The sequence below is a fragment of the Brassica napus genome, chromosome A6 (assembly GCF_020379485.1).
Source record: "Brassica napus cultivar Da-Ae chromosome A6, Da-Ae, whole genome shotgun sequence".
NCBI lineage: Eukaryota > Viridiplantae > Streptophyta > Magnoliopsida > Brassicales > Brassicaceae > Brassica > Brassica napus.
This window is the reverse complement of record NC_063439.1, coordinates 16,548,687-16,620,775: the sequence shown is the minus strand read 5'-3', so window position 1 is coordinate 16,620,775 and position 72,089 is coordinate 16,548,687. Positions and strand designations below refer to the sequence as shown.

The window sequence follows — 72,089 nt, the reverse complement described above, 5'->3', positions numbered from 1 at the left end:
ACGTTTCAGCTGCAAGAACAAGAAAGGAGCGGGATTAACTTCAAATCTTGATTTAATCAATAATAGTATCTCACCTTTTTCAATGGCTACCTACCATTTGGAATTTGGTCCAACTTAAGCTTGGCTGTGTTATGCGAAAGAAAGCTACAGAAGTTAATTGACATATCTCCTTCGAGCCACGTGTTCAATAACTTGACTCCATCCTGAAATATGTAAGAGAAACTTGAGGTTGAAGGGGGCCCTAGTTATCATGGATAGATAAACGAGACATAAACTTTCTAGTTTCTAGTCACTGCTGCTCCATATTCGTGGCTTACTTATTCAAACATTTAAAAAACAGCAGTATGATCAATCAAGAAAGTAAACAAAATACCATTAGCAATACGAAACCTAATTTCAACTGCAATATAATTGTAGCGAAGACAACACAACCCTACTCGAGACTATTATAGAAACCGAGACGTATTGCAGATTAATAAGGGTGCTATTGTTTCACAATCGTCATTGCATTTATTTCATTCAAACCCAGACGTACCTATGAGAAAAGCACAAAGAAAACACAGAGATTCCAAACAAAACATAAAACTAATCGTGTCTCTGCCGTTCAGGCGATTAAGAGAAGGTAAAGCGAAGAGTTTACTTCACGAGTCTTGGCTTTATCCGACGAGAGCTTCCAGACGACCTCATGGACATCCCTCGAAGTAATCATCGTGCAATCGAACTGGGAATTTCTACAGCATAATCCGAGAACGAAACGACGATCTTCGTGAAAACCCCCAAAATTGATTTTGAATTTCCGGGGAAAGAAAGAGGTTCAGGTTCAGGGTTTATTAACACTACAGAACTGCGGAATGACTCACCACCGTCTATGCATTATTTTGCATAGAAGCCCCTTTTTGTCCCTTTTACCGATTTGCCCCTGTATAACCGTTAGATTATGCAATTGACTAACCATTCCATTTAACAATTATTACATGATAGCCCATGTACTTTAATAACGTACATATTTCCCCACAATTGAACCGTTAGATTTCCCAACTGAACCAAATTATGACTGGGAAGTCTGGGACACCGGATTTCATCGACTGACCATCATTGCTCGCAGTCGAACAATTAGATTACCCGGTTTAGTACTTATTATTAAATTCAACCGGCTAATATTCGGATTTTAGTGGTTTAAAACTGACTTTTATAAAATTAAAATTCTTAAACCATCTATATCATTATTATTAAAACTAGATTCTTTCTCCGCGCTACGCACGGATAATATATTTAAATTTGTTACATTTATCATTTTTATTTGTATGTGAATTTTTGTATATTAAATTATATATAACTAATTTTTAAATTTGATTTTTTTATATTTTTAGTTTAAAGTAAATATTTCTATTATATGTAACACAATTAACTAATAAAATATGAAGAATCAAGTCCGAAATTTTAGAGTTATGTAAAAAAAATATAATTATGTATAGAACATAAATTATCTTAGTTTAAAAGATCAGAATCTCATCTCGAATTAATTCACGAAAAGAAAAAGTATTCCAATAAATTACTTAAAATATAAAACCCTCTTTTCAAAAAACGAAGCGTAATTAATAATATTTTATTACGTGTAATAGTTGAAAACTGACAATTGAATATCGATCTAGAATATTATTTTAATATATCTAATGGTAAAATATTAATTGTAATAAACAAATTTTGAATTTTGTAAAATATTAATTGTAATAAACAAATTTTGAATTTTGTAATATTACATAAATTAGAAGTCTTTAAAATCTAAAATCTATTTTATTAACATAATATATTTTTTATTCATTTATTATTTGAGGTTACAAAATATTGATTTAGTTTTATTTGTACATTAATTTTTTAATAATTTAGTTTCTATTTAAGTACTTTTAAAATTATCAAGAATGTAATATATTTAAATTTTAAAATTATTTATTTAAATATATCCAAATATGATGTCTCATTTTTATGTGTGTTTGCGTTGAGCATATTTAATTTTTAGTTTGTATATTTAATAACACCTTGTTGCGTGTCGTTCTATGGTTTTAATAAATGTGTTGTCATTTCATTTTTATTACTACTAACATGTTTTTTTAGTGATGAGTGATAATGTATTTTTAACATTATGTATTATATTTTATCGTATATTTCTAACTCTTCATGCTGGCACTTTTTTTAGAATCATTTTAGTTAGATAATAGGTTTAAATATGTAAATAAAATTGTGTATGTTGTAAATTTAGATTTTTAGTGTAACTGAGCACAATCAATTATGGAAACTATATTATGATTTTATTTTACTAAATCTTTCTTTCTGTGTATATTTTTTTGTTTTATTTTTTATTTTTACAATTTTATTGTCTTATTCTTTAATTGCAAAGAATTGTTATTTCCAATCTTTGTTTCATATACCTTAAAATTCTTCGGTTGATTTTTGTTTGTTTTCTTTCTCCAATTACAATGTACAGTTCGACCGTTTTTTTTTGGGATCAAACTACTAATATCATCATATAGAAAAGCTTAAACTCCAAGAATGGAGTGAGTATTTATGCTAGAGAAAACTGATTTAGCTACAAATATAGTGAGATATTATAATATTAGAAGGTACGGAAACTCTTCTACGTTGTCCTACGCTGGACATAATGAAGTTGTTGTCAATTGATTATATATTTGTGATAACTGGAAATACATCTTTATGTCTTCCTTACATCATCCTTAATTGGTTTACGGTTCGACCATTTCTAATATAGTGAGAGTAACAGAATATTAATATTGATTATCTTCTTCCAATTAGGAATGCACAGAATGAGAATGAGAGAAATTTAAGGTGAGACCACTTTATAATTTTGTCCTCATATCTATATAGAGTTAGTTTATAGATTACTTTATATGTTTCAAAATGTAATCAGTTTTAGTTAAAATCTATAATATTTAAAAGTTATTACTTTAGAAAACTGACATTTAATATATAAATTTAATCAATTACACACTAATTTACATAATTTAATTGGCCATTACAAACTTTTTTCTACAAATTTAATCAATTACACACTAATTTACATCATTTAATTGGCCATTACCCACAATGTTAATCAGTTTCTTACTTATGCAATGGTTTAAGATGGTCATTATAAACTTTGTTCTACAAATCTTTATAGGCAAACAATATTTATGTCGCACCACCTGATGTTCAATATTAGCACTTAAAAACAAAAATATATTTCTTAATTATATCTACCACCTCCAGCTTTATTTTATGGTTTATTTATTTATACTTGTGTCTGGAAGAGATACATTACAACAACAGGTTTTTGAGCTACATCAACTATAAAACTACGTTCAGAAAAAAATATCGACAGGGGGTGGCCATAGCTAATCCATAAGACTACATCCAGTCCATATTAACATTGTGGGTAAAATCCATAAATCCTAACATACAGTAAAAGTTTCAGGTATTATATGTGCATCTCAACACGCTGTCTCTATTAAATCTCAAAACTCAACAACGGAAGAGGAAGACATTAGTATGTTATGACGCAGAATTCTGATTTATAAATTTTGCTATTTCAAAATTTTTATCAAAAAATTTCAAAGCCACAAAATATAAAATAATACAAACAATTCAGAGTCCAAAGCCGTACAAGGAGACCCAAACTTTCATACACAAAATACAAATTGTTAGTTCTTAACCTTCAAATTTTTATAATTATTATAGTCTGTGTTGGTTAATTCAAAATACAGAATGACTAGAACATTTTTTTTGCCTAGAAGATATTTAAGTTCAACGGTAAATGAAAAAAAAATTAGTACAAGAATTAAACCGAATATAACTACGTTTAATAAAATTGATAACCAAGTAGTAATATATTAAAAAGTTAAGCTTCCAAAGAATCTCAACCACACAATAAATACTACCCAGCTAAAAAAAAAAAAGAGAGTAGAAACACACGATATATATGCATCAAAATTCAAGCACCAAATCAAATGAAAATTATGGCATAAAGTCGGTGCTTAATGGATAATGACAAGAACTTCAAAATTAATGTATGCATAACAAGGCAGAAAAAAAAACATTGGTTCAAATAATAACTCAAATACATATGAAAATCCCACATATGAACATCCAATCACTACCCCTGCGTTAGGTAATTAAAAAGAAACTTTACACCTTCACCACAGAATTTTATAAAAAAAATTACCCAACATCGTATAGTCTTATACACATAAGTATACTCCCGTAACAAAACCAACAAATGGCCATAAGAAATCTCAAAATGGACAACACCCCGTGCTTCATAAATCACACGAAGTGTTTGGTTTCTTAAACCTTATGCAATGTTTTAATGCCTTTGAACTCTTCCCCTTTCCTAATTGGGAGTTTAAAAATTTAGTCCTCAGCCAAACCCTTTTGTGGCTCACTCTACTTCTTTTACAAATTTTCATTCCACTAATTAATCTTGCCATAATATGTTAATCCATCACTATAATTTGCAAATAAACTTAACACTGTTACATCAAATATGAAGTACTCACTCTTAATAAAAATATAACAATCACACAAATACGAAAGGATAAGACAATCCAGTAACAAAAAAAAACACGCAATACCAAAATAACAAATCAGTAAACACCAACGTAACTAATTTTTTTTAAACATAACCCAATCAAAGGCAAACTCAATTTACAACCGCTCCGCGCTACGCGCGGACAAACCACTAGTATAAGAATATATTTGAATAGTTAAGTGAACCTAAATTACCAAGTGTTTGTTTTAAGTTTTGTAAAACGAGATAACTCTATAAATATGTGTAAAGACTAACAAGTGACATGACAAATACAAATAATGGAATGACTTCTCATTATAAGCAACACGAGATGGTTTCAAATCCTACTTTAGATTCTCTTGGGTGAATTAACAACTTATAATTATGTTATACAAACTTGAACAGGAGGAACAAGAATGCTATAAATGTATCTGTTTTGGGTTCAGTGCACATTGGATTTGGATTCAAGCATGTAGAGCTCATAAAAAAAAGTAGAATATGTCCAATTTTTGATACTGGTAAACGAAAAGATGGAGATGATGACTCTTGGGGGTAGTGGTGCTAAGATAGAGTATGCTCTTTCATTTAATGCTTTCGCATATAAGGATGTCCGCTACAAAAGATACTATATAGATAATATTGAAGAAGTCACTAATTGATTCACGAGCAAGTAGCAACAGAAAAGTAAGAAAATTAAGGGGGATACGGACCTGTAAGGCACACTTGATTACACCCATGTTGCCATTAAGATCTTGAAACCTGATGCTGCTCAAGACAATCCTCAGAGGGTTTTTTCTCCTTCGTACGTATCCTGCATATAGGTACTTGGTGTATGAGTTCATGGAAAATGGGTGCTTCGAGAAAAGACTTTCAAAATAAATTGCATTACGTGAAAATATACAATACAATTACAAATTATTAAAACAAGATCAGATTAAACTCACACAACGTAGACACATTTCCCATAACATATTTTGTCTTTGTCGTCTATTTCCCATAACATATACTCTCTTCTCGACAAATAACACCTGCTAACTAATAAAAAGACACTCACCGCACCGCACATTAAAAAAAAATCATCCAACCGAACCTCTTATTTAGGATATAAACAATTAAAACTAATACAATATGAAAAATAATAGTTTCAAAATAAAATAAAAATAATAATGTTACACAATTAATAAAGCTGAATTCTTTATTTTCGTCATGACATTTTATCAAGAGAAGTTGTCTAAAAATTTAACACTATAATTTTAAAATGTTTATTAAGTATTCCACATTTTCTTCATCTTAATGTTTTAAACCAAATTTATTGGTAAAATTTAATAATCCAGAATTTGTGTTTGATCAATATTTTATCTTAGAACTAACAAAACATTTGACATCAATCTAAAATAATATATTAGCACATAATTAATAATATAAAATCAAATATATAAATTTTAAAAATAATCATAAGAAAAAAAATCCAATATTTTTGTACTAAAAAAATATATTTTACTAATTATCAAAACAATCATAATTACAATAGAATAAACAAAGAAGATATGTAAAAGTATTATGTATTCATGAACAATGTTAATATTAAGGTAATCATAATCTATACAATACTAAAAGTTGAATATCCTCAACAGAGAAGCATGCCACGTCGGCTATTAAAATCAGCCAATAGGGGTGTTTCATCATTTTACAGGTTAAGGCTCGGTTTTGTTTTCGTAGACCTTTTCGTCTTCAACATCAAATCTGGCTTCTCTTCTCTTCATCGGTTCCTTTAGATTCATTAGTTCTTAAATTCCTCCCAATAAATCCTCTCCGATCTTCTGCTCAAATTCATCTACGATCCTTGAAGTAGAAGAGAATCGAGTGGAGAAAATTGGTAAAAGCCTAAGAAGCGATGTACAGCAATTTCAAGGAACAAGCGATCGAGTACGTGAAGCAAGCCGTTCGAGAAGAACCCCAAGATCAGAGAAGCTATCACCCAGAAATTCACCGAGTACCTCCGCCGCGCGGAGGAGATCCGCGCCGTTCTCGACGAAGGAGGATCGGGGCCCGGATCTAACGGCTTCTGCAGCATAACCAATGTTATCATTCCAATATGATGTTAATATGAGCAGTAAGTTGAATAATATCATACACTGCTCATTTTCCTTTTGTTTTTCTTATCTGATTTACCTTTTTATTTTAGGTTTGGGTGTGTGTTTTGTAGAGAGTATGGGCGACGAAATCATGAACAAATCTCTGAAACAAAGATAGAAGATCAAACCCATTGTTAGGGTTTCTTCCGGATCTCTCTCTATCTCTGTATGTTCTCTTCCAAGATTATTTGTTGTATCTTCCCATGTTTTTATTTCTCTTTGTTCTTATGTATGTCAAAGCTCGAGCATCTGAGGTGATGCTTACCTCTCCGGCAAAATTTTAGTTTATTTGAAATTATTATTTATTATTTCCTAGGAGAATAGCTACAGAAGCCTACAAAGCAATGATGCCTTAAAGGTTCTTCGTTCAGAGAGTCAAAAACTGTCTTGAAGTCTACTGAAAAAGCTGTGATAGTTATGGATCTTTGAATTGATTTGGAGGAAAGGAGCTTAGATGTTAATGTGTCTATTGAGGTTCCTTTGATTCCATTGGTGAATCTGGTTGGACGGATGGTTCTCAACGACATAACTCAGTTCATGCAGCAAAAAACGAGCATCGAGCATCAAAGATCAAACACATACCGTCAGCTGAATCATACTTCAGTCAGCCATTCCAGCTGCTCCTTATGATCGGTAAGAAAGATTCTTTACTTTCGAATATGTTTGCTGCCGTTACATCTGAGAAGCTGATTCTAGGAGCAATTGATAGTCATGTACTATTAAACCAACTATTCTTTTCTCTTCAGTTGCTTTCTAAAACTGTAGATGCACAATGACGTGATGAGGAAAGTAAAATAAGAAAAACCCAAAACGGAGAGAGAGAGAGAGAGAGAGAGAGAGAGAGAGAGAGAGAGAGAGAGAGAGAGAGAGAGAGAGAGAGAGAGAGAGAGAGAGAGAGAGAGACAGAAGTACTTTCGGTGTAGGTGGAATAATGTCATAGCAAGTCAAAGACTGTGGATATATATGTCACGGAGCAGCAAAATGTTTACTTAGTCTACTTATTTTGTCTACCAAAGGAAATCAGAGGATGCATGGATATTATTTTCAAATAATATCTCTACATTCCACTAGAAACCATTCCCATGTAGAAAGATTCCGGAGGCCCCGTCCACCACTTGGTGTAATTCATATAAGCTGGAAGCCATACTTCATGTGTTTCTCATTCAAGACTACCATAAAACAACAACCTAATTCCTTTATGTTCTGCATCTCTGAGAGGTACTAAAAAGATTCCTATTATATTGACACTAACCTCAGTATTGTAGCCATCTACTTTAAGCTTTTTTCCCCTCTCCTTTAAGAGTCGTGTGTTTGTTTTCTTTTTTAACTAATACAGATATATGTATATATATTTGCCTAATACACTTTCTCTTAAAACTCTTGAATTTTTCTACGTTACCTGTATCTCAACTCCGCACCAGCAACAAAGTTTTACTTTGACACCGATCTCCTTGAAATCAGTGAGTTCACAAAGAGGTAAGAACTAAGACGGTTTTAATGAAACACTGACTTTGTTGCCTATCTAATGCTACCATACGTACTGTTTCCAACTTCGGAGGTACATCATCTGATGTTTTCCAATGCGTTTGATACCATGGAAGGGCTTAAAAAAAGTCGTCTCAATCGCAGATCTATGGGAAGGTCGTCTCAATTGCAAATCTATGGGAAGGTGCACTCCAGTTGAGTGTTTCTTCTGTGATCTCTGTCATGGGCATTCTAAAAAGGTTTGTAATTAATGGTTCCATTAGTGATAGCAAACCTAGCTCAGTACTTCGTTTCATCTACATTTCCAAATTTGGGTTTGCATATTTGAAGCGTTTTCGTTTTAATAGGATTTGTGTTCTTGGAATGTGCTTTGTGTATGCTTTCTTCTAACACTGAGTACCTCTAACTATATGCTTCTGCACATACTGTCATTTTATCTGTAAACTTTAAGCCTTTACTGTGAGATTCAATAGACTTTCAAACTTTATTCTTCTCTCTCAAACTTTCTATCCATTTTATGTGACATAGATCTTCTTACTGATTAACGAATGCTCTTTTATTTTCTTTCCTAGGCTACTAATCTTTTCATGGATATGGGGTGTGAACGTGCTAGCAAGGTAATTCATGCTTATTGTATGTGTGTGTGCTCTGCATTATCTGGTTATTTATGTGGAGTAAAAAGTCTTTATATACCTTAGCTGGTGTCCTCAGGTGTTGAAAATCCAAAATATTATGCAGCTCCAGCCGGTGATCCTGGAATTGGTCTTGAACAGCTTGAGCTAATGTGCAAAGTTTAGAACATTGTTTCTCTTCAGTTATATGGAGACGAGCAAGCGAGTGCTATCAAAGTAAAAAACTTTCAACATAGAAGGCAATTCATATCTCAGTAGAAAGAAGAAGTCTGGTCAGAAGAAAAAAGTGATGATGAGATAAGTAAATGGATCTGACCTTCCTACCATGTCATTTAAGGTCTTGGCTGTATCTTTTCTGCCATAAGTATATCAACAAAAACCAATGGCCGTCGTCTAGCTCACATGAACAACAGAGGAGTTAGTTTCCAGCAATGTGGACGTTACACATGTTTTTCTCCGTCTTTTGGACTTGACATAGCTTAAGAGAGGAAGAAAGTTTTCATGAATTATTCCTATGGTTTTCCTTTTTTTTGTTATGCTGCTTAGTATCTCAGTTAATTTTTAAAAATAAAAAGTAAGTCTATAAGTATAAAGGATATACTCCTTTTAGTATTAGTAGATTATTTATGGATTGGGGTTGAATTTATGAACCTTTATAAATATTTTATAAATGATTTTAAACATTTTTAAAAGATTTATATTGTCAGTTTTAGTTTTTCAGAAATTTAAAGTATTTATGAAAATAGTTATCTCTTAAAGATAAATTTAAATAATGATATGAAATTTGCGGTAAAAACAAAAATTAAAATTCTCTCAGGAATCATAACATACATTTGTTTCTCCAAAAATTCTAAAAAAGAATGTTCATGTCTAATTGCAGCTTTTAATATTTTTTCCTTCTATATATTTAAATTTATTTTTTTCAAAAGAATTTTTGGTTCATACACTATCATGCGTTGTATTTGATTAGAAAAAAGTTTATCCATAATTGTGTTTCAATTTACAGAATTCCAACGCCAAATAAGACTTATTTATTATAATGTTATCAAAATTATATTAGAACAAACTTGGAAAAACAACATCTACACATTCTAAGAAGAGTTTTTTTTTTGGTTTACCCCCGAGAGCGTAGGTTCACCAACCAATTATAGCCTATCATATCATATTTAATTTTTTTTTTAGAAAAACCAAAATAACAAAAATTTGCTAAGTTTTATGTTTTTAAAATCAAAAACGTAAAAATAAATTAAAAATAGTACTAGCTGCAATAAAATGAGTTTTTTTTAAACATTATTAATGTTGTCAGTAAAACATTAAACCCTAAAGTCTAACCATTAAATCTTAAACCCTTGGATAAATCTTAAACTCTAAATCATAAACACTAAACACTAAATCCTAAACGCCGTAAGCAAAACTCTAAATCTCAGCCCTAAATCCTAGGGTTTAGGATTTACCCTATAGTTTAGGGTTTACGAAAGGGTTTAGAGTTTACCCAAAGATTTAGGGTTTACCCAAAGATCTAAGGTTTACCTAAAGATTTACCCAAGGGTTTAGGATTTATCCAAGAATTTAAAGTTTAGTTTTTAGGGTATAATGTTTAGGATTTAGGATTTATTGTTTTGATGACGGCGTTAACAATGTTAAAAAAATATTTATACTATTCTATTTTTTATTTTATTTTTACTTTTTATTTTATTTTAAAAACATAATATAATTTGACAAATTCTTATTATTTTGTTTCTTTTTTTTCAACTACTTAATAAATAAGTTTTCTAAGAAATATCAAAGTACATATCAATAATTTTTCTATAATTAAATTATTGGTAACTAATAATAATATGTCACTTCCAATTAATATTAAGCTAAATAAATAAAGTTCCTTTTCTCACTTAATCGGATATTATTTTATAATTTAATATTTTTACTATTTAATAATGCATAGACAAATTTTAAACGGTTTCTGTTTTAAAACAGTTATTAATCATCGATTTTATGAAATTTATGTAAAATAATAATAATAAATTCAGGTGCATTATTGAAAAAAATTGTTTTTGTTCTGATGTGTTTACTTATATGAAATTTTGATCCCTAAAATGTTTCAAATCTTATATAGAAGTAAAGTTTGCCAAACATAATAAAAGAAAAGTAATTCAAACTCTTTTTCATTTCATATAATAGAAACTTATTTTGAGATTAATATAAATAAAATTTTCAAACGTTAATATAAATAAAATTTTAAAACTAAATTTTCTCATTTATACAAAAGATTTACCATGAAGTAAAAATAGTAAGTTGTGATTCACCAAATAAACATAATTAATATAAAAGTTTATTTACATTTGATAAAATATTGTTAGTCTATGATAACAATAACAAAATTTAACACTATAATTTTAAAATGTTTATTAAGTATTCCACATTTTCTTCATCTTATTGTTTTAAACCAAATTTACTGGTAAAATTTAATAATCCAGAATTTGTGTTTGATCAATATTTTATTTTAGAACTAACAAAACATTTGACATCAATCTAAAATAATATATTAGCACATAGTTAATAATATAAAATCAAATATATAAATTAAAAAAAAATCATAAGGAAAAAAATCCAATATTTTTGTACAAAAAAAATATTTTACTAATTATCAAAACAATCATAATTACAATAGAATAAACAAAGAAGATATGTAAAAGTATTATGTATTCATGAACATGTTAATATTAAGATAATCATAATCTATGATAACAATAACAAAACATACACAATACAAATTAATATCGCCGTAAATTTAGGTAAGCTAAACATTTTCAAATACTCATTAACATTAATTATATATTTATGTATTTTTTGGTTATTAATCCGTCCTACCAACCCTATTTTTCTAATAAAAAAGCATGACTTCGTTGTATTAATCACAATTTCATCAATTAAATAGATACATTTTCTCATCTAATCAAATCTCTCTCCACAAAAATAAATCAAATCTTTCTCTCTCTCGTCTCATACAGTATGGAGAAAGATTCTTGGGCAGATCTGTGGGACAACAATCAGTCTACGGCGAAAACAACCGAGGACGGTAAAAGCGGCAGCGGCGGAGGTGGTGGGTCGGGTAAATACAAAGAGAAGATGGAGGCTGGACTGGGGAAGACGAAAGCGGCGGCGAGTTCGGGGTTTAAGAAAGTGAAGACAGGAACGTCGTTGGGTCTTAGCTGGGTCAAAGACAAGTATACCAAAACCACCTCCAAGAAGAATTGATTTCTTTTGCGTTTCGATTTCGCATTAAATAATAATGGGTTTTGTATAATCATCGAACAGATATGATGAAATCGAATATTATTTGTTTTGGATTCTTCTTGTGATCTTTTGGACAGATTAGGTTTGTTTGATCATGTGAAGAAGATTCACAAGTATATTTCAAAATCTTTTTTTCTTTAATTTTATTATAAAGTTAGAAAACTAAAAGATATTCTTCGATTGGTGTGCCAGATCCGTTTCCTTCCCAGTTAAAGTTTTAGTGTTATTTATTAATACAAAAATCATACTTCCTCCACTTTTGTCATTAGATGACGTGATAAAATTATTAATTTCTTTAATATATTTTAAATATTATTTACTTATATAAATATAATTTAGTTAACAATAAAATAGTAGTATATAACACATAAATAAATTTACACTAAGAAACTGAAAACATTTTAAATTAAGAGAAAACATGTAATAATCTATCACCAAATGCATAATTAATTATTTATTTATAAGAGTGTAATTAACATATTCTATTTATCCCTTAATTAAAATACACTTATTTAGCTGTAAAAAAAACACTTATTTAAAGTACTTATACATAAAAAAATCCATTTACCAACACAAAAGAAAGAAGCAGAGTATGGCGATTAGGGTGCCGCGACGGCAGCTCTTCATCGGCGGTCAATGGACAGAGCCCATTCGCCGTCAAACACTCCCTGTTGTCAATCCCGCCACGGAGGACATCATCGGTACCTTTTCTTCTCCATCAAGTCTTATTTATGTTTCGTTGTGTTATTCTTCTCACGAATGAACTTTGCGAGTTTTGATTCAATAAGCTGAAATTAGTAGTAAGAATCTGCCAGTCTAATGTATACTCAGAGAGATTTGAAATTCATCTAGCTTCTGTGTTTCTTGTACACTATGAACTGGGCTTAGAAGCTGTTTTTCGCGTTTGATCTTTGGAGGACCTTACAGATCTCTCTCTCTCTCTTTTGTGGTGTTATAGGTTACATCCCAGCTGCAACTTCTGAGGATGTGGAGCTCGCGGTGGAAGCTGCAAGGAAAGCACTTACAAGAAACCAAGGAAAGGATTGGTCTAAAGCATCCGGGGCTGTTCGTGCCAGATACTTACGTGCTATTGCAGCTAAGGTATTGATATCACCTTTACCAAATCTATATTGCTAAGCTGATATCATCTGCGTGCGTCTATCTCTAGGTAACCGAGAGGAAGTCTGAACTAGCTAATCTTGAGGCTATTGATTGCGGTAAACCTCTAGATGAAGCAGCATGGGACATGGTATTCTCGCTTTCCTCTTGTGAACCTTCTGCGGTTTTGTGGTTTTATATGTTATACCTGGACCCTGGTTGCTTGTAACCCTTGCAGGATGATGTTGCTGGATGTTTTGAATATTATGCTGACCTAGCTCAAGGCTTAGATGCAAAGCAGAAGGCTCCTCTTTCTCTTCCCTTAGATACTTTTAAGGGCTACGTTCTCAAGGAACCCATTGGTGTAGTTGGGCTGATTACTCCATGGTATGTCATGTTCTTATGGTGTGACAAACCCCTCAAATCATTGTATACATGTGAAATTTAATCTTTTTGACATATCAAGTTCAAGTGCTCTTTCTCCCTTTCTATACAATATGTAAAAGACGACCCCACGTATTAGGCAGCTAATAATTTATATTTGCATTTGAAGGAATTATCCGTTACTGATGGCTGTTTGGAAAGTCGCTCCTGCACTTGCTGCTGGGTGCACGGCAATACTGAAACCTTCTGAGTTGGCCTCCGTGTGCGTATTTGATTTCTATTGAAACCCTATTTAGCCTTCTATTACTTCACCAATCTAATGTGGTTTTACATCAGGACATGTTTGGAGCTCGCTGATATCTGCCGCGAGGTGGGTCTGCCACCTGGTGTTCTTAATATTCTGACTGGTTTAGGAACTGAAGCAGGTGCTCCATTGGCATCGCATCCACACGTTGACAAGGTCTTACCATAGTCAGTTTTATCTTTACGAGTATCCAGAAAGTCGAACTATTGAGGATAGAGAGCATTTGTACTTGGATTTTTATGGTTAGTTGAAGTATTGATATTCTAGCCTTTACCAGATTGTTTTCACTGGAAGCACGGCAACTGGAAGCAACATTATGACTTCTGCTGCCAAATTGGTTAAAGTAAGTCCAAGTGTCGTTGTTTCTTTTTCCATGTATCTATCTGTTTTTTTTTACCTATAATTTTTCGGGGTCTGAGTGTGAATCTTCTTTTTTTTTTTCCACAGCCTGTTTCCTTGGAGCTTGGTGGGAAAAGCCCTATCATTGTCTTTGATGATGTCGAAATTGACAAAGGTTAGTGCTTTTGGAACCTTAAGGGAACGATGCTATATGTATTCTTAACTATTGGTTTAATTAGTGTCGACGTTTTTGTTCTAATCAGCTGTGGAATGGACTATGTTTGGTTGTTTCTGGACAAACGGTCAGATTTGCAGTGCGACATCTCGACTTCTCGTGCATGTAAGTGAGCATAGGATCTGCTGTAGTCTCTGATTACAGTTATTTTACCTAATTTATATGTGATAGATATCCTGAAACACATAATTTTGCATCCACCCATAGCTGCTCTATAGAAGCACTATGTTATTTGCAATAAAATTAAAGGTTTGCTATGGGAAATGAATAATTCTAATCCTGAAAGAAGCAACAAATATTAAGACATTTCTTAACTTTTCCTTTACATGAAATCTGCAATGGAAAAATTAATACACAGTTCAGTAGTTGTTGTTCTTTTTTTCATTTCTGGGGTAAGATTGCAATTCAAATAGAATGTAAATTAGTATAAGTGGTTGTCAATGTAAAACCTTGGAACCCACTGTTAAATCTTAAATGTAGGATAGAGAAGCTTCACTAGACGTCTAGTAATGTTGTTTTGATGAAAATAAAATTCCTGTGAAATACCAGGAAAAGATTGCTGACGAATTTTTGGACAAGTTGGTAAAGTGGACAAAGAACATTAAGATTTCAGATCCTTTTGAAGAAGGCTGTAGGCTTGGTCCTGTTGTCAGCAAAGGACAGGTAATATAAATTGATATTCTCAAGAACCAGCACTTCATGCCCCCCAAAACCTTCTTATCTGTCAATTGGGGTTAGTCAAGAACGACTTTTAGCTAAGTCTTACATCTTAAACTCGTGCAGTACGAGAGAGTAGTGAAGTTTGTCTCAAACGCTAGGAAGGAAGGTGCAACTGTCCTCTGCGGAGGAGCTCGTCCTGGGGTACATGACAGAACTAGACTAATCTGCTATGTATGTCCAAATACTATTAGCACTTAATATTCTTTTATTTATTTCTGCAGCATTTAAAAAAGGGTTATTTTGTTGAACCTGCTATAATTTCAAATGTGACTACTTCAATGGAAATCTGGAGAGATGAAGTATTTGGTCCTGTTCTCTGTGTCAAAACATTCTCCACTGAGGATGAGGCAATACAGCTGGCAAATGACTCCCAGTGAGTTTAGATATTTCTTCTTATCATCACCAAGAACCACTAATAAGTGTATTACATTTTATGCTCGACTTTGTTTATCTCTGCAGATATGGATTAGCAGGCGCTGTATTATCAAATGATCTGGAGAGGTGTGATCGCGTTAGTAAGGTATCATATTTACTATTAGTAAAAAAACATGAGTAACTGGACGCATCTCATGATTGGATTTCATATCTTCAGTTTACGAATCCTGAACATTGTGTTTTCAGGCATTCGAGGCGGGTATTGTGTGGGTCAACTGTTCTCAGCCATGTTTCTGTCAAGCTCCATGGGGTGGAACCAAACGCAGTGGTTTTGGCCGTGAACTAGGAGAATGGTAAGTTTCTGTATATTGCTAGCCTATAACTATGAAGAGTACCAACACACTAAAAGAGTCTCCAACCAAACGAATTGTGTCCATATGATACACTAAGTCCCAAAAAGACCAATTTGTTTGTCTCTGCGTTGAATTGAAACAACATTTGCTTACTTGCAGGGGACTTGAGAACTACTTGAGTGTGAAGCAGGTGACGCAATATATATCTAATGAACCATGGGGATGGTACAAACCTCCTTCCAAGCTTTAAGTCAAAACACTACACTTCTTGATGTTTCCTTAAAAGATGTAATAATCAGAGTATACCAACCTGGGTTTTAAATTGCGTGTGGCGTGTTTTTTTATTTATAACTCCATGTTATGACATGGCAATAGCAAAAACACAGTAGAGGAGAAATTAAAACCACAAATTCATTGAGTTTGTTGGATGATCCTCTGGTCTCATACATAGTATAAGAGAAGAATATGAAACTAGGGAAGAATGAGAGGAGAATAGATGTTTGCTTGATAGGAGAAAATAGTATATGAGAATAGAGAACTAACCGAGATAGAAAAGAGCTAGGGAGAAGATTTGTAAGGCCGTGAATAGAGAAGAATAATATCAAAGAAAGAGCTGATGAAAACTTTAGGGAATTATCATATAGTAGACTGAGTTAGGGTTTGGTGATAGATTATATTAGACGGCAAAGCTTCATGTTAAAAGGGTCTCGGTTTAATAACCTTAATTTGTACAAACCAAGTTGGTTTGTCTAAAATCAGTGAAGCTTCGCTATAGGCGTCTTTAGGAACTACTACTAAAGCGTTCAATAGCGATCGCTATTTAAAACCAAGATACCAACATAAGCAAGAGATCTTTCTGTAACAGATATTGATACGTATGCTACTGCCAAGTCCCATCACCAGTGGTTGATGGGTAAGAGTGATTGTGGGCTTGATTAATGTGTCCTTTATTCCAAGTAGTCATTAGTAGTATACAAGTATCAAAAACTGCGAGAATTAAAAAGAAGTTAAGATTATTAGATCACCATGTTCATGGGAGGTGAGAGTTTCTAATATCTCTCAAGCTTATAAGCACCGTTCTATCTGAATGTAATTGTTGTTTCTTTCTAGTTACCAAAACCGAATCAAATGGTCTCAGAGCAATAAGAGAAATTCATTTCCTGGACATGCAACGTCCGGAAAAAGAGTTGGTCGAGTTGGTGACGAGAAAAACAACCGACAAGATGGCTTATTCTTTGGCATAAAGGTCCATGTACTACTTATATAACTGACAAGATAGCTTATTCTTACCTAGATATTGGTACATCACTGAATCTACTTGGGAAATGGAATTAAGCCCCCAAACACAGAACAAAAGACAAAGCGCCTAATCTTGAGGAATCTGAAGATTGGGGAAGAGGGCAGTTTTTGAAAAGAATCATCCTCATCATCAGATACCTGAAATCTCATAGACCTTTAAGCATAAAAAGCATGAAGATTAGAGACAAAACACAATCCAAATGTACCTAATTTGACATACTCGTTCGTTTAGAATCTGTGAGAAGTGTCCTTAGCACTTTCCTGCATCCGTACCACAATACCTATGAACATTTTGTAATGAAATGAGCTTCAACTCGAGAACAAAATCTAAAATGAAACTCAATTTGTAAAATGATTCTTAGCTTTTTTTTTTTTTTTTTGTTAAAACCCAAATTTCCATCAGACTCGATCAACATAAGAGATCAGATTCAAGAAATGAAAGCAAGCTGGAGAAAGAAACAAATCTCACCCCAACACTCTCGCGAACACTGACAATATCATGGAATCTCCTGGAGACACATCAGATTTAGACCCAAGCGGAAATGAAAAACATTACAATACAAATGTCGGAAACAAAAATCTAATTTGGAGGCAGCGTAGCGTCATCAAGCTCAATCATTTCGATTCCATGACGATTGTCCAGTGCTAATAAACTGGTGGGGAGGGGAGGAAGAATCAGAAACACGATTGATAATCACAACAAAATCAAAGACACAAACTTTAGAGAAAACAAAAATCAAACGTGGGAACACTCCTTTCAAACGTGGTCAAGCTGTTCCGTTTACGGTTCTGATCGGAATTGTCGGTTTGTAAATTTTCTTTACCAATAACTTTCGGTTTAGCTTAACGTAAATTTACGAACCGGAAAATTCAGTTGAAATAAAAATACGTGAGTCCTATATATTTACTGTCAGACAAAATTCAGAAAAATACATTACTCCCTCTGTTTTAGTTTTAGTGGATTTCAACACAACTTAAGACGAATGATATAATCTCTATTTTAGCCTTCTTCTTGATCAAAACTTTACACGTACAAGTTCAAATGATTTGCTTTTGGTCTGAGGGGATAGATAATCAAACAGAGGATTTTGGAAAACGGCAACCTTATAAAACAAAACGGAGGAAGTATTATTATTATGGGAAAAATTGCATAAACAACTATGAAGTTGGCAAAAATTTACGCTTTAAACTTTGGACCTCAATTTCTCACACTTTAAATATTAAAATTTGTATTGCTCAAAAAAAAAAAAACAATGAGACTTGCTTGAATAACAAATTTAACATCAAAACTAATTTACTTGTTGCACATGACCGGTTACTGTTAATTAGCACGTAAAAACGGTGATGCGGAGGTTTACTTAAAAAAATATTTTTAATTATTTTAATTAATAAAAACATATAAAATTAAATAAAATTTTAATATAAATTCTTAAAATTGATACAAATTTAGGAAAAAATCAAGAAAAGTAAAATAAAGTTCATAAATTCAAATAATAAAAATAAATTAAAAATTATAATAAATATAGAAATAAATTGTAAAAATTGATTAAAAATCAAGGAAAAATAAGTAAAAAATAATAAAAACAAAAAATAAAATAAAAGTAAAAATTGAGAAATTCAAAAATAAAAATAAAATTAAGAAATTGTAGAAATCGATAAAAATTAAAAAATAGGAAATTTATAAATATATGGAAAACAAATAAAAATTCAAAAAATAAAAATTGAAAATTGAAAGTACTTGAACCCAAATCTCTTTGGTTTTTAGGTAGACATATGAGCGTTTGGGTGTCCGGGCTCGGATCCTCCCGATCCTAGAAATTTGGACTTAACAAGACATTTGAAAATGTAAACTTTTGTCAACTTCATGGTTTTTGCCAATTTTTACCAACATATAGGATAAGTGGGGAATTTATGACCCAAGACAAAAGTTATTAGCACATTTAATCCTCCTCATGGTTGGTTCATGCACCTATAGTCCCAGGCTCCTCCTCCTATAAATAAATCTACCATCACGTTCAATCAAATAACACTTTTGAAGGAAGAAAAAATATGACTAAACAACACATTTTCACATTTCTCTTTATGTTCTTCATTCTCCATACTGTTTTTAGGTTTGAATACCAAAAAGATGAGCTCGAGAGCGAGGAAAGCTTAATTAAGCCCTACGGTAGGTGGAGGAGCCACCATCACGTACCTTTCAACGTAACGAATCAAGGCGTGGACACATTTTATGTTTTTTGAAGTGTGAACTTATTTTGTGGTTTCGAATATCAAAATTTTATTCTCCAGATTAAACCCATATTTTATCAAAATATAAAAATGTTCAAAATATAAAAATGTAATACTTATACATTTAAATGTAATCTAAGAAAATACATTTCCTAATTATAATATCACAAAAACAAATTAAGATTACTATTATGTACTTAATACATCACAAACATCGTATACTCTTTAATATAAATATAAATTTGTAACTATAATTAATAAAAATACAAATCTCCGTTGTGATACGATTTCATGTGGTGTTTTTTGTGATCTATTCTATCTTTTATGTTATTGTTATTGTTGTTTGTCTGGCTCTCAATAGTTTTTTTCGGTATTCTCCTTTGTTGAAGTTTAAACATGTTTAAGATCAATACAAGTATGGTTTGACCCCAAAAAAAATAAAAAAATAATCTGCCTAAGCTTACTATTAATAAATTTTAGCTGCAAAAATTAGATGAACCAAACCCAAATATAAAAATAATTCAAACCAAACACAAATTCATAAATAACTGAACTATTACACTTTTTAAACCGAAAACAAAATCTACAACCGAACCGGAAGCAAACCAAAAACCGAAAAATATACAATTTGACGCGAGAAGAACCGACCCGAACGTACCTGAACCTGTAAATGCTCTAAAAAGACTCCAAAATACATGCTATCCGAACGTACCTGAACCTGTAAATGCTCTAAAATATAGCTAAATATCTGACGCGTTTGTGCAGTTTTGCATCTCAAAAGACTCCAAAATCACCATATTTCTCCAGAACGTATCCGGACCTGTAAATGCTCTAAAAAGACACTAAAACATAATAATTATATCTTAAAACACTTATATACCATGGCTGAAAGTGGATAAAATCCATGGTATATCACCGATCCGGATCCGAGAATAACCGACCCGAACCCAAACCGAAAATTTACAAGTACATATTGGATCCAAATTTTTAGGACTCGAAGGATCCGGATCCGAAAAGAACCGTTCCAAACCCGATCTGAAGACCCTAACGCCCAAACCCAATGGTTTAAAACTTAAATAGATTGGGCAAGAAAATATCATGATTTCTAAGAAAAAGAATTCCAACTTGCGGTCAAAACAAAAAAAAAATTCCAACCATATATACCCGAAAGAACACTGAACATCAATGTTTGGAAGATATTCAATTTTTCTAAAAAGATTTTTAGATTATTTAATTATTTATATTAAATTTGAAATAAAAACATTAAACCACTAGTATATTTACAACATATAACTGAATATCAAAATGTTTTTGAGAGTTCATTTAACAAGACCACATCTTCCTTTCTTTTTATTATTTCTTTTTGTGTTTTAATAAATTTAGTGAGAAGCCCCGTTACACTCCTAAAAATATTAAAATTTAAAACCTTCTCACGAAAGTCAATTCAAATTTTTATTACTTTAAATGAAAAATCAAAACTAAAACAGAAAGAATATTGTAAGTTTATTTAGAGATTTTAAGTGATTTTTATGTTATAATTGTTTTACTACAAATATATTGTTACAATGTTATAGAAATATAAGTTACTATATAAATTAATTTTACATATTATATAATGTACTATAATAGCTTTATTTAATCATTTTTATATATGATCTACACAGCAAATATAACATTTCTAGAAAATGGAATATATCTCCTATTAAAACTTAATTCAACTTATCATTTTTTTAGATTTTATCTCTTTTTTACAAAAAGTACCTAAAATTGGAAGATAATATATTTTTAATATTATTTCAATAATATTTTTGAATTATACGCTCTATAAGCTTAAGTAGATCTTAAGTTACTTATTATTTCATTTAGAATGTTTCAAAATTTTCTAAGTTATGTATAATTCTACATAATATTTTAAATTATTATTCCATAACTGAATAATAGAATAGTTTTTAATGTCAAAAAATATTTTGCATAATATTATTTCAATTGTGGAAAAGGAAGTGGATGGTTATGATCCTTTAGGTGAATGGCACCCCATTAAAGATATTAAAGATCCTTTCTCTTTGAGAGAGAATATTTTCCATCAAGTGCACTATGAATTTGTAATCTTAGAGTCTGGCTGAATAGCATAATTAGAGTAACAAAAAATATAGTAGAAATGTTTACTCCCAATTCAGCTTGAGTAGAGCCAATCAGGATGAAAAAGGTAAACAAATATTTCCTACCATTTGCGCTGGAAAATGGAATCTTGCTTTTGTTATGTTTTCTTCAACTTTTTGTTACTCTAGATGAGAGTAAATCAGAGTAACACCATAAACAATTAATTCTTTCCGCTTTACTTTTATCATATTTACTCCAAGTTACTCAATTTATATTACCAATCACACCCTTAGTTTGGTTGTCTCTTCTGTGTCAACATCAAAATCTGGTCGTTGATAACCTTATTTCTAGATTATAGACTTCATCAAGATGGTTGTTCCGTGACCCTTGGTTTAGAGATGGCTAGTGCTTCGTATTATAGAACACAATGAGAAAATCATGAAATAAGAGCTTGAGTTTACAAACTTGAGAATTGAGATCCTGTCAATACAAACTGCAGTTATGTATCCAAAGAGCAGTTCAATACAAATAGTTGTAATTCTGCTTAATAGCGACAACATAAGCCACCAGCATAATGAAGTAGCCATTTGCCGGAGGGTTACATGACAAATGAGATTTATTAAGAGACACAAGGAGATTCAATAAAAATCCCAATCCCAGAAAACAATACAAGAAAGTCTTGAGAAAAATGTTGGTTCAGTAAGTAGGATCAGTGAAGAACTTGTTGAGTCCAGGCATAATTTCTGGACGTTTGTCACGAACGTACTTCCTCAAGAAATTCTCCTTGTACTTCTCTCCCTCTGCATGGTTATCCAATATTCCAGCAGCCCTGTTCTCCTTGGTACATCTGCAGAGATAAACCAAAAGAAAAAAAAAACACAACTTTTAGAACACAACCTCTGTTCTAATATTGTATCACATTAAGTATAATCTAATACAGAACTGCATTACTGGTTTCCTATGAAACACTTCGAAACTGCCTTTGAAGTGATTCCTAGGGCTAAGTTCTGTTTCATTTACAGAGTATCTAGACCAAACGACACCGTTTTGCAAAATAACAATATTTATAGTAGATTAAACAACTGTTAATAGGATGTAAAGACGGAGATACAAACCTGACTTCAGGGTTTCCGGTGATGTTCCTAATCAACGAGAACGCACAGATCCCAACCGCAGCTCCTGTAGCGGCGAACAAGGGATACACCTGAACAGGGCAAAGAAACACACGAGGCGAATCGATGATACCAGATCTAACACTTATTAGCGTAGTCAAAAGAGAATCAACGGATGGACTCTGATCAAAGATGGATGAAAGTACCTCAGGTCTCAACCAACGGCTCGACATTAGAGAAGAAATCGATCGAGAGATATTACGGGAAGGAAGACGGCGAATGTTGAGAGACGTAAAGAGACGTCCCCCTTTTTATTTGTTTTGACTTTAGGTTTTACGTTTCTGTTTTTCTTTTTCGGGCGAGTGTAAGAAATTACAAATATTTTCTGTAAATTCTATAACTAATTTCTGATTGGCAGAGAGTTGTCCTACTTGAAGCCAATGAATTATTGACATCTGTCCATACAGCGTTTCTAGGCAAATGACAGCATTGCCAAAATGGCCCAGTTGAAATGGGGGCAAGTTGCAAGATACGATTCTCATCTATCTACCACTATTTGGAAACAATTGTGCTTAATTTTGGCAATTATGTGTGGTGTGATTTTATTTTTGTTGTTGAAAAATCTATTAATTTGGTTTTCCTCAGAAGATGACCATAATTTGATTTTTGACTCAACTTACTTTTGAAATTTCCAATACTATTATACTAGGTGATAATCTGCACCATGCGCAAAGTAAGTGGACTAAAAAAAATTATAATTTTTAATTCATAGCTATTAGAAATGTTAAAGTCGTAGTTCTAATATTATATGTCATACAATGAATGATTGAACGAAATTGTGTATGTCTATATAAGGCAAGCTTCGTTTTTTAAAAAACTTATGTTATTGGTTATGTGTAATTTGAAGTATAGATCATAGAAGTGAATCTATAAGAGTAAGAAAAGACTTATATAAAATTAGTTATAACTTAAAGCAAAAACGAAACATTGGCAAAAGAACTTGCTTTAATAATATAAATTATGAATATAAGATAAAAAAACATATGCAATATAATAATAATATATGAAAGGAACAAATTATAAGGAATCAAATAAATAAAAAACTCATAAAACCACAACTGCTGCGAAAAGTGTCTTTATAACTCTTCGTTTACAATCATATTAAAAGCAATAAAAAAGATATCAGCTTACGAAACTAAACACAATTATTTAACAAAATAAGTAAACGAAATGTATTACTTCAATCTGAAAGCATCGATTTCTAGAACATCATTGGACTCAAAGACAATTTTTGAAAAACCATCAATGTTAGTAACGTTCTTCAATCGATCTTATCATGAAAGACAAAATAATGTTAGCAAAATATACAGATAAAATAAGCTCCAACACTTTTGATTTAAAATAAGCACAATACATCACCTACTCCCCAATTAATTTGCCAAAATTGTAAAACACAGAGTACAATATTTGCATCTGTCGAATTCCATAAATATTGGAAAACGTGAGTAAGTGCTCCATAAGCGGCACACTTAATGGCGACGTTACCGTAATCAATGAAAAGTATAATTATTCAGCACATAATGATAGAATAAAATATAAGTGTATTCTATTTACAAATGGGGAATACTTGCTCTATGTTGACTACGAAAAAATGTATTTTATGGTCGATGAGACCGTTGCTCTCATCAGTAGGTTATGTTCTGTCATATATTCTTCAAGAAATCCTACTCCAACTACATCCACATAAATATCTGCTTGATATGTGAAAAAACATTTACACAAATTTAGACAGTACTCACTAAATATTAACAGATTCACAATTACCTGGTAACTTTTAAATTAGATTAAATTAGATAGAATAGAAAGCATACCAATAGGAAACTTAGGATGAACTAAGCCACGATAGACGTCAATGAAGTTTGGAAAACAATAAAAGTTGGAATTGCAGATTGGATCAATCTTCAAAATGACAAAGGAGTTACTGAGGTTAATATGGTATCAGTTCTTTGTCAACTGAACACGCTCTAATGCATGAGTTAGTTTGAAATTTTTAATTTCATAGCAGTGACCTTCCAAAGGCATTTCAGTTGAAGCATCCAAATCTCTGAATAATGTGGCTTGAATGGTATTTCCCTATTTGAGACAACTCCAAATATGTTAGTAGCAAAAATAGTATTAGAAAATATCACTGTAAATTTGTACAATAAATACAGCTCACTTTCTCATCTCCTATAATCAGTTCCGATTTCTAGAACCTTGTTCCAAATTCTGTCCTCCCCTTGCTGATAACCTTCACACGAACTGGAAGCAACGGTTTGAAAAGACTCAGTTCTGCCAATAATGTATGACTACCCATGGCAAAAGCAATGTAAGATACGAACAATGAAATCGTTTTACGCAGGTGATGTCCATATGTTAAATATATACTATATATAACGTTAATTAATATTATACAGTTAGAATTGAAAATCAAAAGCTGACAAAAAAAAGAATTGACAATCAAAACTTAATAATTTAAGAGGCTAATTGGCGGAAATGATATATCGACTTGCTTATTTATAGTCGTAAGTGGTAAAATCTGCACTAAGGTGATCCGATATTAATGCTCATATATTCTATTAATCTACCCATGGAAAAATCAATGTAAGGTGATCTTCCTTTATTTTATTTTCTATCTTTTAAGATTACTAGACCCTTTCTCCGCGCTACGCGCGTTAAATATATTTAAATTTGTTATATTTATCATTTTTATTTGTATGTCAATTTTTGTATATTAAATTATATATAATAATTTTTATTTTTTTCAATAATTTTTAGTTTGAAGTAAGTATTTCTATTATATGTAACACAATTAACTAATAAAATATGAAGAATTAAGTCCGAGATTTTAGAGTTATGTAAAAAAAACAATTATGTATAGAACATAAATTATCTTAGTTTAAAAGATCGGAATCTCATCTCGAGTAAATTCACGAAAAGAAAAAGTACTCCAATAACCTACTTAAAATATAAAACCCCTTTTAAAAAAACGTACTTAATAATATTATTTTACGTGTAATAGTAGAAAACTGACAATTGAATGTCGATCTAGAATATTATTTTAATATATCTAATGGTAAAAATATTAATTGTAATAATTTTTCTTTTGAATTTTGTAATATTCCATGAATTAGAAGTCTTTAAAATCTAAAATCTATTTTATTAACATAATATATTTTTTATTCATTTATTATTTTGACGTTACAAAATATTTGCTTTAGTTTTATTTGTATATTAATTTTTTTAATAATTTAGTTTCTTTTTAAGTAATTTTAAAATTATCAATAATAATATATTTAAAATTATTTATTTAAATATATGCAAATATGATGTCTCATTTTTATATGTGTTTGCGTTGAGCATATTTAATTTGTTAGTTGTATATTTAATAACACCTTGTTGTGTGCCGTTCTATGGTTTTAATAAATGTGTTGTCATTTTATTCTTATTACTACTAACATGATTTTTTAGTGATCAATGATAATGTATTTTTAACGTTATGTATTATATTTTTTCGTATATTTTTTAACTCTTCATGCTGGCGCTTTTTTAGAATCATTTTAATTAGATAATAAGTCTAAAGATGTAAATAAAATTGTGTATGTTGTAAATTTAGACGTTTTAGTGTAACTGAGCACTAATAGAAGAGGTGACATGGCAAAAGTTATATAAATAATATATTTCACTTAAAAAATATTTTCAGTTATAATTGTTTAAGTAAAAAGTTAAATGATCATTTTGTAAAAACTAATAGAAGAGGTGACATGGCAAAAATATAATTTCTCATTTGCCGATTATTTTCGCCTACATGGACACTTTATCTAAGGCTTATATCCTGCTTTATTACTTGTTTGATTTATTCGGAAGGTTATTTAGTATTTTGGTAAGTGCATAGATTTAGTATTTGTGTGTAATTTTAATCCAGAAATATTTTGTGTAAATTACTATTGAATTAATAGTTAAAAAATTATATATTATTTTCTCTGTCTTTATGGATGATTAATAGCTAGGAATTTCCCACATTTACATTTGTCATTATACGGTTCTCACTAAATTTATTTGAAAAGATATATGTAACGTATTTTTTTTTACATTACCTTCATAGTAATTAGAGTCTAATCGTTGGTCCTTTTGTTTAAACAGGATCATGTATTTGAATATTAAGAAGTTTTTCTGAATGATGATCAATCAATTTTGTGGGTCAAACTTTCACTTGGTTACAATTAATTTAGTTAATATATTATACTCCATATTCTGCTTTGTATGTTAATGTAATTATATCTCCATTGCGTGTGGGTGTAGTTCTTTTGAGTTATATATTTCTCCCTTGGCAGTTACCTATATGTAACCTGGTGATCCCGTAACAATTTTATTAATCTGGAGAATATGAATCCGGGTGAAGATTATTTTCTTGATCACCTACCCATCTACTCGAACATATGAGATAAGTGGTAACTCTTTTGGATTTTTTTTTTTTTTTTTTTTTTTTTGAATGAATTTTAAATTTATTCAAAAAAGCCTTCTTACAACTTGTGTGGTCCTAGTATTATACTTAACCCTCAAACTTCAAACCACAAAATCAAAACAAGCAAATATGCATTTTAACTACACTCCTCTTGTTTGGAACCAATATTGGAGAGCATTCTCCATACCTCTCCCACCCTTCCTTCTAATCAAACTAAGCTTGTTTCTGATTCCTTTTTCAGTGATCTTTTTTAGAAGATCCAGATGCATTAGCCTCTCCCCATGCTTCACTCTGTTTCTCTCTCGCCAAATTGCATAAGTAGCAGCCTGAAATGCATACCTCAAACAAAATAAGCTCTTCTTATCCAGCGTACTACCTGACATCTTCTGCACTATCTCAATCCAAACATCCGTATAAGAACTGCCAAGAATCCCACCAACTAGGTACCTCCATAACTGGCCAGAGTAGGAACATTTGAAAAATAAATGATCTCGGGTTTCTGCTTCAGCATGACAGAGCACACACTCTGTGTCTACTCCTTGGCTCCATTTTGCGATTCTATCCATAGTAGATAATCTATTCTTCATAGCCAACCAGACTATGAATGCAAATTTCGGAGTCGCCATAGAGAACCAGACCCCTTTAGCCCACATCTGCTTCTCATTTACCTCTCGTAATTTATCCCAAGTCTCACAAGTTGAAAAATTTGGTTTGTAACCCGTTTTACCTCTCCATGTACTTAAGTCTTCTCTTTCATGACAGATCAAACTTCTCACAGTGACTCTTTTGGATTGTCAAGCAATGACAATGCTTCTTCAACTCTGCTCAATTAAATTAAAAGGTTCTTTTTATTTTGTTAATGGACAAATTAAACCATTCCCTTTCGCGTAATTGGAAGCCGAGGATAAATATATAAAAGTTGTTATTTTACACATGACAGAATCGTAAACAGAATCAGCACAGTTAGACGAAACAATGCAGTTTATATTAACAACACATTACACAGCAATCATAATTGATGATCGGTTTCTTTTTCTTTTTATTTTTTTTTTTAACTTTTCTATATCAAGTAAACTCCTTAATGTATATTCCCTTTTCATGTTTTTAAAAAAGAAGTATATTCCCATTTCTTTCCGATGACACTACATTAGACAACGGCCCTGTTCGTCGGACAAAGGTCGCGGCAGCGACTGCCGGTTAGAAAAGCACATAAACAACAGAACAATTAATGAAAAAAGATCACAGTGATGAGAGAGAAATGGTCGCTGACGACACAAATTCATTCCGGAGAGTGCCGCTGTTTTATGTAACGATTCACACTGTGTGTTCATCTGAACAATAAGTGATCGCTGCGACTTTACCTAGGCCAAATTTCTTCATTTTGACGTTGTATTTTGATCGCCATTGCTGCCGCAGCTTTTGTCTGACGAACATGGCCAACATATAACTCAGCTCTGAAATTATTGATAGACATAGACCATATATAAAGTCTCATCTCTAAATGCCTAGCTCACTTCATCCTCTTTGAATCTTCCAGCGCTGCATATACGGTCAAATAGTCCACCTCCAACAGCATATTCCATGACAATAGTGATATGCTTTGGTATCAAAACTACCTGAAAAAGCCAAAAAATTAACACACAATGTATTTAAGAGATGCCTGTGAAGATACTTGCTTCAGCTGGTTATTTATTTTAAAATAGCTTTAATCATACCACCATCAAAGTGTATAAAATCAGTTACGTCCTTAAACAAAATTATATTCAGATAGTCATGTTATGCGTAGTTAATAATCTCTCTTGCTACGTTCTCATTGATCTACATACCAATAAAACCTAAGCTAACTATCGTTGCACATCTAGATATTCCCTGGTTGGTATCAAGATATTTCTCTTACGCTTATCAAGATAATTCTCTGAACATGATAACAGAAGAAAGTATACCTCAGTTTTGTCAATGAATTGTATGTATACTATCTGAGTTTAGATTCTAACTAAGAATTAAAATTTTGACAATGAATTGTATTACCTCAAAAGTTTAGGTAACTCATGACCTTCATAGACAATGGAGCGTATGTTAAGCAACCAAGCATGGACCATTTCACGTGCATCACCAGAAGACATAAGGTGCAAGTCCAAGCAAGACTCAGACCACACGTTCTCCCAAACTTGTCTAGATCTTCCTTCAAGCGCCACCAGTTGCGCTCCTCATTTCTACAAAACAAAAACGTTTCCACAAGTAAGCCTTTACACTAATAGTAACGCTTAGAAACTCCAAAACTCAGCCTCAACGATAACGGTTTGATTTTTACCTGACCAAAGTGCCAGAGCATGTCCGTAAGAGCATTGTAAAAAGCAGCAGCTGTGGAACCATCCATTTCGTTCACTTTGTCGAATACTCTGAGCCTGGAGCCACACATTCTCTCTTTGTCCCTTGTACATGAACAACACCATACACCTGACTATCAAACAGCCTGAGCTTCTCTAGCAGCACCGATGCATCTGCAAATGAGTTGCACCGACTACATAGACACACAAACATGACAACAAAACTAAGATTCCTCACCAAAATGCAACCACATAGAGCTAATCTATAATAACATAAACAATTAAGTCATATAATTCAATCACTAAATTCAAGAAGAGACAAACCTGCAAGCATTCAGAATGGCGGAGAAGGTAACAACATTTGGTTTAATTTCCAGCTGATGCATCGTGCAGATAACTTCCAATACAGAGGAGAGCTCATGCATACCCTCCTTACAATCCTTCTCCCCCTGTTACTACTCTCTATCGCTAACTTCCCAAATATCTGCATCACCTGATTATCCTCTGTTTCAGCCAATTTACTTAGAGAAGAAGAAGGTAGCAAAGAGGACGATCCACCTCCACCCTCTCCAGACTCAGCAAAGTACTCCACCGTCGCAGAGCGACCAAAAGCATCAATTATAGAATAATAAGTCACAACGTTAGGACTAATCCCTTCCTTAGTCATCTCATCGATCAAAGAAACAGCAGAACCCACCAACACATTCTTGCACAACGCATCGATCAACGCACTGTACAAAACAACATCAGCTCTCAACCCCGCGCCCTTGAACTCCTTAAATATCTCCATCGTCTCCTTGTACAACCCTCCTTTCGAGTAGACATCGATCAACATGGAGTAAGTCAGCAGATTCGGCGTCACGCGCTCCCGTTTCATCTCGGCGAAAACGTTTTTCACTTCGAAGTAGTTTCTCTGCTTCCCGTAACCTCCGAGAAGCGCGTTGTAAGTCACCACATCCTTCTTGATCCCCACGGATGCCATCTCTCTCAACACGAATAGATCTAGAAAATTAGGGTTTGGAGAAATGAAAAAGGAAAACGTCGAATCTATCTACTCTCAAATCGCGAAAGGCGAAACGAAGAAGGCGAGGAGCAACGGAGATGGGCTTACTGGGCCAGCAACACTAACATTCTATCTTTAAAAAAAAATCGAAGCCCAACAACCCACAGCCGAGATGACGTGTCAAAAACGAATCTCCTTATTGGTCGATTTTATTGTCTGACGTGGACAGCCTCCCTACTCCTCATATATCCCTTTTATTATAGTATAGATACTAGCTAAGGATGTGCGTTCGGATACCCGTTCGGGTTCGGATCAGGTATTTCGGGTATTTCGGTATAGAGGTATAGAACTCATTTAGTATTTCTGTACTTCAAGTCGGATTCGGTTATTTTTAGTTATGGTTCAGTTATTTTGGATCGGGTTCGAATATTTAGATTTAGAAGAAAATAATAATTTTTTCAAATTTCAAGTTTCTTTTATTTAAAAATTGAACTTTCACTTAGCTGTTTAGATTGAATGATTAATAGATTCAGAGATAATATTTTTTTAAAACACTAATTTGGTTATTGTTTTTAAAATTTGGACGTAAATTTTGATAATGTATGAAACAAAAAGCTTGACATGCATTTTAAGTGAGTAACAAATCATTTTGTCCATAATTGTATGTATATAATATTATATGATCTTAAAGTATATTTAGCATCAATATAAATATATTTTAAATAAAATGGGAGATGTAAATTAGAAATATAAGGCTAATTATACATATATTCGGTTATTTTTGGATATCCATTTGAGTTCAGATATTACCTATTCGGGTTCGAATATCCAATCTCTTCTAATTCAATACTCATTTTATCATTATACTTACCCATTTGATCAACGGTCAATCTAATTGAATTACAAAAGAAAAAAGTGTGAAGTAGTATAGAAATTTTAGAGTAAAATCATTTTTTGTCGAATCAATTGCTCCAATACTCCTCGGTGAAAAAACAAATTCTCCGAAACTCCTCCTCTTTTTCCGTTTTTATTTAATATTTATTTAAATCACAAAAAATATTAAAAGACCTACAAACCTCACGAAATCTAGTTATTTACATATTTACCAGGCGGACTATCCAAACCCAAACCATACCTACCCTTTAAACTCGGATCCAGACATAAAAATCTAGACATCAACTAAGTATTTTTAAGTTTTACTCATTCTTTCTATTTCTTCACTGAAACAAATCAATCTTATTTTTTCATCTTTTTATCACTTGGGAAAGGATAATCTTCAAATAAAAGACGAATCAAACTTTTCTCTAGAAAAAATTAACGAAATAACAAATCACGAACTATCCATCGAAAGAGAAGAAAAAACGAACCCAGAATGGTAGAACTTAGTAAAATTTGATATAACTATAAAACTTTGTACGACTTAGTAAAACTTTAAATAGTTTAGGTTGTAGAGCTTAGTAATACTTTGTGAATTTTGTGATGATGACTTAATTTGATAGTTACGTTTTTCAATGAAATGTTGTTTTCAAAGAATAAAAATGAAACTATCTGACCTTTAATGATGGAGACATGGAAAAAAGTGAGAAGGATAGTGTTTTAGGTAGTGGAGAGATGAACAAAAAAGTGTGGATAAGGGTGTAGGAAAGAAGGACAGTAGAAGTAATAAGGAAAAAAATATCGTGGGGATGAGCAAAGCGAGAAAAAAACAATGAAGAACAAATCAACCATTGGCAACCAATACAAGCGGCAAAGAAAAAAAAATCAATCATTGCAACCAATACAAGTTTTCGTAACTTGGTAACTCGATTAAAATTTGACTAGTTATACATCCAAATTTATAACTACTAGAGCTAAGACAACATAGAACTATCACTGTTTTCCTCGCACTATAGGGTTTCTCAATCTTCATACTTGCCAAGTAGAACTTCTTCTTCTAACACACTAAATTTGTTGTTTGTGTTTGTGTTTATGTTACTTGGTTTGTTATTTATGTTCGTAGAAATTGTTGTAATTTAGGATAACTTTGGTTAAGTATCTCCTTTTTGTTTGTTATTACTTTTTTCATGTTTGTGTAATTAGCTAAAAATTTGCCATAGTTTTCGATTTTCTTATGTCAAACTTTGTATAATTTAGTATTTTTTTTGTATTTCTCTTTGTATAATTCAGTAAACTTCCTCAAATTTTTTTTTGTTTTTCATTTATCAAATTTCGTAAACTTAAAAGAACTTTTCACTGAATTTGATAGAAGTTATGATTAATTGTACAACCAAAATCTCAGAAAGACCATGACAATAGGAATAAAAGAATATACAACTAACAATATTTTTCTTCCATTATTGGATCTTTCAATCTGCATGGTCGTTTGAGAAACCACAAGGAAACATCAACAGTATTGGCGATAAGGAATTGGATCAGATTTGGAGAACTTCTCGATGATATCCTCACCGCTGCATCATCCCTTAATATGTAGCCTCAGAGTTTTGATCTTGATTGACCACTATTCTAGAAAAAAATACTGAAAATTTACCCATTAGGTGAAGAAAGATGTAAAAGGGGCAATGGGATGAGAGAAAATGGGTTGAGAGAATTGAGAAGATAGTAGAAATGAGAAAACTCTAAAAATTAAGGCAATTATAGTTACCAACTTCGTTTTCGGGGTCTCGAAAAGTATAAAATTTTGGGAGGAAAAATTCTGAAATTTGGGTGGGAAATTTTTTTACAACATTTTCGGGGTCAAAGTTTTACGAAGTTTGTAGTTTTACAAAAAACTTCAAGGTTTTACTTTAATTTTTTTGGCATTTTTTTTAGTTTTACGGTACTCGAAAGACTTATATTATAGTTATACCAATTATGTTTAGTTTCTTACAACTATTTTCCATCAAATCATGTTGTAATATAATTAATTTTGTGGCATATATAAGTTTTGTAATTTCACAAGGTCAATACTAAGAAAAAATACATAAAAGAACAAGATATTTCTTCTATTATAAATAGTACACAGCTATGTGATGAAATTTTTGACTATAATTATTTTGAATTTAAATCAGAAAAATACTAACAAATAATAAGCATAAAACTTGTAAACAATCAAACAACTTTAGAATTTTGTATCTTTGTTTTTGTTTTTGTATTTTATCAGTTTTACTTAGTTTTTATATTGTCTTGAAGAATAGATGCAATTAATCACAGTGTGCATATTTTCTTATGGTTCCGGAATTTAAACTTTTTCAAGAGCAAATATGCACTTTTATGTATGCTTTATCGAAATAAATCAGAATTCTTAATATTCGGAGCTCACACGTACCCACAGTTCAAAATAATAATTTCAAAACAGTTATGGTGTGATGCTCAATCAACTAAATCTTTCACATGCTCTCCATGTTATCCAAACCAATATCTACATTGTCTCTATCTCGAATAACAACATCTTCCACTGACTCAATGATCACCTTAAGATGTCGTTATGCTTCTTCAATTAGCTTTAGGTTTTACGACCAATGAAATATAATTCAAATTCAGCCTCTTTATACATGGATTTATGGTAATCCTTATGCATGTCCTATCCACTAGCATACATGCTACCTTCATTTGGAATCCATTCATAACTGTAACGCCCGAATCCGGCCTCTCGACCAAGCTGGATCCGAATGCTACTTTACTAATTTCTTTGCTTGTTTGATTCATTTTAAGTCTTTTATTTACTAAGTCATATTAAAATATGAAGTTCATAAACAAGCGAACATATAACACAGTGGAATATAAATGTGTTTAACTTGTATTACTTTAAAACATGAGATCCAATACACAACTTGTTCACAGTTTTATAGACAATAACTAGTTCGTCCCCAAACTCATCTAACCACACGTTACACAGCCTCTCACTGACCGAGCCTTCACGGCTCCTTGGCTTGACCATAACCATCCTTAGTTCCTGAAACCACAACCAGATAAGCATTAATCATAACCGAGAATAGAACGGATTGATTCTACAATGCTTGGCTTGGTTCCTAGAACTTAGATAAACCTCAATCAATATAATCACATATAATATGAACTTGGCTACCGTAGCCTAAGTCAATCAACCAACCACCCCACATGACTTAGAATCAGATAGACAGTCCAAAGTAAATAATCAGAACACACGAACAGATCCGGATCGCCCCAAAGACCAATCCGTCTAATCGGATAGAATATAGGATTGACCGCCAATGAAGTCTGGCTCGATGGTCCAACGGACTTCCTTACCTGATGCGGCCTTGGGCATGGATCCATATGGCCGAGTAAGCCTCAAGCCCAATCCGGTAGGCTTAGCAACCGGTCAGACCTTGCGACTCATACCTTGGTTTAGACAAACTGTGTACTAGTCTTGACTTAATAAGTCATAGACTGATCCATAAGGATCAGACAGAATCTGTATCAACCGACACCGTTTGGAACATGCACCCCTTCGGTCCTTGGTACCTCTTGGTCCTCGTACCGCTTGATGTTCGTAACCCTTGGCATCTCGTACCTTTTGGTTACTAACACCCTTTGGCAACTCGTGACCTTTGGCAACCCGTCCCTTTTGGGACATACCCAACCGTTTAGGCCAACCGCCCAGTCTATGGTGCGATTCGAACCATCCGCATAACCGACCAGTGTCTAGGTTTTTGGTTTGATTATGATCGGCCAAAGCCTAGGGACGTGTCCCTTGGACTCAACCATCACAACCTTTCGTGTATAACCAAAAAGAAGAGAAGAGAAACGGATTGAAGCAGATAAGGAGAATCGGATCGGACTAATGGACCGACTAGAGCCACGGTGCGATCACAAGGACCGTCTATTCGGACTGATGGAGCCACGGACCACCACGTACCTTCTGAACTGTGTCAGGGTTGTCCATGTTCTTCTCCTTGTCTCGGTCTCCCATGCTTGATCGGAGTCAGTTCCTAAACGATCAGAGTTGCCGGAAACAAACACCACCACACTCGGCCTTTCTCTTGGCCGGAATCTCTCTCTCTCTCTCTCTCTTTCTCTTTCTCTCTCTTCAAGATTTCTCTGAGTATTTTTACCTGGAATTGGATAGTGAAATTGACAGAGGGGACCCCTTATTTATAGAAAACGAAGGGGTAAACCTTGCCCCACAAACAAGGCACGACTTGCTAGCGGATGGGCACCATTGGCCAAGGGTTGTGCCCTCTCGGCCACTTGCATCCCATCTCCTATTCTGATTGGGTTTGGGTCGGACAGAAGCCCACACCATTTCCCAAGCCTTCTGGACTTAGCCCACACCCTATCTAGAGACCCAACAGCCCACGGCCTCATGGCCGGACCACACGGCCCGCCACTGGCCCGGACCACATGGCCCGCCACTGGCCTGGACCTGGACCATCGGCCCGAATTCCGAAGAGTCCGTCGAGCTGAGATGAGCTGACTCCTAGATGCCTCAGCTGAGTGAGCTATTAGTCCATCTAGTGGAGCTGACTTAGTACTGGTCCAGCTGGAGTAAACTGAACCTAGCTTCGTTGAGCTGGTCGAGCTACTCGTTTACTTCGTCCAGCTACCGTCTTACTCATCCTAGCTGACTTCTTCCTCTTATAAGGTTAATTCTAAGTATCCTTACGTCATTAACCTTCTATCTTGGCCATGGAACACTTGCCTGAATGTCCTAAGACTGGCTGGTTCGTTTCCGCAAACTATGGCCGTCCCGACGATCCTTATCTTGGATTGCAGATGTTACAATAACCACCTCCGGCTTTATAATAGTATCTTTCATAATCAAAGTGTATGTTTGTGAAAGAAGTCGTCGTCTCCTGTAAAAATTAAAATGATTAACAATCAAGTTAGATGAAATTGCACGGATTAACTATAAAATTTTATCAAGTTATACAATCTTACCAATATAGTTATACCAAGTTATACAATATAGTTTTACTAAGTTATACCACGTTTTCTAGTTCTTTAAATCAAAATACTAATCTGTTAATATATTTTATGATTATACTAGTATTTTTTATTATCCAAATAGATCGAGACCTATTGTTCTCAATGTTCAATTAGTTAATTGTGAACACAAATTTGAAGTTAAAGTTCTTAATTCTTCTCGAACGAATTAATGGAGAAGATGAATGCAAAATTGAATGGAGCTTCAATAAATCTGGGTTATAAATCTACCAGTAGTGAGAGAGAAAGGAAGAAGACAGAGTAGGAGAAAGAATGATTTTGATTGTTAACTAATTCTCAAATACTCTTCATTTATTTCATACTCTTCAAAAACATTGTTAATATCCAGATTACCCTTTTGGGAGTATGATAGAATGAAATTTGTTTGAGTATTTCACCCTTTTTTGTCACATCAACAAAACCTATATAAACTAAAATAAAAATGATAAGTGGCTGCAGAATAAACTCCTCCGAGGGGCGGACGCAAGACAATGGCTACGGTGGCACGTGCCCCCAACTGTTTTGAAATTTTCTTTGCTAAACTATAGGGTTTATTGAATGCTTCCACCCTAAAACTAAATCATAATGGAAAAAATCATTGTGCCCCCTACTAATTAGCATCCTACATCCGCCCCTGTCGACTCCTCTAACGATGTAGGTAAAGTGGATAACATATTACCTTGGCCAAGGACTAGTTTCAGCTGAGAAACATGGAAACCAGATGAATCTTACAATCCAGTAGAAGTAAAAGACGATAAGTAGTCTCTTCAATGCATTCTGTTATCAGAAAAAAGGCAATAATATTTTAGTGCAATCTTTTGAAAAGTTCTTTGTGAGTGAAGTTTGTCTATACGGTCTCAGGTTTGGAAACACCTAGTTTTCATGCAGGTGATTGACAGCATTATCTTTTATCCTTGCTTGTGCTCTTAATTAATGGACCTTTGCATCGTGTAACATTGCATCTAGGTCTTTCAGCATTTGCTTCAACTCATAATTGTTTATAGATCCATGTTCAAACTAGGGCTGAAACTTATTATCCGAGATTCGGATCTGATCCGAGATTTACTCTGGATCCGTTCTGAAAATAAATATTTTAGGGTGTCTGAATCCGGATCCGGATAAGAAAATATCGGATCCATCAAAATCGAATCCGGATTTGAATATCTTGACTTTTAGGTCCTGATATCTGGATCTATATTTTAAAAATATATTAAATTTTCAATTTTATTAATAATTATATTTGATATATTAAAATTAGTCTTCTTATATTATATTTAAATTTTATTATATATATATATATATATTTATATATTTATAAATCTTGTATAAATATTTAATTTCTGCATTATTTTAGAATTATTATTAACAAAATATTTTTAATTATTTTTATGGATCTGAATCCAAATATCCATGCATAATATAATATCTTGACGGATATCTGAAAGCCACAAATCTGAATCCAGATACAACACGACGGATCTGGATACCTTAAATTTCGCAGATATCCAGATTTGTTCCACCCTTCATTCAAACCATTTCAGAGCTTCTGTAATTCAGATTAACTGCACCCAAAGGTACGGATGAATTCTTCGTACGAGCCTTTCTCCCTTGATGCATGTTCGATTTGGACGGTGTTTGGGCTGTAAATTCATTGAATTTCGATGGATTGATGGTGATAAAAATAATTAAATAAAACTGTAGAAAAAAAAATTGATAACTGTCGATTTCAGAAAACGGGTGAAAGGGGTAAGTAAACCTAGACCACTCACAGAGTCACAGTCGTTTTTAAGGAAGTGAATCCATGTTTAACCGGTGGATATAATGTGGGATTGGATAGTCCACTTGGTAAAGTTGTAATTAGTTAGGTTTGCTTTGGTTTCTTAATATTATTCTATTTTTATTTTAAATAAAAAAAAAACTAAATTAGAAAAAAGAGTGAATAAGATTTTTTTTCCTAATTCAAAAGTTAATAAGATATGCGGGTTTTGCCTTTTTAGTCTCTTATTTTCTTCCTTTTATTTTTAAATATAAACAATAATTATCTTTAATTGGATTTTAAAATCCAAATCAAACGTTAACTGAATTTTTGTTAGACATTTATGCTAATGGAACAGCATCAAAAATATATTATTCCATTAAGACACTAATTAACTTTTATTCTATTTGTTCAATTTTCTTTAAATTTTTTTTCAAATACATATGTTCAATCCATTACCTGTATTGTAAAACAGATAATCGAACAAGGTCAAATTTGAATTCAAATTAGAAAACCACTAACCAAATGAAGTAACATTTAGGGGACGACTGGTTTTTCCGCTACCACCAGCAAACGCAGCTTTTGCAGTTGGTAGCGATTATCGATGGTTTGCAACAATCACTCAAATCGCTCTAAACCGCTTCAAACCGCTTCAAACCGCTTCAAACTGCTCCGAATCTCATAAATTCAAAAGCTGGCTCCAGTTAGCGTTTGCGGTTACGGGCGGTTGCGGGAGGGTAAAATTTTTTTCTTTTTTTTTAAAACAATATATATACAAAAGTAAAAATATTTAATAAAAAATTTAAAATTGAAATTATGAAAATATTAAAATATATCTATTATATTTAAATTAATATTATAAAATTTTATAATAAAAACAATTTCAATAAATTTTCAAAAATAAAATTATAACTTTCTAAATATAAATTTTATATTTATTATAATTTTATGATTTTTGATATTTTTATAATTATATTAAATGTAAATATTGTTAATTTATTATTTGACTGTTACCTCATTAAGTAGTTAACCAGTCATAAGTCACCCGCAAACGCACCAATTTTTAACCGCAGTACCAGTCGTACAAATATCTTTAAACCGCTAGAAACCGCTACCGCCCTCATCCACAAACTCCCACAACTGCAACCGTTGCGTTTGAACCAGTCAGGCTCTTAATCATGTTAACAAAATTGTTTTATCATTGATTAATTAAGAAACATTTATGAACTTATGACTCTCTTTAAAATCAGTGCAAATTATCAATCTATTAATAAATCCTCAAAATTTTACCAAAAACAATAAACCCTCAAAAGACACAATTTTAGCTCATAACATATGCAGCAAAAAGCCTGGACACTGGCATTCAAACTCAATGGCAACGGCTTAATATGATTTCTTCTGTGCTTTAGAAATTTTCTATATCGCACGATTTGTTTTCTTTTCTATATCGCACGATTTGTTTTTCTTTTTATCGAATGTTACATGTTCTATTTTAGTAAATTCCTAAATTGAAAACTTAATAAAAAATACGAAAATGATGGGAAATGTACAAATACAAATCAATTTCAACGATTTTGAATAATCTTGAGATTGTCAAGATACGATTTCCAGTTTGATCTTTTTTTTTCTTCCACTCAGCTCTATTTGACTCTTCTTCAAGGAAAATAAAAAAGAGAAAATTACTAAAATGTTATAGAAAAGTTGAGATATAAATAGAATAACATACATCTTTCGAAAATTACTAGAATGTTTATATATCTTTAGTAAATTACAATTAAAGCTCTTGATTAGTTTTTTTTAATTGAGATTATTTTTAAACAATAAATTCATGTCACTAACTAATGTATCCACATCAGCAATCCATGTGAAAACCCTAATCTTTGAGTCGATATTGTTGTTAATCGTCTGAAATTCTTGAACTGTCTTCTCCGATAACGTTTTCGCCAAAATCGTCTTCTCCGCAAGCGTTTCTACGAAATCTTCTTCGCTGCAATCTTCCAGAAATCATCTTCTCTGCTGAGTTTTTCGAGTTTGTGGCTGAGTTTTAATCTATGTTGTGGCTAAGTTACTTTTCTTTTACGGCTGGTTTATATATGCAGTTGTGGCTGAGTTATTTCCTGCCAATCTCCAAAAACGTAGCTATAAGAAGTGTGCATTCCGAGGAGAAAAGGCAATACAGTCTAAAAACCAAGTTGGCAATTGTGGGGTGTATTCCTTTAAGTTTGTTTGTGATTTGATACCCATATTTGGATAATCTAAATTTTTTTTTCTAGATCTGAGTGAAAGAAAAGATTGAACAAAAAGAGAATAGAGGAGACGGAAAGAAGTGACGGATTCAATAGAGACGACACAGAGGAGTTCAATGAAGCTTGGAGACATGGAAGAGTTATCACCAGAATGGTGCAGAAAACCTGTATTTTTTAGCTTTCTATGTAAGAAACATAACACACCCATGTATTTTGAATTTTACTTATGCTATGTTTACACAACTCAACCATGTCGTTTATATATCACAGCCGTGTCGTTTATATAACTCAGCCATACCTCAAACATACTCTAAAATCATAAAATATTTATGTAACTCAATTGTGTCGTTTAGATGACTCAGCCGCATCGTTTATATAACTTAGCCATACCTCAAACATACACTAAAATCGGAAAACTGAATTCAAGTACTTCAAAAATTTATATTGAAGATCATCTTATCAATATCAAGTGAATATAAATCAACTGAATGTGTATAGTTTCTTGAATTTTCAAGTTGAGACTTTAACTTGATCTTGGAATATATGTTATATTACAATCACTTATACAATTCTTACTTACAAGACTCTAATTTTAATCATTTCTTAAATCTAAACCTCAAATCATAAACTATAGAATTATAAAATTATAATGTTTATCTTTGAACATTAACTTTGATATTTTTTATTATTTAAAGTTTAAGGTTTAAGTTTAAGTTTAAAGTTTAGGTTTAGAGCTTAGAGTTAAACTCAAATTTTAATCATTTAAAATATAATCTTTAATTTTTAAATTCCAGTTTAAATTTTGATTTAAACCTGTAACTCCATTCTTTAAATTTAAGCAAATTTTAAAACAAATTAAAAAGAACTAAAATTACAATTTTTATTACTTTTTTCATGACCATTGATTGATTTTAATCTAAGGGTTCAAAATTATCTTTTTGTCTATCCCCACCCTTTTATCTCATTGGTTAATCTTTCTTTTTCAAGGGTCACAATTTATGGTCATTGATTAAATGAAATCTAAAGGCCAAAAATCATTCTCTCATTTTCTTACAACTGAAGTCTGAAGGGACTTAGCCTCTTCATCTTTCTCTCTTTAACTTTTTCTTCTTCTACAAAACGACGAATCCGATGAGAGAGGGAGCAGCAGGATGTTAGATCACCTTACATGACATTGGAGGAGAGAAAGCTTCTTCTCTAACCGACCACGATCGAAGATGACAACCACTGCAATAGATCTGTCTCAAAATTTGAGTTTTTAGATCTATGTTGTTAATGCGACTATTTTGTCTCTTGATTCCTAATCTATAGACTCGTCTTTTTAGTTTCTCTTTTGGTATCTAAATTCAATTTAAGTTTGGATGATGAATCTTGAGCCTGCTAGAAGCTTTTTTGTCGACTTGGTTATAAAAAAGCCGTATTGTAACAATAACTCATCATTTGATTATAACAAAGTCGTATTGTAACAATAATCCAGCCATAACGTATGCATAACTCAATCGTAATTTGATAATAACTCAGCCGTAACGTATGAACATTAAATCTATTATGTTTATCTTTTGAACATTAAATCTAATATTTTGTATTATTTTAAAGTTTAAGATTTATGTTTAGGGTTTAAAGTTAAACTCAGCGGTAATGTATGCATAACTCAGCCGTAAAGTATGTATAACTCAGTCGTAATGTAGCTGAATGGTATAAGTAAGCCGTAACGTTCTTATAAGTCAGTCGTCAAATGTAATTTGTTTTGCAACGTTTCGTATTTTGGGCGGGAACATTGTATTCTATCTTATAAGAACGTTACGGCTGACTTATTCATAACTCAGTCGTAACGTATCTAAATGGTATAAGTCAGCCGTAACATTCTTATAAGATAAACAACAATTTACCTTCAACTCTGAACATAATATTAAAACTATAAAACTATATAATTATAAAAATTATAAAGTTTATATTTTGAACATTAGATTTAATACTTTTTATTATTTAAAGTGTAAAGTTTAGGTTTAGATTTTAGGTTTATACTTTAGAGGTAAACTCAGCCGTAACGTATGCATAACTCAGCCGTAATGTATGCATAACTTAGCCATAATGTATGTGTTGGAGACTCACTGTATGGACTAAAGTTATCATATTCAGATGACGCACCATCTAAGTCATCAAACATATAAAATCAGCTTTCAAATTCATCATCTTCTTCGTTTTCTCTCATTTTTTTACTCTTTTTTTGTTCAACTCTCTCATTTTTTACAATTTACAGGACTTAGCTTCTTCATCTCTCTCTTTGAGTATTTCTTTTTCTGCAAGACGACGAATCCAATGAGAGAGGGATCAACAGGATGTCGGACCACCATACATGACACTGGAGGAGAGGAAGCTTCTTCTTTAACCGATCATCATCGAAATCGACGACAACTGCTGTAGATCTGTTTCAGATTTTCAATTTTTATAAATCTATATTTTTGTAGACCCAGTTGCAGAAACGATAATTACCAGATCCATAATATCTTAGAGAAAGATGAAGAATAAGATAAAGAAGATAGATGAAGAATAAAGAATAACATAGACTGTTATTTTACTGTTGTAACATTAGTAATGACATGGCAAATAAGAGCTGATGACATGGATGATGACATGGAAAATCGGTAAGCTAGCCACCAAACGAACATATAACTCAGCCTAAATAAATTAGCCATCAAGTACAACGTAATTCAGCTGAAACGGAAATACTATTTCAATAATTAATCTTTTGCTAATAAAATAGCCGTAACTAGGATGAAAAATCATAAGTTAGTTGTATCGTCAAATAAATCAGCCGTTATTCTAGTAATTAATATTTCGCTAATAAGTCAGCCGTAATTAAGCTGAGTTTATTGTTAATCCAGCTAGTTACAGCTGATTAAATATAACTCAGTTGTAACAACCTCCCATAAGTCAGGCATAAATTTAGTAACTCAGCTAGGCCATGATCATTAAATCAGCCGGCGAAACATAACTCAGCCATGTCTTAACTATAACTCAGCCGAATTTTTGATAAATCAGCCCGCCGATGTATAAGTCAGCCGTAATTTGTGTTCGTAAGTCATCCGTTATCCCATAAATAGAGATGTCAAACAGGTTTACCCATCCCGTTCCGTCCCGTACCGCAGCGGGTTAGTCGTCGAGCGGGTTACAGCGGGCCTGTCCCGCGCGGGCTGTGGTCTTCAAAATACCGGCCCAAACCCGTACCGCAAAATATATAGGCCTTCGCGGATCGTCCCGCGGGACGCCTCCTTATCAAACCGCCTACTACAATTTTTTTCATGAATGTTCAAGTATAAGAGTTGTGTAAGAGAGTTGAAGAGAGCTCATTTAGCTTCACTAAAGACTTATCAAAATCAATGCCACAAAGCTCCGTTTGTGCTTGCGTTCTTGAGTTAAAAGCCTTCTTTTGTTATCAGCATAAGCTTTTGTTGAGTTTGAATCTGATTGAATTGTTATCTTTGTAATAAGTTGGCTCAAGTGTTTTATGTCTTCATCAAACCATCTCTCTTTTTAATTATTTGGATTGTAAAGAAAATCGTGAATCACTTTACCAAATTATACAAGTGACGTGTTATACAACTAACTTTTCTCCTAAACAACACCACTGTAACCAAATTTAATTTAAGAAAAACACCACTTCACAATACTGAAAACAAAACCAATCAACTTAAACAAGAAATATCACAGTGTAATAAAGCAATTCATAGTTGTGTGTAATAAAAAGAAAAACCCAAATCAAAACAACACCAGAGCTCGAATCGTCATCACTGGAGCTGGAGTCGTCATCGCCGGAGCTCGAATCATCATCACCGGAGCTCGAATCATGCATCATCGCCGGAACTCCTTATGTTTTATGGGAGAAAAATCACAAGAATCGTTTTTTCTTTCTCTCTCTCTCTCTCTATCTCTCTCTCGATGTTTTAGGCGAAAGTAGAAATGGGGACTTAGGGTTGCGGGTCTTTAAAATCCTGCGGGTTAAGCCCATCCCGCTTTCGACCCGTCCCGCTTTTGACCCGTCCCGCTTTTGACCCGTCCCGCTTTGAACCCGTCCCGCGAGGCCCGCAATTTTGCGGGCTTACCAAATGGAGGCCCAATCCCGCCCCGCAGCAAGCCTTTACGGGCCAGGCCCGCGGTACAGGTCCTTGATTGCCATCCCTACCCATAAATCAGCCTAAAATCTGTAAATCAGCCATCACTAACGGCTGACTTATGTTCGTAAGTCAGCCAATTTCTCATAAGTCAGCCGTGTTGTTTAACTCAGCTGCAAAGTAACCATAACTCAGCTGTAACGGAGTTTGTAGCGCTTTACGACTGAGTTCATTAATACATGTCAACGCATTCCTATGTGGCGCCGATTTTTTGCTTACGTGACATTAAAAAATAATGGCATTCTTATAAATACGTTTTTTCTCACAACGTAATAAAAGGATACACTGGGTACTAAAAAAATGGTAATAATAAAAAAAAAGTTTTGTATGGTTCTTGTAATATGTCCTAAAAATATATAATGTTAAACTTCCCAATAAAAAAATCTCCACCACATTGATTTTTTTCCTCAAAAAAAATATGGTTTTATTTATATTTGAATTTGCCAAATTTGAATATTATGACTTTTCGAAAACAGAATAAACAAATAATATTCACACGCTATGGACAGGCAAAATCCCACAGATGGGCAAAGATCTCTCAGAATCTCTCGTTTCCCTCTCACACTTCCTTATAAATCCCTATTCCTTCATTTCCTTTGCAAAATCAAATCTCTCACTTTCTTGACAAATCATAAGCATATTATCTCTCTCTTGAGCTCTCTCGTTTACATATCTTTGATTGATATGGCGGAGGTTATGCGTCCGGAAAAGTTGGACATGTCCAACGACACTTCTTCCTTAGGATCACCTGAGCTTCTTCATGTTCTGGCCGCAGACGATAGCATCGTTGATCGAAAATTCATAGAGCGGTTGCTCAGAGTCTCGTCTTGTAAAGGTAAACTTGAAGAAGTTTTGGTTCATCGTTATAGTTTTCGAACTTTCGTAATCTGACATTTTTTTTACATTGTGAAATTTCTCAGTTACTGTTGTCGATAGCGCGACAAGAGCTTTGCAATACCTTGGACTAGATGGAAACCATAGTTTTGTTGGATTTTTGAGGTAATATAATTCTTAATATATAATGATCCTTAGTGTTGAGAATCAATTTTTTTTTTGTCAACTGTTGCGAATCCATTCAATGTTTGGTATTTAAGACTTTTTATTTGAACTAATATTTTCAGGATCTGAAGATTAATCTGATAATGACGGATTACTCTATGCCTGGTATGACTGGATATGAACTATTGAAGAAGATTAAAGTAAGTTTTCCCATCCCTCTTTTTTTTCTGATCGATTTGAAAAATAAAATGAAAGTTTGATCTAATATGTGTTTATGGATATTGAATATTTTTATAGGAATCATCAGCTTTCAGAGAAATACCCGTTGTGATTATGTCGTCAGAGAAATCTTGCCTCGTATTGATAGGTATGTACTGTTTTCCTGATCACGATCACGTAAGATTATGCTTTACAACTTATAGTAATTTTCTTAGATTTTTTATTTGCATTGATTGCTTCAGGAGATTTGGTGATTAAAAGGGTTTTGTTTATGGAAACTTTTAAGTTTTTTTTTTTGACAACAAGTTAATCACACTATTTAACCGATATGTATTTTGACCAGATTAAAATTGTATAGATCTTATCATTTTTGTATGATATAAGATATGATATGATTCTATTTTTCAAAAAAACATATGATATGATTCTATGAAGCATCATGGGTAACTGTGGTGGTGGTTGTATATTTGATGAAGCTAAGATTTGGTGTAACTTTTGGCAGTCCGGTGGCGACAAAATAAGAAAAGAATAATCCATCATAATAAGTTAAGCAAAATCTTCTCATGAGATTTGATTCTATTCCCGGTGATGTGTTATAACCCCCAAAATTATAATATCCCTTATATATTAAAAGAGAAGCATTGTAATAAATGCATTCACATTATAATAAACACGTGGCAGCTTCACAATGATTTGATAATAAATATGCTAACGCGTTCACACTATAATCATAAATGTGTTCACACTATGTACTTTGTGATTTTTTTTAATATAAAACTCACATACATAGTTCCAATAAAACTCTGGATTTTTCGGTTCGAATAAAAATAGATAACGAATCAAAAGCTAAACTATATATATATATTATTTTTATTGTTTACGGATAAAATTGAACAAAATATTCATAAATTTTGATTCGATTTGTTATCCGTTTTGATTTGAACCAAAAAATCTTAATATTTGAAACTCTACGAAACAAATCAAATACTAAAATACAATATCCAAAAAAGAAGCAAATCACTAATACCAATATTTTTAGGAACATATATCTAATTCGATATGTTATATGCATATATATACATATATGAAAAGAATTATATATATATATATGTTATATAAATTATACTTTATATCAGTTTTACAATATAAATTTATTATATTAGGTACTAGAATTAAAAGGTTATATGATGTTTTATTTTTGTAATAAAATGTTATTATTAAATTATTTTTAAAATTTTATTTTATTTACGAATCAAATCAAATATTCTTTAAAATTCTAAAACATTTCGGATATCCGAGTCACCGAATATCTAGGTGGCTAAAAATCGAATCGACAAAAATGCTTCCAAATATCCAGATACTTGATATGTGTCCACCTCTATTTACGAATGTAATTTTATTTATATATGTAGTATATATATATGTTATATATATTATACTTTATATCAGTTTTACAATATAAATTTATTATATTAGGTACTAGAATTAAAAGGTTATATAATGTTTTATTTTTGTAATAAAATGTTATTATTAAATTATTTTTAAAATTTTATTTTATTTACGAATCAAATGGAATATTCTTTGAAATTCTAAAACATTTCGGATATCCGAGTCACCGAATATCTAGGTGGCTAAAAATCGAATCGACAAAAATGCTTCCAAATATCCAGATACTTGATATGTGTCCACCCCTATTTACGAATGTAATTTTATTTTCTTTTGATGAAAAAATGACCAATGTCAAGGTCTTTTTTATTTTAAATAAATTTTAATTTTATCTTTCATGTATTATTCTAAACAAAAATGTCATTTAATATTAATTAACAATATCTTTATATATTTTTCAACTATTTTTATATACTTTTTACATAAATATACATAGGGCTGGGCAAATAAACCGAACCCGAAAATCCGAACCGAACCCGATCCGATAAAAATGAATCCGAACCGATCCGAACTCGAAATAAATACCGAATGGATCCTGTTTTTTGGTATTTTGGGTTATGGGTATTATCCGAACTGGACCCGGACCTAAATGGATATCCGATAGAACCCGAAACATTTAAAATCACAAAAAGAACTTCTACCAAATATGATCTTAATTCTTAATATGTATCCAAAATACTTTAAGATATTATTGAACTTCTAAAATAATTATATGTTACATGAAGGTTGGTGGTGGAATGTGGCGGTTGATGCCTGAAGTTTTTAGATTTTGGTTTTGTTTTTATTGAATAATGTTTCTCATTTCATGAGAACTTATTTTTTGTTTTATGATTTCATTTATCTGGTTTTTTTCTATCACTAATTATGTTTATCTTTCGCTTGATTTTGAATGATCATGTTTGATGTTTTTTCTTATTTTTGTATCGATTTTATTTATGTTTTGGCTATTAAAATATGTACAAATCATGTTTTTAAAATCCGAAGAACCGATTTCATTTATGTTTTAGTTACAAAATAGGTACAAATCATGTATTTTTAAACCGAAGAACCGATTGGGACCCGAACCCGAAAGTACAATGGGTTATACCGGTTCTTTGAAGATTTACTAACCCCGACCCGAACCCGATAGAACCCGAACCGGTCCCGAACCGAACTTTTATATAACCCGAATGGGGTTGATTTTGATAAACCCGAAAAACCGAAACCCGAATGGCTAAAACCGAAACCCGATGGGGACCCCGAATGCCCATGCCTAAATATACATGTGCACCTTGATGTGAGCATCTTATAACTAAGTATTCACCACAGCTGAAGTATCTAATTTTTTTGAAAGTTGAAATATTTTTTCTTAATGTTTCTTTCACTATTGACCAAATTGTAGTGAAATGATTTGTCTTAATAATTTTCTTTTCTTTTTCTTAAACTATTATCTGTTTAAAAACTATAATATGAAACTATTGGTTCGACATAACGACTATCTAAACTTCATAATATAAAAATAAACATATAATATTAATTTTAGGTTTTTATCCGAAAAAACCTAAAAATCAAATGTTTTAACCGAATAAACTAAAATGAATATTAATTTAAAATAATAGTTATATTTTAGAAGATTAAAAACAAAAAAACGTAAAAACTAACTAATATCTAGATTAAACAGATTTATTGTCTTTTTTATTAAAAATAACGAAACTAATAATCACATCCCGCGCAAGGCGCGAGTTATTACCTAGTATGCTTTTAATTCGTTTGCATAATATTGGGTAAGGTCGTTATAAATCACATTCTAGTGGCAGACACCTCACATGGCTTTTGCTTATTACTAAGGAACCATTTTTACCAAAAAATTAAGTCGAATAATGTAATTGCTTATTAATTATGAGCTGGCCATTTTCTGGATCCAAAGCCAACTTTATGGAATTAGACCACTGATATTTGATTCTCTTTGTGGATTATTTTTTATTCAGATGTCTTGAAGAAGGTGCTGAAGATTTCTTATTGAAGCCTGTGAAACTGGCTGATGTGAAGAGATTAAGAGATTCGTTACTGAAAGCTGACGAAATAGCTTTCAAGAATATTATGCACAAAAGAGAGCTACAAGCTAATGATATCTACTCGCAGCTAAAACGCGCAAAGATCTGAGTCATTTTGTTTTTCATATTCCATGATATGATCCTAAAAGCTCAAAGATTCACACACAAGCATGTTATGATTCTTTCGGCTTACAATTTTTGAGAACTCAACAGCCTTCTTTGCCGATGGAATCAGTGACGACGGAGGAGAGGGAGAACGAAGAGTTTTTTATGAAATAGAAGTGTAAAGTTTAGACAGAAGGATTCACTAGAGAGGACTGATACATATTTTTATTTTTCATTATGTGCTTTTTTTTGGGATTCGCTTACGTGGAAAAAGCGTTCTTTAAGTCTTTTTTTCTGGTGGGTCTTCTCTTCTTTGACGAACGGAGTGGACTCTGGAGGTTCTCCGGAAGCCTGGTCTATGGTGAAAGTGTTATTTTTGGATAAACTTCAAAGAAATATTGCTTAGAAAACAAGTTATTCATTAAAGATAAATAAAATAACTTATAAGTTTAGTATAATGATAAGATTCCTAGGAAAACATGTAATAGGATAAATTAAAAAAGAAATAAAACGAAGAAACAGCTTTATAAGCTTTTGTGTCTTTGATTACTTTATTTGGTATCAGAGCTTTTGGTTATCAAAAGAGATCACTGGTTCTTAGATACAAAAACAATGGTGGATTCAAAAGCATTGGTGAAGATAAAGGATGGCGTACTTGGTGCTGTGGTGTGTCCAATGTTGACAACGTCGAACTACATGGTATGGGCAATGAGGATGTAAGTGTTCCTGCGCACGCATAAGGTTTGGGAAACAATTGAGCCAGGAACAGATGAGGAAGAGAAGAATGATGTAGCCACAGCTCTTTTGTTCCAGTCAATACCTGAAGGATAGATCCTGCAAGTTGGCGACCTAGGTTCCCCTAAAGTGATTTGGGAAGCTATACGATCAAGAAACCTAGGTGCAGAACGTGTTAACATATATCTACTTCATTCCTGAGCTAAGGAGTAATATCCTAAGTTTGGGACAAGCAACCGAGCAAGGCTGTGATGTTCGAATGAAAAACAACTTCTTGACTCTTAGAGATCCTGAAGGAAGATTGCTCGTGAAAGTACTAAGATCCGCAAACCGGCTCTACAAGTTGAAGTTACAAGTAGGAAGAGCAACTTGTTTGCACGCTAGATTGGAGGAGGAACCATGGAGATGGCATGCCAGACTTGGCCACATTAGCTTCAAGACAATAAGGGCAATGGCAACTCAAGGAATGGTCTATGGCTTGCCGGAGATAAGTGAAGAAAGACGACTATGTGATTCATGCTTGGTAGGCAAGCAAACAAGACAATCTTTTCCAAAAGCAACAACGTTTAGATCGTCTCGTCCTCTTGAGATACTACACACGGACCTCTGTGGTCCAATCTCGCCGGCAACTCTCTCCCTCAACCGCTATATTTTTGTAATCATTGATGATTGTACAAGGTATATGTGGTCGATATTATTGAAAGATAAAAGTGATGCATTCGACATGTTTAAGATGTTCAAGAAAGTGGTTGAGAAAGACTTCAACAGAGAGATAATGACGCTGCGTAAAGACAGAGGAGGTGAATTTACTTCACATGAGTTCAATAACTTCTGAAACAACAACGGAATAAGGAGACATCTAACGGCGCCGTACACCCCACAACAGAATGGTGTGGTGGAACGTAGAAACCGCACACTCATGGAGATGACACGAAGCATACTAAAAGCAATGTGTGTACCTAACTATTTGTGGGGAGAGGCAGTTCGACACGCCACATACTTGATTAACAGAGTAGCTATTAGGGCTATATCTAATCAAACTCTCTACGAATGCATAAGAGAAAAAAAGCCAAGTGTGTCTCACATTAAAGTGTTTGGGTGTATGGCGTATGCGAAAAAGGATGCAGGTCAGCTAAGAAAGCTAGATGATAGATCAGAAGCTGCTGTTCATTTAGGTATTGAACCAGGATCCAAGGCGTACAGACTCTACAATCCTACTTCGAAGAGAAATATTGTAAGTAGAGATGTGGTTTTTGACGAGAAGGCTCGTTGGAATTGGAAGGGAGAAGGTAAGCAAGTCCAAACTGAGCCTGGAATGTTTCATATGACATGGGGAATTACAGAAGGCAATGGTACTGACCCTTTTTTTGTCGGAGCTACTAGTGAAGACAATGGTGAAGAAACCGTGACTAACTCTAATGAAGAAACAGAGGAGGTCATTCCAGAGTCGGGAGTATAAGAACAAGATCCTGTAAAAGAAGTGAGATGTTCATCTTGACAAGTCAACAAGCCTGGATATCTTAAGGATTACGTACTGCTAGCTTATATAGAATGCGAGGTATTGCTACTTGCCTTGAATGATGAGCCGGTAACTATACGAGAAGCACTCAAAGACAAGAGATGGAAACTTGCATGTAAGGATGAGATCGACTCTGTAGATAAGAATGAGACTTGGGTCCTCGTGGAGAAGCCACATGGAGTGAAGTTGATAGGACTCAAATGGGTCTTCAAGAGCAAGCGTAACGCAGACAGAAGCATCAACAAATTCAAATCAAGACTCGTTGCAAAGGGTTATGTTCAAGAGCATGGCATCGATTACGATGAAGTCTTTGCTCCAGTGGCTCGGATAGAAACTATAAGACTTCTTCTTGGTCTTGCTGCTGTGAATAGTTGGGAAATCCATCACCTAGATGTAAAGACAACCTTTTTGCATGGTGAGTTGATTGAAGATGTGTATGTGATATACCTTGGATTTGACCCGTTTTCATCCATGGTATATAGGTGTTTTACTATATATATATATATATATATATATATCTATGTTTTCTACTCTTCTAGGTATGTTTTCAGGTTCAGGTGCATTTCGGAGTAAAGCTATGACTTTGGAGCATTTTGGAGCTTAAAGGACATTTCACCCGAGCTGACCATGTAGAGGTCGACGAGAGGAAGAACAATCGATCGATGCGCATCCAGTGCTGTCGATCGACACCAAGAGATGCCTCGACAGATGAAGATTAATATCGATCGATATACACAAGTACCATCAATCGATGTCGAGACATTGGACATGCGACATTTTGGATCCAGCGGACTTGAAGCCCAAGTCCAAGCCAAATTACAAAAAATACCCTGACGAGTTTTTAACCTAGTAGATTATATACTGCCTAAGTGTTTTGACGGCAGAAGAGAGCTTTTTGTTACAGTTTTACTTTGAGAGAGAAGAGAGAGTTTTGGAGAGAAGATCACTTGTGATTGGAACTCCTTGTTTTCATTTCTTTTCATCTATACTATGAATTTCCATTTCTTTATTGTTATGAATTGCTTTGCTATGTCTGAGTAGTTCATTTATTAGATCCAGGGTTCAGATAGGTTTGTGGGATTAGCCCCAAACTATAGATCTGTCTTGTTGTGATATTCATGATAGATTTGTATTCATTGCTTGTTTTAGCCTTGCTAACTAGAACTTGATCATAGGATTGCATACTCAAGCACCCTTGTTATCCCATCCTGACATCTATCTATCATATTAGGACTGCTAGAGAGGACTAACCGCCAATTTAGTATCTTAATAGGGCATATCATACTCGCGCATAAGCCTGGCTAGAACCCATCGATCGATGTCCTCAACTGACTATCGGTCGACTTAGGCAAAGGTGTATCGGTCGACGTCCCAATAGGACCATCGATCGATACTCTTTCGTTGTCAATATACTAACCGTTGAGACACGAGATCTAGCTTGTTAACCAGTGAAACATGCGACAGCTGATCACTGAGTTAAGCGGTTGAGCTCTAACATATCATGCATGCAACAAATAGGCATCTATAGATATTATAATCTCCAACACCTGAATAGTGGCCCTGCATCTAATATCATTTCCAATCAAGTTACATTTACTATTTACTTCGCTTGTTACTATTGCCATTTCATTTAAACATTTACAACTCTTAGAATTAATAAACACTAGATTTAATTGTTCCCTAGCTCCTTGTGGATTCGATCCCTAAGTACTACATCTGAACCTCTTTTGATGAGAGTAACACTCCTTAGGGTAATTTGAGTGGTATCAAATTTGGCACCGTTGCCGGGGAGCTTTGATCGCCATTAGATTTAGTTTTATTGATTCTTATTCTTTTCTCTACCCCCTTTCTAACATAATCTTTTTCTTGTCTTTTCAGGTGCATGCCCAGCGGTACCAGAAGCAACAAGGAGAAAGACTTGCTGTTCTCAGACGATCCTGCTCACTTGGAACGCACCATCCGTAGAGGTCAACGTTCCACATCGCTCGACGCAACAACTTCGTCGTCGATAGATACTCACCACCAACCGTCAACCGACACCAGACCTTCATCGTCGATCGATCCTAATCGTTCGACAACGATCGATATTGCACCGCGTACGTCGATCGATACCGTGTTGTCAAAAATGCTAAACATTATTATTCTAACACAGGACGAGAACGGAAACCTATATGACCAGGACGGTCATCTGCGTAATGCAACATGTCAGAAAATAGACGCTCAGGGGATTGTAATCCCTGATCCTGATGCTACAGGAGCTGCTCAACCTGTAGACGAGGACGCTCGATCGAAAGCACTGGCCGACAACAATCGCCCAAATGAGTACTATTCCAACAGATCAGCTATTCGACTTCCAGAGATCCAGAAGCAGAATTTCGAGCTGAAGCCTCAATACTACACTCTCGTGTCGCAGATACTCTACTCTGGGTTACCGCACGAGCATCCTATGGACTATCTAGAACAGTTCGAGGATTTAATTGATGTTATTCGGATGGAAGGAGTCCGCGAAGATTACCTGTTGTGCAAGCTCTTCAAATACACGCTGAATGGAGAAGCAATGCACTGGCTTAGGCAGCAACCTACAGGATCTTTAACATCCTAGGCCGACATCAAGAATGCTTTCTTACGAAACTTCTTCGATGAGGCACCCGCTGAAGAGCTTCGAAACAAGATTTCCACATTCTCGCAGGAGGCTGGAGAGTCCTTCAAAGATGCGTAAATTAGATTTAGGTTCTTCCAGCGAGACTGTCCACACCACGGATTTAATGAAGTGCAACTGCTAAGCACTTTCCTTCGAGGTCTCGCCTTACAGTATCAAATGGTTCTTGATACGGCGAGTGAAGGAAACTTCACTACTCGGAATCCGTTAGAAGCTGTGAGACTTATCGAAAACCTTGCTAAGAGTAGCAGCACCAAAAACACTGACTCTAAACGGAAGAAGTCTGTAGCCTCTATCGGAAAGGAACAGATGGACGAAGTAAGAGCTAAGTTAGATGTGGTGAACGAGCTTCTTAGGAAGCAAGTCTGTTTAGCTAAAGGAGAAGTAGCATATACGGAAGGAGAAGAAAATGTGAACTACATCGGAGGTACCAGATTCCAGAAATTTGGAAACCAGGGCGGAAACAGAAACTTCTTTGGAAATGGTCAAAGACGTAACCAGAGTTCACAATTTCAAAAACCCTTCAACAACAGCAAAAGCTACTCGAACTCCTACTACCAGAATCCACCACCCAGACTCAGGAAAGCAAGATCGAAGAAATGCTTGATCGAGTATTGTTGGGACAACAACAAATCACCGTGGATTTTAACGGGAAAATAGACTCCGCCTACAACAATCTGAACACCAAAATCGAGACCTTAGGGACTCAGGTGAGAAAACTTGAAACACAAGTAATTCAGACTGGCGAGACTATAAAGAGGCAATAATCTTTCGCTAGAGAGGAAGGAGCTGATAAAGGAAAACACCACGTAAATGCCATCATAGATGATGATTTCTGGCAAGTGGTGAGACATGAAAAGCTTGAGAAAGGAGACTTCGAAATCGAAAGCCCCATGAGTCTCGGCGGATCCCAATGGTGTCGACCGATGTCGATGAACTCGCATCGATCGACAGACCATGACGAAGATCGATGGACGGATTACTCCAGTCATCGATCGACGTCGTCCGCTAAATCAACTGAATGCAATGCGGTTTGAATTCTAACTCATGAGAAATTCGCAGCTAAGCATCCTCACCCACCCTCCCCTTTCTATGATAAAATCAATCGATCGGTTGACCCAACCATCGATCGATAGAGTGAGTCCGACGGCGATCGTCACAACACACCTCCCATCGATCGACAGGCATCTCTGACATACCGAGTGCGGTTACCTCAATCGATAATGACTATATCAACGCACTCAGACCACCACCTAAACCATTAGCTAGTCCACCTGACCAAAACCCAACCCTTTAAATAGTTCACCAGAACCAGTTCAAGAAGATCAAGAAACTGAGGGGAGAAGGTTAAGGAAAAGAAAGGAGAAAATTCCTAAGAACCTTAAGAGGGAAGCTAACGATAAGAAGATGGATGGTTTCACTAAAAGAATTCTCAGAATCCCAATCGAAAAAGTTTTTGATGAAGCTTACTTTACACACCGGTTGTGGATATTCTTCAGAGAAACAAAGGTGACTGAGGAGGACATTAGGAGAATGTTTCATCAAGTCAGAGAGAAGATGAAACACATGATCACATTGTCGAAGAAGAGTAATCCTGGGAAGTTTGTAATACCATGCGTAGTCAAGGGTGTTGAATTTCCCCATTCAATGTGTGACACAGGAGCATCAGTTAGTATCCTCCCTAAGATCATGGCATACCAGCTTGGTTTGACCATCGAACCTTCAACAGAATCCTTCACCTTCGTAGATCTTTCAGAAAAACGATCAGGAGGTATCATAAGAGATTTGGAGGTACAGATTGGTAATGCCCTTGTCCTGGTAGTTTTTCATGTCCTGGACATCAAGCTTAACTGGAACTCTTCACTTCTGCTTGGAAGATCTTTCCTAGCTACAGTAGGAGCTGTATGTGACATGAACAAAAACAAATTGTGTCTGACGCTGATAGACCCCAACATCCACTACGACCCTATCCAACCTAAGAGAAAGGTTATTAATTCTATGGATTACGGGAAAGAACTTGGCTTCATTGGCGCATGCCATTGTGGAGCAGAGTACGAATCGGAGTACGAAACAGAGTACTCGGAATCGATCGACACCCCCACTTTTCCATCGATCGATGCCAATGAGTCAACAGTGACCGTTGACCGCAACAACACGTCGCTCGACGTTGATCAGCCGGTTGACCATTTCGCTCCACCTAATCATTATTACCCACACTTTGCCTTCTAACCTCCAAGCAAGAGAGGACGTGATGATTATTCAATAGGCAGTTGGCAGACAGTGGTTTCCATGAAAGTTTTGCAGTTGACACTGTAATTACTTCACCTAACGAGGAACATACAGAGGAATACGATGAGGATTATTGGAAAGAACGTGCAATAGAAATGTCTTTGTAGGATGAAAGATTTGAAACACATAAGTTCACCACCACGTTTTCAACATCGTTCGACGAAGTGCACTCCACATCGGTCGATACCCACCCTCGTCCAGCAAAGAAACCGTTCACATCGATCGACATCCATGCAGGAACATCGATCGATATTCGCACCGCAGCGAAAATCCAGGAGCAGGAGAATATTCCCTCTCTAACTAGGTTTATAGATACCTATTTAAAACGTTTTGTACCCCTGAAACTACCTCCACACACCAGAGCAGACACACAAGCAGAAAAGATGAACACTCTTCCATCTACATCAACAGGAAAATCCATGAAGAGCAATCATCTCTAGAACACAAGTTCTGCAGAAATTATTCTGCCCTCGATCGATGCATCTGTATCAACATCGATCGATACTACTCTTAAACCTAATCTTTCTATTTCTAAATTGAATGATAATGCAAACATTGATTATGGTTTTCTAACACCTGATGAATTTGGTATTTTCAGGGACCCAGATGGCAACGCACGTGCAATAGATGGAAGGATCTTACAAGTGTCCAGAGAGGACATTGCAGATATCCTTCAAGTGGACAATGGACCTGACAATCTATTCTCACAGCAATGTGGCACTCCAGAAGTCATTCAAACCGATCCAAACAAACACATCGGAGTCGCCACAACAGAAATCAATCCAGATCTATCATGCCAACCAAAAGGTCAAGCACCGATCGATGGGACAACCGAGACATCGATCGACAGGATAACACCAACGTCGACCGATAAGGATAACCCGACGTCGATCGACAGACGTTATGAATTTGGAAACCGCGCTTATGACATGTACGGAGACAGAAAGTTCACTTGGGAATGAAGGGACGAGTATGGAGTCTACAGAGATGAGTGTGGACACGCACGAGGCGTAGCTGGTGAGATGATACCTGTCACAAAGGACGACATCAAGAAATTATTGGAAAGAGCATATATTTTTTAAGAAAGCCACATTTGTCTTCCAAACATGCCACTTCCTTCACACTCACAAGACTGGCACCAGAACTCTACACCAAAGATGAAATCAACGAGATGGTGACTGGTATTTGTGGAGCTCAGGATAAACTGGGAGAGGAGCTCTAATCATTGTTAGAAGATACACATCAACCTTTAGATAGAGGCTACAATGAGCTTTTCAGAAGTATGGTAGAAATGAGGACATAAATTGAGAGTTTACGTCAGCAACTTGAGAAGGAAGCCATGACCTCAGCATCAATAAACGCACCACATGCACCATCGATCGACGCCAGTCTTCCTACAGCCCAGATCCCTGCAGAACCGCAATGTTCAGCAGAACACAAGGATGAATGGGAAGTCTCATACATCAACACGACGATAAACGACATGTACTACCCTCTCAACAACAACGTGGACTGGCTGAGCACTAAAATCGAGCTACTACAGCAAGATCTGGACACCATTCGCAAGAAGGACCAACAACCAGCCACATCGATCGACGTGTGTACCATCACATCGCTCGACGCTTAGATCTCAGCCATGGATAATAGGCTGCAGACTTACGAAATCATGCATGACCGCTTCGTATCACCAGTCATGCTAGATTTAAACAAATTGTCTAGTCAAATACTTCATGCCCAAAGGGATATTGATAACTTTACTAATCAAAACTTTTTGCAGGCAAACTCATCTTCAATCGACAGGCTACGAAGGCCATGGATCGATGGCAAGAATCCTGTGGAATTACTTCCCTACACAGCAGCAGAGGTTGACAAGATCACATCCAAGATCTACACTGCTATAGACACCATGGAGGAACGACTTGACAAACGCTGCGATGACATATACTTTCCATTCGACAACAGAATCAGTGGACTAGACAGCCACGCAAAATGGCTACAGAAAGAAGTCAAAGCCATTCAGAGGTAACTCGCAAACCAACACCATATATCAGCATCGATCGACAGGAAGGGAGCGAAATCGCTCGATGGTAAGTCCCCGAGATCGACCGACGAACACATAATCGCATCGATCGACACCGAGTCTACTCCAGCCGGCGTGCAGCTGATACACAAAACGATAGAGTCAATGCAAAAGGAACTGACAGAACTTTCAGCATACGCCTATAACAACATAGGCTGGCACCAGGTCAGCATTGACAACGTTCAAGATAGGCTACAAAACATCTCTAATTTACTTGAAAAGATGGATGACAAATGGACAAGAAATGATGAGGCCACAAGAAGTTTCACTGCATCTTGGTCCAGAATGTGCAGAGATGACGTTGATGCTTGTTTTCCAACAAGCAGCTGTTTCTCCACCAAATAGCCAATCACTACCACAGTCAAGCTAAATGACTATAACCAAGCGCTGAGTGGGAGGCAACCCACTATTAGGTATTTTATTTTGGTTTTATTAGCTAGCATTTATTTACTTTCGTTTTATTTCTTTCAGATGTAGGAGACCCAAGTAGGAGGACCTGAATATCGACCGCCGACGAGATGTCGACATCGCTCGACATAGACAAACACACGACGATCGATGCAACATTTGCCCATCGATTGATATCTAATCCGGTCAGATGTATCTCTCTTACTTGTTACATTTCGTACATCATGAATTATTCAATCATAACTCCTGTTGAGTTACACTGGGACAGTGTAATTTAAGTCTGGGGGGAGATTTACTGATATAATTTATTTTATTTTTATATAAAAGGAATTTTAATAAATTATGCTTAGCTATTGAAAATATGGACTATAATCTTATATTGATTTGAACTTGAATATCTAACCAATCTTTAGCACCATTTTAGATTTACTAATTACAGATAGCACTATAGATGCTAAAGCAGATCAACCTATCAACTATACACTTGCCTTGACCGTATGAAGTAACCAAAGCTGATTTCCAACACTGAACCTGACATAACCGCTTGTCTTGGGGCTTGATATACATGGGATCGGATTCTTCAGACAGGTCTGGAAGGTAACGCCTTGTGTAGATTATTTATCACATTTTCTCTCTCTAAATTTTGACCCTAGAATAGTTAGTGATTTCCATTAAAAAAAAAGAAAAAAAAAAAAAAGAAATTTTTTTTTAATAAGATCTATTGTTTACTTAGGATGAGTCTGAACATGACTTGGTGGCTAAAACCATTAAGGCTTGATTCATAAAGACTCCAATAAAAGAGTTCGAAACGGGACTTGGAGGCGGTAATCTTCAAGGCTCGCTTTCGCAAAGAACTCTTGGATATAGGTAAAAAAGAAGTGAACAGAGCTTGGTGGCAACCACCATTAAGTTTTGATTCATGGAAGCCTGTCCAATCTTGGTCACTGATCCTGCAATGGAAGCAGACTTTGACTCAAGAGAGAAAATTAGAGAGAGAGAAACTAGGAACTAACTTTTACCTGTAGCTCCAGATACTTGTCTGAAATCCTTGCATCCTATGATCGGTACTCCCAAGGTAAAGCGAATACTCTATATTTATGCTAAGAAATGAAGTCAGTAGAGGAGATGTCAGACGTGAATTGCTGAGTTGTATTATGTTAGAAATGGTTGCTAAGCTAGGATATTGCATAGTGTGCTTCTGTGATTAGGACTTTTTAAATGTGGTTGCAAAATTGTTGAGGAAAAGACTTCTATGCTTTAAAATCTTAAGTCCCTAATATTTTCAAACCTCTTTCAGAGAGACTGCCTGTATGTTTTGCTTGAGGACAAGCAAAAGGGTAAGTCTGGGGGAGTTGATATACCTTGGATTTGACCCGTTTTCATCCATGGTATATAGGTGTTTTACTATATATATATATATATATCTATGTTTTCTACTCTTCTAGGTATGTTTTCAGGTTCAGGTGCATTTCGGAGTAAAGCTATGACTTTGGAGCATTTTGGAGCTTAAAGGACATTTCACCCGAGCTGACCATGTAGAGGTCGACGAGAGGAAGAAAAATCCGATCGATGCGCATCCAGTGCTGTCGATCGACACCATGAGATGCCTCGACAGATGAAGATTAATATCGATCGATATACACAAGTACCATCGATCGATGTCGAGACATTGGACATGCGACATTTTGGATCCAGCGGACTTGAAGCCCAAGTCCAAGCCAAATTATGAAAATGCCCTGACGAGTTTTTAACCTAGTAGATTATATACTGTCTAAGTGTTTTGACGGCAGAAGAGAGCTTTTTGTTACAGTTTTACTTTGAGAGAGAAGAGAGAGTTTTGGAGAGAAGATCACTTTTGATTGGAACTCTTTGTTTTCATTTCTTTTCATCTATACTATGAATTTCCATTTCTTCATTGTTATGAATTGCTTTGCTATGTCTGAGTAGTTCATTTATTAGATCCAGGGTTCAGATAGGTTTGTGGGATTAGCCCCAAACTATAGATCTGCCTTGTTGTGATATTCATGATAGATTTGTATTCATTGCTTGTTTTAGCCTTGCTAACTAGAACTTGATCATAGGATTGCATACTCAAGTACCCTTGTTATCCCATCCTGACATCTATCTATCATATTAGGACTGCTAGAGAGGGCTAACCGCCAATTTAGTATCTTAATAGGGCATATCATACTCGCGCATAGGCCTGGCTAGAACCCGTCGATCGATGTCCTCAACTGACTATCGGTCGACTTAGGCAAATGTGTATCGGTCGACGTCCCAATAGGACCATCGATCGACACTCTTTCGTTGTCAACATACTAACCGTTGAGACACGAGATCTAGCTTGTTAACCAGTGAAACATGCGACAGCTGATCACTGAGTTAAGCGGTTGAGCTCTAACATATCATGCATGCAACAAATAGGCATCTATAGATATTATAATCTCCAACACCTGAATAGTGGTCATGCATCTAATATCATTTCTAATCAAGTTACATTTACTATTTACTTCGCTTGTTACTATTGCTATTTCATTTAAACATTTACAACTCTTAGAATTAATAAACACTAGATTTAATTGTTCCCTAGCTCTTTGTGGATTCGATCCCTAAGTACTACATCTGAACCTCTTTTGATGAGAATAACACTCCTTAGGGTAATTTGAGTGGTATTAGTATGTGACACAGCCGGAAGGGTTTATGAAGAAAGGTGAAGAACACAAAGTCTACAAACTCAAAAAGGCTTTTTATGGTCTGCGACAAGCTCCTAAAGCATGGAACACGAAGCTCGATCAGATACTGAATGGTTTAAGGTTTAAGAAGTGCGCAAAAGAGACCTCAGTCTATCGTAAGGAAGAAGAAGATAAGTTGCTTATAGTTGCGATATATGTCGATGATTTGTTCATCACTGGGAACTCTTTGAAGGCAATAAAACAGTTCAAAGCATCTATTTCTGAGAAGTTTGAGATGTCAGACTTGGGATTGTTAACCTACTACCTCGGGATAGAGGTGAACCGGAGCTCGAAAGGTATTATTATCAAACAAGAAGCATATGCTTGACAAATACTGTATGAAGCAAGTATGAATGACTGTAACTCAGTATGCATACCGATGGAGTTTGGCCTGCAACTTTCAAAAGCAACGGATGAACCTGAAGTGGACGCAAGCGAATATAGAAGGAAGATTGGGTGCCTGAGATACTTAATGCATACAATACCAGACATGGCGTTTAGTGTTCGTATGTTAAGTAGGTTCATGCATTCACCAAGAGAGTCGCATGGTAAAGCTTTGAAGCAAGTGCTAAGATACTTGAAAGGCTCGTGTGGTTACGGTCTGAGGTTTAAGCATGGAGGATCTCAAGAACTTGTAGGGTACAGCGATAGCAGCCACAACACTGATCCAGACAATGGAAGAAGTACTACTGGACATCTGTTTTGTTTCGGTGATACACTAATATCTTGGTGCTCGCAGAAACAAGACGTGGTGGCTCTCTCCTCCTGTGAAGCCGAATTCATCGCAGCAACAGAGGCTGCTAAACAAGTTATCTGGCTTCAAGAGTTAATAAGTTAGATCCCTGGAAGAAAGGTTGAAAGAACACTGATTCGTGTGGATAACAAATCAGCCATTGCACTTGCAAAGAATCCAGTCTTCCATCGATCCAGTAAACACATTCACAAACGGTTTCACTTTATCAGAGAATGTGTTGAGCAAGAGCTAATATACATGGAGCATATACCAGGAGCAGAGCAACACGCAGACATACTGACCAAGGCACTAGCAAGGATCAAGTTCAAGGAGATGAGGGAGCTGATCAAAGTACAAGACCTAAGTGAAAATGGTGTGAAGCTTAGAATGGAGAATGTTGGATAAGCCTCAAAGAAAGATTGCTTAGGAAACGAGTTATTCATTAAAGATAAGTATAATAACTTATAAGTTTAGGATAATGATAAGATTCCTAGATAAACATGTAATAGGATAAGTTAAGAAGTTCCTATATAAAGGTATCCAATGTAAGATGATCTCTACAAGATTTAGAGAAGAAAGAAATAAAACGAAGAAACAGTTTTATAAGCTTTTGTGTGGCGGCGTAACCAGATTGTGGAGGGCATTGGTGTCACGTGTTTTCATGTGCTGGCTGTTATGGTCGCATTTGGCCATGCGACTTGTTGTTGCATGAGTGAGCTCCTCTTCACGGTCAAGGTGGTCAAGGAATCGTCGGTCTGCTTTTTGCATCGGTTTACTTCACAGTTTCCTTGATTTCTTTTTTTTTTTGGAAAGAATTTTAAATTTATTCACTTCAAAAACCTTTGTACAACCTAATGCTATTTATAAGTTGAAAGGAAAAGCCTATATGGAAAGAAGAGAAGAAAAATTGAAAACATCATCTGCTTCCAAACCACATCTCCATGGCCTTCTCATGTTTACAACCCACTTTCCTTCTCAAGGAAGAGATTCTATTTCAAATCAGTTTATCCAAAAATATGATGAGTCTAGTATGAGACTGAGGGGCCTTTCCCAATCGGCGAGTGTTTCTTTCATGCCATAGAGCATAGACCACAGCTTGAAAGAAATATCGAAAGAGAAAAAGGTCGCAGTTCTGTCTTGAAGACCAGATACCAATCTCTGAATCAAAATAGACCATCAAACCGGTAGAATAGTACTGATCAGACCTCGAACCGTACCACGCCAAACTTCTCCAGAGAAAGGGCACTCAAAGAATAGATGGTACATCGACTCTTTAGCTGAATTGCAGAGCCAACATGTTGATATTGCCTGAGGATTCCGCCTGAGCAATCTATCTCCTGTTGATAATCTATTGTGAGCAGCTAACCAAGCCAAAAAGGAGTACTTGGGAGTTGCCTCTTTAAACCAAATGCCCTTAACCATGGAACATGTGGCGCCTGCACGCGGGTTAAGTTCCACGTTTGAGTGGTCAAGAAACCTGGCCGAAACTCATTATTCTCCCGCTTCCAAAGACAAATATCATCACTCAGATCAGGAGCAAGGGCTCGTAGGCGTAGAATCTCTCGTTCTATAAAGACGGAAGTTCTATGCCTACGGAGACGGTAGGGCGTAGTATTTATCGAGATGCCAAGGTCTATGCAGCCCCTTTCACCCGTTAGATTTATCAGAACCCCGAGGTGAGACCACTGATCAAACCAGAATGATGTTAGCAAGCCATTGTGAACTTCCATCTGAGTAAACTGCAGAGCAAGTGGTCTAAGCTTTAGAAGCTTCTTCCACATCCACGAGCCTAATGAACTGGATTCCTTGACATTCCAGAAGGACCCTTTCCTGATGAGATATCTATGGAGCCACTGAACCCACAGTGAAGATCGAGAGGAGAGGATACACCAGATTTCAGGACTGTCGGAATCATGTTTCTGTTGAGGTGTTGGAGACCACTCTTTAGTTCTCAGAGTTGGCTAATGGAGACTTCCTTATAGGATATGAAAAACACATATATAGTAAAGTACACAATAGTAATATAGGATCGAACTTACAAGGACCATAAACAATTTCAATTCTCGGTTCGAAGTAAGTTAAAAGACACAAAGTTTGATTTTAGGATAAACTTAATAATAAAATAAATAAAAGCGGCATAAGCTATAAAAGAAAAGCGATAGATATCAGATAATTCGTAAGAAATTAGATCGTGAATGCATATAGAAAACTAAATCCCGTCGAACCTATGAGAGCAGACAATAGATCAGACATGCATTAAGTTCGAGTATATATACGTTGACAAAGTGCAATAAAATCAACTCCATGTTGGTACTGGATTTCACACTAAATCCATCCCGCCAAAAGAATCAGAAAACTGGTTACGTTAATTCGAGTTAAGCTTAAATAGGCCCATAAATCCTTATCCTCCACATATCACTAGCGCCGGTCCGGACCAATTTAGTGCCTAAACCGCATCTAGAAAATTTTGCCCCATAAATATAACTAATGTTACTGTATTTTTAATATATAATCAACATACATATTATTAATACTTTAATTAGTGTACAAAAATAAATATAAACACACAAAAAATTCTTGCAAAATCATTTGATCAATTTTGAATAACAATGTTGCTGTCAGCTTGAATTCTTATTTCATTGACAATCCATTTGATTGATTGTTAGTTCTATTTTAGCATTTTTTTTATAAATAAAAAAACATAAATTGTATATTATAGGAATACATATGATCAAAATCACCTTAATATTAGCATAATTTATGATATTCTGCTTTTTAGATTTTAGAACTTTTGTAAAAAGTTAAAATAAAACTAAGGAATAGAGAAAAAGTGGTTCATTGAATATTGGGAAAGCCAAGAAAAAAATAATGGGGAAATTGTCAAGAAAATTACCACAAATATCACATTCATAGTACCGTTTTTCATGTTTACACTAACCATTTTTACTCTCACTATTAATGAAGGGTAAAATAAATTTATACCCTACAGTTAACTAATCTAGACTTAGGGTTTAGAGTTGAAGGATGAAATATAATTTTTGGAATCTGAAATTTAGGATTCTAATAAATATATAAATAAATACTAAAAAAATATAATTTTTTTAAAAAATAGTTTCAAACATAATTTTTGATTTTCAAAAAGAAATTTTGAAAAACAAATTCGAAAAAAAATCAGAAACAAATTCAGGAAAAGAAATTCAAAAAACAAATTATAAAAAAGTTTGAATCTGAAAAAATATAATTCGAAAACATAAAAAAATATTGCTTTTTATTTAAATAATTATATATATATATATATAAAGGACAAAAGTATAAGAGGGTTTTGCCACATAATGAATAAGATATTTTTAAAAATATTTCTCTAGTGGTGGTAAAGATGTTGTAGTGTGATATTCTCCGGTCATCTTTGATCTTTCTTGGAGTTGCTTTCTAACTCCCAACAGATGGCATTAATTGTTTAATCTGAATTCCGTGTGTTTAAGATGAAATCATGAATTAGATGTTGAGTTATTTGAAAGATATTTATTGAGAGATCGAATGTTTGATTACAACAAAAAAGACGATGAACTCGTTAAAAGCTATGAAATAGGTAAAAACATTAAAGCTATGAACAAGCTAGTTCTTGTGTCGACCTTGGAGTATTTGATTTTCGAGTTATGTCTCTTTGAGTTAAGTATTCATTATTTAAAGTTGACTTGTTTCTTTTTCTCTCAAAGTCGGTCAATCTCCCTTTGACCGCCTCTCCTTAGTTGAGCTTGTCAATGGATGTAATCCCTCTCCAACATAAGGCATGTAATTTAATCCCATTCTGGTATTCTTAAAGTTTGGTTTGAGCTTCCTTCGGTTTGGTTTGTTTATAGTAACACATTGCAAACCCCGTTGAACATGTTTGTCCTTAAACAAAACATCAATCAAAGTATAGAAAGGAGGTTTGAAAACATGTGAACTCACATATCTTTTTGAAGACCGCTTTAACACTACCCCGGTTGAAATGTTTTAAATTTGGATTCGGTTTTAATTCGAACTTGGGTGACTCAAATGCTTGTTTATGACTCATGATTGAGTTTAGATTAAGTGTGAATATTTTGACTTTTTGAAAATTTCAGAGATTTTCAGATATTAGTTGGGTTTGGTTCAAATATATTTTGCGGTATTGTACAACAAAACTCATTCAATGTTGGATCAATTTGTATCCATATTTTAGGGTCGGTTATGTTCATATTTTTTGGTTCGACTTTTTTGGTCAATTCAGATTCCTTTTTTTTGAGAAATCATTGATATGATGAAAAAATAAACATAATAATTTATTAGAAAATATGCATACATTACACTTATTTTGTGTTGTATTTTGATATAACGACGATGAGATTTTCTGAGCTTTCATTTCTTGATTATCAAATTTTGATCAGTAGAACTTTGCACTAGAGTCAAATGTGAACAAGTAAACCTCATTACTTACGTGTTTGTATTGTATTTAGAGGTGGGCCGAATTGAATATCTGAGTTTTTGAAGGTATTGGTGGTTCAATCCATTTTGACAGAATAATTAATTATATGTTCAGAGCTACTTCATAATTATTTGGATATTCGATGTCCAAATATCCAAAAATTATACTTTTAACTAGATATCCAATTTGATCCGTAAAAATACAATACTTTAATATTAATGATAAATAAAATCCAAAAAATATATAAAAGAATAATATTTATTACAAAAAATATTTACTTTAAAAGCTTTAATAACTAAAATAATCTATTTAATAAATAAAATATTGTAAACTTACATAAATTACAATATGTATATAATATATATATATATTTCTTTTAATAAATTTATATTATAAAATTACAAAAATCATAATAATTATGTAATGTTGATTCAAATTGAAATAGATAACTATTCAAATCAAAATTTACAAATATTTTGCTTAGTCCTAATTGTATTGTACTAGAAATCAAACAATAATCACATGAGTTTTTCTGTTACAAATTAGAAAAAAATTCACATGAGGTTTTCTTTCTTTTTTTGAAAACATCCAACTGACTACAACATCACAAAAGTAACCTACATATACAAGCAAAGATGAAAAACATATAGAAGGGATGGCACAGCTACCATGCTTAGGAAACGGCATCACACCATAACATGTAATTTTGCATTTGTATATTTCTTTTAATTATGAATTTTTTTGTAGATAAAATTTTATAATTTCCAACTATATTCTCAATTAATTAGTTTTCTTTGGTTGACAAAAAAAAGGTTTTCTTTTCTAGTTGGAACTAAAACGGAAGAGAATCTTCAAGGTATCAATATTAGTAGATATAATAATCGGACAATTGTTGGAAAACAAAAAGAGTAATTTACACTACATGGCAGTTTTGAGTTTTTTTTTTAACAAGATAAGGCAGTTAATACTACCAAGGTAGTTTTTGTGTGAAAAGTCATCAATTTCTCCTGGAAAATGGTAATTGGTCGCATATTGTTGGTTGAGACTTTATTTCTCTAGTTACACTTTGAATTTTAAAAATATCGGGAGGACCCGATGAAGACTAAACCTATTTTTCTTTTTTAATTTACCGGACGTGTATCAAAATTTATTCACTGCCCGTAACTTTTACTGAGATCCGATAGAGAAGTTTGAGAGACGGCGAAGGAGAGAGGGGCGACGACGGCGACATCTGAAGATTAAAATTCCCAGGGAGATTGTTTGACGAGCGATGAGTGACGACGGCGACGATGTCGAGGAGACGCAGCCGGCGTGGAAAGGAAAAAGATGACGATTTGTTATGTGGCGGTTGTTTTTTTCTTTGATGTTGTTGTACCTTTTGCCTTTTTCTGATTAAGGTTTTTTTTTTGCAGGACGGTGGAGGTATAGGATGTAAAACAAGGGCTACCGGAGAGAGAAATCCAAAAGTTGACGAAGCAGAGAAAAAGCGGTGAAGGCGATTTACGGTGAAAACAAAATTCGGAGACGAGTTGCGAAGGCTATGAGATGGAGCCGGCGTGGAAAGGAGATTGCTGAAGGTGAGTTTGTTGTTGTATTACTGATGGTTGATTTTTGCAGGAGTAAGAACCGATGTGAATTTACTTTTTTGCTTGTGTTTTGCAGAAACGGTGGAGGCGGAGGATGTAAAAGAATTGATGCCGGAGCGGCTTTTTGCAACTGACCGGTTCCCTAACAAGAGGGTTAGTACAACCGATTATCTTTCGAGGGTGAGAAACGCGCTTAACAATACATTGGAGATGGCAAAGTTGATAGGTTCTTGCTTTGGAGGGCTCTTCAAGTTGCCAGCACAGAGGTTGTTGATGGGGAGATTTGTTCATAGCATGATGACTAGGCAAGTCGTTTGTAAGAAAAACATATGAGATGTGGCTGGCTTTTGGTAGGAAACCATTACGGTTCCCGTTGGTGGGGTTCGGAGAAGTGATGGGATTGCCGTGCGGGGAGTTTGAAGATGGTTATAGCATCGATTTCACCTATCCCATAAGGATGAAAAGTATGAGTATTAGGATAGACTAATTGGGAGTGATATGTATGTAGCGGTGGTGGAGTCTGAAACGGAGATGTCCAGGTGGAGGAAACGAAGGTTGTGTCCGAAAATTATTGTAAATAGTGTAGTCGTGGCGTGTGTACAAAGAAATAAGTGTACACATGTACGTTACACCCATGATGTACACGCGTACGGACGCTATGTTTGGGCTGGTAGACTTGTACATAATAACCATTTTGTGCATGTACGATAGATAAGTGTACACTTGGATGGGCAATTTTGGATGACGTGAACGTTAATCAAACCTAAGACTAAGAATTCTACAGCCAAGCCCTTTTTGAACATTACAGCCAAGCCCCTTTACCATCACACTTAATTATATGTATTCACATGAACATTATATTAATTGTACGTATGTGCTTTTGTTATGTAACGTTTAGTACATTTTGGATGTTTTTTTGTAAATTGTACATATGTAATTTTGTTTTTCTTGTTCTTAAGTACACAAACTATGAGATACTAATGTTTTACGTAAACAAACTTTTATTGATTTGTGTTTTGTGTATGTACATTTGTTCGTATACACTGGTACATTAGATGACCACAAGAATGTGTACATAATGTTTCTGTAACATACAATTAGGGTGTGTACATAATGTTTCTGGAACATACAATTAGGATGACCATTAGATGACCACAAGAATGTGTACAATCTTCTTGTATGAACTATAAAACTCAGAGACTATATATAGCTTTTGCATTTTTTATTATGTTCATTGTGCATGGCGTACATGTGTACAAATGATGTCCACATGTACACAAAAGTTTGATATCCACATGTACAGGAGAATCATTGTCATTGTTTATAGCTAATGTATTTTTGTTTCATTTTCATTGTACACGGGAATCATTGTCATTGTTTATAGATGTGAATCACTGTACACGAGAATCATTGTACACGAAAATGATTCATTATACACGAGAATCATTGTACACGAGAATCATTATAGATGTGAATCATGGTACACGAGAATCATTGTTATTGTTTAACCTCCTCCCCACCTCTATCTCGTCCCTTAGATTACATGTGGGAATTTAAAGAAGAACATGGGGATGTAAATTAGAACGGAAAATAGTGGCGGAGATGCCATAGAACGGTGGCAAAAATACACAAGACGTCGGAGAACAGTGGTTGAGAACTGATAACGGTGGTGGAGACGGTGGAGAACGGCGGAGGAGACACCGGAGAAAACACCAGCGAAGAGACTAAAGTATCACGCGTGGAGGCGAGGGAAGCACATGACGTTGATTGTATCTATGCTGTCATCTACGTCGATGTTGCCAACGTCTCCTTTTCATATATCTTCGTTTACATTTCTACTGTCATCTACGTCACCGTGGTGTCACGGTCATCTATGTCACCGTTACCGTCGCCGTTGTGAATGGTGTTGTACCCTTCGTCGTCGTCTGTGTCACCGTTGATGTCTTCTGTGTTATCATTACACCTCCGCCATCGAAGATTTGACCGGAGAATATGTTATGTTTGAGATGAAAGATGATAAAATCTGAAAAAATAAAGAGGTAAACATAAAGAATATGTGAAGATTGAGAAAGAAAATAAATTAAATTGTGTAGAAGATGCAATAAAATCGTTGATGCTAGATTGACAATGGACTTTGTTAGAAAAAAGTGTGCTAGGAGTATAAAGTGACTTATACTGATATAAAAAAACTCAAAACTGACCTTGAGTGTTTTATAATAAAACAAAAACAGACAACTCATATTTCCTTTGTCGTTATTCTGTAAGGATTAAGAAAAATATTATATTTTCTTAATTTACAATATCTTATTATCTTTTTTGACTATTTTTTTTTTTTTTTTTTTGAACACATAAGCCACTAAACTACGATAAACTTTTTTTTTTTTTTTTTTTTTTTAATTTACAAATTTTATTGGAAAACGGATAACATCCAACATGTTCATTTGTCAATGCCAATCAATGTACGGCAACAACACACATTAGGAGGGTGAAACTTAAGCGACATGTGTTAGAGAGAGTGCGGGAGATCTTGACCGTAAGATTCCTCCTTCAAATCAAAGTATTATAAACCTCATAAGAGAAAGACCGAAGAGGAAGAAAATCCCAAGAAAAAAAAGGATAACAACTTTGAAGTTAGGGAAGCAGTTTACATCCATGGCAGCTCGTAGAGTATCTTCTCTACTATCTCGATCCTTTTCAACTTCCTCTCCCTTTCCCTTTCGTTCACAAGGTAACCCACACAAACCGAACAACCCCTGTTCCATGTCTCTAATTCAGTGAAGTGAATCTCCGAAACCATCTTCATGTTTTGAACTTTGTTGCTCTGTTTCACTTAATCATGAAGTATATCGTCATATGACGTTATGATTAACCAGAAAGAACGGAACGTTTAGTTATTTGATGTCCGGATCTATAGTTATGATGTATTAAAACATTACTATTATATACAGGGAGAAACTGTTATAATGGAAGTAGGGTCGTAAGGAGATTTGGAACCTCTTCTGCAGCTGAAAAAATCATAAGCCCTTCGGTTCAAGTGTCTTGCACACAGCTCCTAATCGATGGGAATTTCGTAGACGCTACTTCTGGTTAGTAAAGGTTTTCATTTTTCGTTAATGCTCTGTTCAGAAACAGAGGAATAATTAAAAAAAAAAGGCAAAGTTTGAGTCTTGAGATTCTGTTTCCATGAGCACTGATCGTTAGTTTTTGGGGTTAGGTAAGACGTTCCAAACTCTTGATCCACGCACAGGGGAGGTCATTGCGGATGTAGCTGAAGGAGATGCTGAAGATATTGATCGGGCGGTGAAAGCTGCAAGGAAGGCTTTTGATAAAGGACCTTGGCCTAGGATGACTGCTTATGTTTGTATTATATACTCTTCCAGAGTCTTGAAAGTTAATGAGATTTAATGTGATATGGGTCTGTTATTGGTTTGGTTTTAAGGAGAGGTCAAGGATAATGCTGAGATTCGCAGATTTGGTTGAGAAACACAGCGAAGAGCTCGCGGCTCTAGAGACATGG

At 34.4% G+C, this 72,089-nt stretch overlaps 7 protein-coding genes, 1 long non-coding RNA gene, 1 other non-coding gene and 2 pseudogenes across 11 annotated transcripts in view; 4 read left to right on the top strand and 7 right to left on the bottom strand.

Moving 5' to 3' along the window:
• LOC111199007 (serine/threonine-protein kinase ATM) overlaps positions 1 to 875 on the bottom strand; it is a 26,731-nt gene extending 25,856 nt beyond the window's left edge. For both annotated transcript variants that reach the window (XM_048734869.1, XM_048734870.1), the window contains exons 1-3: positions 641 to 875; positions 95 to 203; positions 1 to 9 (exon numbers count right to left, since the gene is read on the bottom strand). The exon at positions 1 to 9 is cut by the window's left edge and continues 135 nt beyond it. In XM_048734869.1, coding sequence (XP_048590826.1) covers positions 1 to 9; positions 95 to 203; positions 641 to 709 — 187 coding nt within the window. In that variant the 5' untranslated portion in view covers positions 710 to 875. The remainder of the gene's footprint in view (positions 10 to 94; positions 204 to 640) is intronic.
• Positions 876 to 11,691: 10,816 nt separating this feature from the next.
• On the top strand, positions 11,692 to 12,159 carry LOC111198897. Its single transcript, XM_022688234.2, has one exon. It carries the CDS (start codon positions 11,820 to 11,822, stop codon positions 12,063 to 12,065), a length of 246 nt encoding a protein of 81 aa, XP_022543955.1. The 5' UTR covers positions 11,692 to 11,819; the 3' UTR covers positions 12,066 to 12,159.
• A 450-nt stretch (positions 12,160 to 12,609) lies between these two features.
• LOC111197918 (aminoaldehyde dehydrogenase ALDH10A9, peroxisomal) lies at positions 12,610 to 16,344 on the top strand. Of its 2 annotated transcripts, none has more exons than XM_022687479.2 (15): positions 12,610 to 12,805; positions 13,063 to 13,205; positions 13,273 to 13,353; positions 13,441 to 13,589; positions 13,756 to 13,848; positions 13,923 to 14,046; positions 14,168 to 14,233; positions 14,338 to 14,404; positions 14,493 to 14,569; positions 15,014 to 15,127; positions 15,248 to 15,325; positions 15,406 to 15,557; positions 15,644 to 15,704; positions 15,806 to 15,912; positions 16,072 to 16,344. In XM_022687479.2, exons 1-15 carry the CDS (start codon positions 12,697 to 12,699, stop codon positions 16,160 to 16,162), a joined length of 1,512 nt encoding a protein of 503 aa, XP_022543200.1. In that variant the 5' UTR covers positions 12,610 to 12,696; the 3' UTR covers positions 16,163 to 16,344. The 2 variants fall into 2 exon arrangements, with proteins under 2 accessions (XP_022543200.1, XP_022543201.1); XM_022687480.2 differs by having other exon boundaries at positions 15,777 to 15,912; positions 16,072 to 16,278.
• Positions 16,345 to 17,041: 697 nt separating this feature from the next.
• LOC125575789 lies at positions 17,042 to 18,184 on the bottom strand. Its single transcript, XR_007314380.1, has 3 exons — positions 17,681 to 18,184; positions 17,418 to 17,492; positions 17,042 to 17,349 (listed from the first exon to the last, which is right to left on the bottom strand). It is a non-coding gene; the product is annotated as an uncharacterized LOC125575789 (long non-coding RNA).
• Positions 18,185 to 21,976: 3,792 nt separating this feature from the next.
• On the bottom strand, positions 21,977 to 23,049 carry LOC111198639. Its single transcript, XM_022687481.2, has 3 exons — positions 22,859 to 23,049; positions 22,656 to 22,744; positions 21,977 to 22,387 (listed from the first exon to the last, which is right to left on the bottom strand). Exons 1-3 carry the CDS (start codon positions 22,883 to 22,885, stop codon positions 22,237 to 22,239), a joined length of 267 nt encoding a protein of 88 aa, XP_022543202.1. The 5' UTR covers positions 22,886 to 23,049; the 3' UTR covers positions 21,977 to 22,236.
• Positions 23,050 to 27,296: 4,247 nt separating this feature from the next.
• LOC125609957 lies at positions 27,297 to 27,809 on the bottom strand. The gene has a single exon (XM_048781588.1). The coding sequence runs from the start codon at positions 27,807 to 27,809 to the stop codon at positions 27,297 to 27,299; it is 513 nt and encodes a 170-aa protein (XP_048637545.1).
• A 412-nt stretch (positions 27,810 to 28,221) lies between these two features.
• LOC106447032 lies at positions 28,222 to 35,395 on the bottom strand (annotated as a pseudogene).
• Positions 35,396 to 44,616: 9,221 nt separating this feature from the next.
• LOC106399484 lies at positions 44,617 to 49,930 on the top strand (annotated as a pseudogene).
• A 4,365-nt stretch (positions 49,931 to 54,295) lies between these two features.
• Positions 54,296 to 54,401, bottom strand: LOC125575983. Its single transcript, XR_007314523.1, has one exon. It is a non-coding gene; the product is annotated as a small nucleolar RNA R71 (small nucleolar RNA).
• Positions 54,402 to 63,715: 9,314 nt separating this feature from the next.
• On the bottom strand, positions 63,716 to 64,320 carry LOC125609956. Its single transcript, XM_048781587.1, has 2 exons — positions 64,017 to 64,320; positions 63,716 to 63,975 (listed from the first exon to the last, which is right to left on the bottom strand). The coding sequence occupies exons 1-2, from the start codon at positions 64,318 to 64,320 to the stop codon at positions 63,716 to 63,718; spliced, it is 564 nt and encodes a 187-aa protein (XP_048637544.1).
• A 6,720-nt stretch (positions 64,321 to 71,040) lies between these two features.
• Positions 71,041 to 72,089, top strand: part of LOC106402141 (aldehyde dehydrogenase family 2 member B4, mitochondrial) — a 2,955-nt gene continuing 1,906 nt past the window's right edge. The window contains exons 1-4 of the mRNA XM_013842812.3: positions 71,041 to 71,300; positions 71,521 to 71,658; positions 71,787 to 71,929; positions 72,012 to 72,089. The exon at positions 72,012 to 72,089 is cut by the window's right edge and continues 76 nt beyond it. Of these exons, the coding sequence (XP_013698266.2) occupies positions 71,225 to 71,300; positions 71,521 to 71,658; positions 71,787 to 71,929; positions 72,012 to 72,089 (435 nt within the window). The 5' untranslated portion in view covers positions 71,041 to 71,224. The remainder of the gene's footprint in view (positions 71,301 to 71,520; positions 71,659 to 71,786; positions 71,930 to 72,011) is intronic.

Bases quoted from the DNA above. Each gene is read 5' to 3' on its own strand.
- LOC111198897 (XM_022688234.2), top strand. From the start codon at position 11,820: ATGGAGAAAGATTCTTGGGCAGATCTGTGGGACAACAATCAGTCTACG.
- LOC111197918 (XM_022687479.2), top strand. From the start codon at position 12,697: ATGGCGATTAGGGTGCCGCGACGGCAGCTCTTCATCGGCGGTCAATGG. The intron at 14,570-15,013 runs GTAAGTGAGCAT...GTGAAATACCAG, and splicing joins CATCTCGACTTCTCGTGCAT to GAAAAGATTGCTGACGAATT. The intron at 15,326-15,405 runs GTACATGACAGA...TTATTTCTGCAG, and splicing joins GCGGAGGAGCTCGTCCTGGG to CATTTAAAAAAGGGTTATTT.
- LOC111198639 (XM_022687481.2), bottom strand. From the start codon at position 22,885: ATGTCGAGCCGTTGGTTGAGACCTGAG. The intron at 22,745-22,858 runs GTACTTTCATCC...TGCCCTGTTCAG, and splicing joins GCCGTTGGTTGAGACCTGAG to GTGTATCCCTTGTTCGCCGC. The intron at 22,388-22,655 runs GTTTGTATCTCC...TTATCTCTGCAG, and splicing joins ACCGGAAACCCTGAAGTCAG to ATGTACCAAGGAGAACAGGG.
- LOC125609956 (XM_048781587.1), bottom strand. From the start codon at position 64,320: ATGTGGAAGAAGCTTCTAAAGCTTAGACCACTTGCTCTGCAGTTTACT. The intron at 63,976-64,016 runs GTTTCTTGACCA...ACCCGCGTGCAG, and splicing joins GAATAATGAGTTTCGGCCAG to GCGCCACATGTTCCATGGTT.
- LOC125609957 (XM_048781588.1), bottom strand. From the start codon at position 27,809: ATGTGGGCTAAAGGGGTCTGGTTCTCTATGGCGACTCCGAAATTTGCA.